General features: G+C 42.4%; 2 protein-coding genes, 1 long non-coding RNA gene and 1 pseudogene across 6 annotated transcripts; 1 reads left to right on the top strand and 3 right to left on the bottom strand.

Moving 5' to 3' along the window:
- Positions 1-22,347: 22,347 nt before the first annotated feature.
- Positions 22,348-25,307, bottom strand: LOC127919410 (troponin I, fast skeletal muscle-like; annotated as a pseudogene).
- Positions 25,308-30,031: 4,724 nt separating this feature from the next.
- Positions 30,032-36,652, bottom strand: LOC127919412 (troponin I, fast skeletal muscle-like). Its single transcript, XM_052502920.1, has 5 exons — positions 36,625-36,652; positions 33,977-34,105; positions 33,119-33,208; positions 30,964-31,140; positions 30,032-30,593 (listed from the first exon to the last, which is right to left on the bottom strand). The coding sequence occupies exons 1-5, from the start codon at positions 36,649-36,651 to the stop codon at positions 30,510-30,512; spliced, it is 507 nt and encodes a 168-aa protein (XP_052358880.1). The 5' UTR covers position 36,652; the 3' UTR covers positions 30,032-30,509.
- On the top strand, positions 34,388-36,484 carry LOC127919413 (uncharacterized). 3 transcript variants are annotated; one of them, XR_008102883.1, is made up of 4 exons: positions 34,388-34,572; positions 34,610-34,742; positions 34,780-35,001; positions 35,961-36,484. It is a non-coding gene; the product is annotated as an uncharacterized LOC127919413 (long non-coding RNA). The 3 variants fall into 3 exon arrangements; XR_008102882.1 differs by adding an exon at positions 35,315-35,406 and having other exon boundaries at positions 34,610-34,835; positions 35,942-36,484; XR_008102881.1 differs by having other exon boundaries at positions 34,610-35,001.
- Positions 36,653-46,346: 9,694 nt separating the features above from the next.
- LOC127919411 (troponin I, fast skeletal muscle-like) lies at positions 46,347-69,721 on the bottom strand. 2 transcript variants are annotated; one of them, XM_052502919.1, is made up of 9 exons: positions 69,531-69,721; positions 60,759-60,792; positions 60,591-60,627; positions 59,888-60,016; positions 59,472-59,561; positions 50,057-50,233; positions 49,637-49,733; positions 49,315-49,486; positions 46,347-48,159 (listed from the first exon to the last, which is right to left on the bottom strand). In XM_052502919.1, exons 2-7 carry the CDS (start codon positions 60,764-60,766, stop codon positions 49,650-49,652), a joined length of 525 nt encoding a protein of 174 aa, XP_052358879.1. In that variant the 5' UTR covers positions 60,767-60,792; positions 69,531-69,721; the 3' UTR covers positions 46,347-48,159; positions 49,315-49,486; positions 49,637-49,649. The 2 variants fall into 2 exon arrangements, with proteins under 2 accessions (XP_052358879.1, XP_052358878.1); XM_052502918.1 differs by having other exon boundaries at positions 49,315-49,733; positions 69,531-69,718.
- Between the last annotated feature and the right edge of the window lie 2,368 nt (positions 69,722-72,089).

Here is a 72,089-nt window from a genome sequence, read left to right as displayed (position 1 = left end):
ACTCAGCGTGTGTATGAATTTGACTAGTTTGGGTGAATTTAGCTGTTGGGGTTACTCAGCGTGTGTATGAATTTGACTTGTTTGGGTGAATTTAGCTGTTGGGGTTACTCAGCGTGTGTATGAATTTGACTAGTTTGGGTGAATTTAGCTGTTGTTGGGGAATTTGACTTGTTTGGGTGAATTTAGCTGTTGGGGTTACTCAGCGTGTGTATGAATTTGACTTGTTTGGGTGAATTTAGCTGTTGGGGTTACTCAGCGTGTGTATGAATTTGACTTGTTTGGGTGAATTTAGCTGTTGGGGTTACTCAGCGTGTGTATGAATTTGACTTGTTTGGGTGAATTTAGCTGTTGGGGTTACTCAGCGTGTGTATGAATTTGACTTGTTTGGGTGAATTTAGCTGTTGGGGTTACTCAGCGTGTGTATGAATTTGACTAGTTTGGGTGAATTTAGCTGTTGGGGTTACTCAGCGTGTGTATGAATTTGACTTGTTTGGGTGAATTTAGCTGTTGGGGTTACTCAGCGTGTGTATGAATTTGACTTGTTTGGGTGAATTTAGCTGTTGGGGTTACTCAGCGTGTGTATGAATTTGACTTGTTTGGGTGAATTTAGCTGTTGGGGGTACTCAGCGTGTGTATGAATTTGACTTGTTTGGGTGAATTTAGCTGTTGGGGTTACTCAGCGTGTGTATGAATTTGACTAGTTTGGGTGAATTTAGCTGTTGGGGTTACTCAGCGTGTGTGTTGGGGTTATGAATTTGACTAGTTTGGGTGAATTTAGCTGTTGGGGGTACTCAGCGTGTGTATGAATTTGACTAGTTTGGGTGAATTTAGCTGTTGGGGTTACTCAGCGTGTGTATGAATTTGACTAGTTTGGGTGAATTTAGCTGTTGGGGTTACTCAGCGTGTGTATGAATTTGACTAGTTTGGGTGAATTTAGCTGTTGGGGTTACTCAGCGTGTGTATGAATTTGACTTGTTTGGGTGAATTTAGCTGTTGGGGTTACTCAGCGTGTGTATGAATTTGACTAGTTTGGGTGAATTTAGCTGTTGGGGGTACTCAGCGTGTGTATGAATTTGACTTGTTTGGGTGAATTTAGCTGTTGGGGTACTCAGCGTGTGTATGAATTTGACTTGTTTGGGTGAATTTAGCTGATGGGGTTACTCAGCGTGTGTATGAATTTGACTAGTTTGGGTGAATTTAGCTGTTGGGGTACTCAGCGTGTGTATGAATTTGACTAGTTTGGGTGAATTTAGCTGTTGGGGTTACTCAGCGTGTGTATGAATTTGACTAGTTTGGGTGAATTTAGCTGATGGGGTTACTCAGCGTGTGTATGAATTTGACTTGTTTGGGTGAATTTAGCTGTTGGGGTTACTCAGCGTGTGTATGAATTTGACTTGTTTGGGTGAATTTAGCTGTTGGGGGTACTCAGCGTGTGTATGAATTTGACTAGTTTGGGTGAATTTAGCTGTTGGGGTTACTCAGCGTGTGTATGAATTTGACTTGTTTGGGTGAATTTAGCTGTTGGGGTTACTCAGCGTGTGTATGAATTTGACTAGTTTGGGTGAATTTAGCTGTTGGGGGTACTCAGCGTGTGTATGAATTTGACTTGTTTGGGTGAATTTAGCTGTTGGGGTTACTCAGCGTGTGTATGAATTTGACTTGTTTGGGTGAATTTAGCTGTTGGGGGTTACTCAGCGTGTGTATGAATTTGACTTGTTTGGGTGAATTTAGCTGTTGGGGTTACTCAGCGTGTGTATGAATTTGACTTGTTTGGGTGAATTTAGCTGTTGGGGTTACTCAGCGTGTGTATGAATTTGACTAGTTTGGGTGAATTTAGCTGTTGGGGTTACTCAGCGTGTGTATGAATTTGACTTGTTTGGGTGAATTTAGCTGTTGGGGGTACTCAGCGTGTGTATGAATTTGACTTGTTTGGGTGAATTTAGCTGTTGGGGTTACTCAGCGTGTGTATGAATTTGACTTGTTTGGGTGAATTTAGCTGTTGGGGTTACTCAGCGTGTGTATGAATTTGACTAGTTTGGGTGAATTTAGCTGTTGGGGTTACTCAGCGTGTGTATGAATTTGACTTGTTTGGGTGAATTTAGCTGTTGGGGTTACTCAGCGTGTGTATGAATTTGACTTGTTTGGGTGAATTTAGCTGTTGGGGTACTCAGCGTGTGTATGAATTTGACTTGTTTGGGTGAATTTAGCTGTTGGGGTTACTCAGCGTGTGTATGAATTTGACTTGTTTGGGTGAATTTAGCTGTTGGGGTACTCAGCGTACTAGTTTGGGTGAATTTAGCAGCGTGTGTATGAATTTGACTAGTTTGGGTGAATTTAGCTGTTGGGGTACTCAGCGTGTGTATGAATTTGACTAGTTTGGGTGAATTTAGCTGTTGGGGTTACTCAGCGTGTGTATGAATTTGACTTGTTTGGGTGAATTTAGCTGTTGGGGTTACTCAGCGTGTGTATGAATTTGACTTGTTTGGGTGAATTTAGCTGTTGGGGTTACTCAGCGTGTGTATGAATTTGACTAGTTTGGGTGAATTTAGCTGTTGGGGTTACTGTTGGGGTTACTCAGCGTGTGTATGAATTTGACTTGTTTGGGTGAATTTAGCTGTTGGGGGTACTCAGCGTGTGTATGAATTTGACTTGTTTGGGTGAATTTAGCTGTTGGGGGTACTCAGCGTGTGTATGAATTTGACTTGTTTGGGTGAATTTAGCTGATGGGGTTACTCAGCGTGTGTATGAATTTGACTAGTTTGGGTGAATTTAGCTGTTGGGGTACTCAGCGTGTGTATGAATTTGACTAGTTTGGGTGAATTTAGCTGTTGGGGTTACTCAGCGTGTGTATGAATTTGACTTGTTTGGGTGAATTTAGCTGATGGGGTTACTCAGCGTGTGTATGAATTTGACTAGTTTGGGTGAATTTAGCTGTTGGGGTTACTCAGCGTGTGTATGAATTTGACTTGTTTGGGTGAATTTAGCTGTTGGGGTTACTCAGCGTGTGTATGAATTTGACTTGTTTGGGTGAATTTAGCTGTTGGGGGTACTCAGCGTGTGTATGAATTTGACTTGTTTGGGTGAATTTAGCTGTTGGGGTTACTCAGCGTGTGTATGAATTTGACTTGTTTGGGTGAATTTAGCTGTTGGGGGTACTCAGCGTGTGTATGAATTTGACTTGTTTGGGTGAATTTAGCTGTTGGGGGTACTCAGCGTGTGTATGAATTTGACTTGTTTGGGTGAATTTAGCTGTTGGGGTTACTCAGCGTGTGTATGAATTTGACTTGTTTGGGTGAATTTAGCTGTTGGGGTTACTCAGCGTGTGTATGAATTTGACTTGTTTGGGTGAATTTAGCTGTTGGGGTTACTCAGCGTGTGTATGAATTTGACTTGTTTGGGTGAATTTAGCTGTTGGGGTTACTCAGCGTGTGTATGAATTTGACTTGTTTGGGTGAATTTAGCTGTTGGGGTTACTCAGCGTGTGTATGAATTTGACTTGTTTGGGTGAATTTAGCTGTTGGGGTTACTCAGCGTGTGTATGAATTTGACTTGTTTGGGTGAATTTAGCTGTTGGGGTTACTCAGCGTGTGTATGAATTTGACTTGTTTGGGTGAATTTAGCTGTTGGGGGTTACTCAGCGTGTGTATGAATTTGACTAGTTTGGGTGAATTTAGCTGTTGGGGTTACTCAGCGTGTGTATGAATTTGACTTGTTTGGGTGAATTTAGCTGTTGGGGTTACTCAGCGTGTGTATGAATTTGACTTGTTTGGGTGAATTTAGCTGTTGGGGGTTACTCAGCGTGTGTATGAATTTGACTAGTTTGGGTGGGTGAATTTAGCTGACTGGGGTTACTCAGCGTGTGTATGAATTTGACTAGTTTGGGTGAATTTAGCTGTTGGGGGTACTCAGCGTGTGTATGAATTTGACTAGTTTGGCGTGTGTATGAATTTGACTAGTTTGGGTGAATTTAGCTGATGGGGTTACTCAGCGTGTGTATGAATTTGACTAGTTTGGGTGAATTTAGCTGTTGGGGTACTCAGCGTGTGTATGAATTTGACTTGTTTGGGTGAATTTAGCTGTTGGGGGTACTCAGCGTGTGTATGAATTTGACTAGTTTGGGTGAATTTAGCTGTTGGGGTTACTCAGCGTGTGTATGAATTTGACTAGTTTGGGTGAATTTAGCTGTTGGGGTTACTCAGCGTGTGTATGAATTTGACTAGTTTGGGTGAATTTAGCTGTTGGGGGTACTCAGCGTGTGTATGAATTTGACTTGTTTGGGTGAATTTAGCTGTTGGGGGTACTCAGCGTGTGTATGAATTTGACTTGTTTGGGTGAATTTAGCTGTTGGGGTTACTCAGCGTGTGTATGAATTTGACTTGTTTGGGTGAATTTAGCTGTTGGGGTACTCAGCGTGTGTATGAATTTGACTTGTTTGGGTGAATTTAGCTGTTGGGGGTACTCAGCGTGTGTATGAATTTGACTTGTTTGGGTGAATTTAGCTGTTGGGGTTACTCAGCGTGTGTATGAATTTGACTTGTTTGGGTGAATTTAGCTGTTGGGGTTACTCAGCGTGTGTATGAATTTGACTTGTTTGGGTGAATTTAGCTGTTGGGGGTACTCAGCGTGTGTATGAATTTGACTTGTTTGGGTGAATTTAGCTGTTGGGGGTACTCAGCGTGTGTATGAATTTGACTTGTTTGGGTGAATTTAGCTGATGGGGTTACTCAGCGTGTGTATGAATTTGACTAGTTTGGGTGAATTTAGCTGTTGGGGGTACTCAGCGTGTGTATGAATTTGACTTGTTTGGGTGAATTTAGCTGTTGGGGTTACTCAGCGTGTGTATGAATTTGACTTGTTTGGGTGAATTTAGCTGTTGGGGTTACTCAGCGTGTGTATGAATTTGACTAGTTTGGGTGAATTTAGCTGTTGGGGTTACTCAGCGTGTGTATGAATTTGACTTGTTTGGGTGAATTTAGCTGTTGGGGGTACTCAGCGTGTGTATGAATTTGACTTGTTTGGGTGAATTTAGCTGTTGGGGTACTCAGCGTGTGTATGAATTTGACTAGTTTGGGTGAATTTAGCTGATGGGGTTACTCAGCGTGTGTATGAATTTGACTAGTTTGGGTGAATTTAGCTGTTGGGGGTACTCAGCGTGTGTATGAATTTGACTAGTTTGGGTGAATTTAGCTGTTGGGGGTACTCAGCGTGTGTATGAATTTGACTAGTTTGGGTGAATTTAGCTGATGGGGTTACTCAGCGTGTGTATGAATTTGACTAGTTTGGGTGAATTTAGCTGTTGGGGTTACTCAGCGTGTGTATGAATTTGACTTGTTTGGGTGAATTTAGCTGTTGGGGGTACTCAGCGTGTGTATGAATTTGACTTGTTTGGGTGAATTTAGCTGTTGGGGTACTCAGCGTGTGTATGAATTTGACTTGTTTGGGTGAATTTAGCTGATGGGGTTACTCAGCGTGTGTATGAATTTGACTAGTTTGGGTGAATTTAGCTGTTGGGGGTACTCAGCGTGTGTATGAATTTGACTTGTTTGGGTGAATTTAGCTGTTGGGGTACTCAGCGTGTGTATGAATTTGACTTGTTTGGGTGAATTTAGCTGTTGGGGTTACTCAGCGTGTGTATGAATTTGACTTGTTTGGGTGAATTTAGCTGTTGGGGTTACTCAGCGTGTGTATGAATTTGACTTGTTTGGGTGAATTTAGCTGTTGGGGTTACTCAGCGTGTGTATGAATTTGACTTGTTTGGGTGAATTTAGCTGTTGGGGTTACTCAGCGTGTGTATGAATTTGACTTGTTTGGGTGAATTTAGCTGTTGGGGTTACTCAGCGTGTGTATGAATTTGACTTGTTTGGGTGAATTTAGCTGTTGGGGTACTCAGCGTGTGTATGAATTTGACTAGTTTGGGTGAATTTAGCTGTTGGGGGTACTCAGCGTGTGTATGAATTTGACTAGTTTGGGTGAATTTAGCTGATGGGGGTACTCAGCGTGTGTATGAATTTGACTAGTTTGGGTGAATTTAGCTGTTGGGGGTACTCAGCGTGTGTATGAATTTGACTAGTTAGGGTGAATTTAGCTGTTGGGGGTACTTGGGAATGTTTGGGTGAATTTAGCTGATGGGGTTACTCAGCGTGTGTATGAATTTGACTAGTTTGGGTGAATTTAGCTGTTGGGGTTACTCAGCGTGTGTATGAATTTGACTTGTTTGGGTGAATTTAGCTGTTGGGGGTACTCAGCGTGTGTATGAATTTGACTTGTTTGGGTGAATTTAGCTGTTGGGGGTACTCAGCGTGTGTATGAATTTGACTTGTTTGGGTGAATTTAGCTGATGGGGTTACTCAGCGTGTGTATGAATTTGACTAGTTTGGGTGAATTTAGCTGTTGGGGTACTCAGCGTGTGTATGAATTTGACTTGTTTGGGTGAATTTAGCTGTTGGGGGTACTCAGCGTGTGTATGAATTTGACTTGTTTGGGTGAATTTAGCTGTTGGGGTTACTCAGCGTGTGTATGAATTTGACTTGTTTGGGTGAATTTAGCTGTTGGGGTTACTCAGCGTGTGTATGAATTTGACTTGTTTGGGTGAATTTAGCTGTTGGGGGTACTCAGCGTGTGTATGAATTTGACTTGTTTGGGTGAATTTAGCTGTTGGGGTACTCAGCGTGTGTATGAATTTGACTTGTTTGGGTGAATTTAGCTGATGGGGTTACTCAGCGTGTGTATGAATTTGACTAGTTTGGGTGAATTTAGCTGTTGGGGTACTCAGCGTGTGTATGAATTTGACTTGTTTGGGTGAATTTAGCTGTTGGGGTACTCAGCGTGTGTATGAATTTGACTTGTTTGGGTGAATTTAGCTGATGGGGGTACTCAGCGTGTGTATGAATTTGACTTGTTTGGGTGAATTTAGCTGTTGGGGTTACTCAGCGTGTGTATGAATTTGACTTGTTTGGGTGAATTTAGCTGTTGGGGTTACTCAGCGTGTGTATGAATTTGACTTGTTTGGGTGAATTTAGCTGTTGGGGTTACTCAGCGTGTGTATGAATTTGACTTGTTTGGGTGAATTTAGCTGTTGGGGTTACTCAGCGTGTGTATGAATTTGACTTGTTTGGGTGAATTTAGCTGTTGGGGTTACTCAGCGTGTGTATGAATTTGACTTGTTTGGGTGAATTTAGCTGTTGGGGTTACTCAGCGTGTGTATGAATTTGACTTGTTTGGGTGAATTTAGCTGTTGGGGGTACTCAGCGTGTGTATGAATTTGACTAGTTTGGGTGAATTTAGCTGTTGGGGTTACTCAGCGTGTGTATGAATTTGACTAGTTTGGGTGAATTTAGCTGTTGGGGGTACTCAGCGTGTGTATGAATTTGACTAGTTAGGGTGAATTTAGCTGTTGGGGTACTCAGCGTGTGTATGAATTTGACTAGTTAGGGTGAATTTAGCTGTTGGGGGTACTCAGCGTACTGACTAGCTGTTGGGGGTACTCAGCGTGTATGAATTTGACTAGTTAGGGTGAATTTAGCTGTTGGGGGTACTCAGCGTGTGTATGAATTTGACTAGTTTGGGTGAATTTAGCTGTTGGGGGTACTCAGCGTGTGTATGAATTTGACTTGTTTGGGTGAATTTAGCTGTTGGGGTACTCAGCGTGTGTATGAATTTGACTTGTTTGGGTGAATTTAGCTGTTGGGGTTACTCAGCGTGTGTATGAATTTGACTTGTTTGGGTGAATTTAGCTGTTGGGGTTACTCAGCGTGTGTATGAATTTGACTTGTTTGGGTGAATTTAGCTGTTGGGGGTACTCAGCGTGTGTATGAATTTGACTTGTTTGGGTGAATTTAGCTGTTGGGGGTACTCAGCGTGTGTATGAATTTGACTTGTTTGGGTGAATTTAGCTGTTGGGGGTACTCAGCGTGTGTATGAATTTGACTTGTTTGGGTGAATTTAGCTGTTGGGGTTACTCAGCGTGTGTATGAATTTGACTAGTTTGGGTGAATTTAGCTGTTGGGGGTACTCAGCGTGTGTATGAATTTGACTTGTTTGGGTGAATTTAGCTGTTGGGGGTATTCAGCGTGTGTATGAATTTGACTTGTTTGGGTGAATTTAGCTGATGGGGGTACTCAGCGTGTGTATGAATTTGACTTGTTTGGGTGAATTTAGCTGTTGGGGTTACTCAGCGTGTGTATGAATTTGACTTGTTTGGGTGAATTTAGACTTGTTTGGGTGAAATTTAGCTGTTGGGGTTACTCAGCGTGTGTATGAATTTGACTTGTTTGGGTGAATTTAGCTGTTGGGGTTACTCAGCGTGTGTATGAATTTGACTTGTTTGGGTGAATTTAGCTGTTGGGGTTACTCAGCGTGTGTATGAATTTGACTTGTTTGGGTGAATTTAGCTGTTGGGGGTACTCAGCGTGTGTATGAATTTGACTTGTTTGGGTGAATTTAGCTGTTGGGGGTACTCAGCGTGTGTATGAATTTGACTAGTTTGGGTGAATTTAGCTGTTGGGGTTACTCAGCGTGTGTATGAATTTGACTAGTTTGGGTGAATTTAGCTGTTGGGGGTACTCAGCGTGTGTATGAATTTGACTAGTTAGGGTGAATTTAGCTGTTGGGGGTACTCAGCGTGTGTATGAATTTGACTAGTTAGGGTGAATTTAGCTGTTGGGGGTACTCAGCGTGTGTATGAATTTGACTAGTTAGGGTGAATTTAGCTGTTGGGGGTACTCAGCGTGTGTATGAATTTGACTAGTTAGGTGAATTTAGCTGTTGGGGGTACTCAGCGTGTGTATGAATTTGACTAGTTTGGGTGAATTTAGCTGTTGGGGTTACTCAGCGTGTGTATGAATTTGACTAGTTAGGGTGAATTTAGCTGTTGGGGGTACTCAGCGTGTGTATGAATTTGACTAGTTTGGGTGAATTTAGCTGATGGGGGTACTCAGCGTGTGTATGAATTTGACTAGTTAGGTGAATTTAGCTGTTGGGGGTACTCAGCGTGTGTATGAATTTGACTAGTTTGGGTGAATTTAGCTGATGGGGTTACTCAGCGTGTGTATGAATTTGACTAGTTAGGGTGAATTTAGCTGTTGGGGGTACTCAGCGTGTGTATGAATTTGACTAGTTAGGTGAATTTAGCTGTTGGGGGTACTCAGCGTGTGTATGAATTTGACTAGTTAGGGTGAATTTAGCTGTTGGGGGTACTCAGCGTGTGTATGAATTTGACTAGTTAGGGTGAATTTAGCTGTTGGGGGTACTCAGCGTGTGTATGAATTTGACTAGTTTGGGTGAATTTAGCTGTTGGGGTACTCAGCGTGTGTATAGTATACGATGTGCTCACCGTACATGTCATTTCAGATAAGCCTAATCAGCTGTTCTCTCTCCGTGAAGATTTCTGCACGAGCCATGTAATGATCTGGCAGCTGCCCTGAACTGAAACGGGACACTTTTAATCTGTCCTATCTAACAAGACGCAGACACAGCTGAGTAGCACATTATTCTTTAGTGTCCGTTTGTCTGTTAGAAACACTTCGTCTGTCCTTGACATTTGGAGAGAAACAATGACAGTGTGTAACATAACATCATGGTCACAGCTGCCTGAGCCAGAGATACTCTCCTGGACTGGAGGTATCACAGCTGACTGAGCCAGAGATACTCTCCTGGACTGGAGATATCACAGCTGACTGAGCCAGAGATACTCTCCTGGACTGGAGATATCACACCTGACTGAGCCAGAGATACTCTCCTGGACTGGAGTTATCATACCTGACTGAGCCAGAGATACTCTCCTGGACTGGAGATATCACACCTGACTGAGCCAGAGATACTCTCCTGGACTGGAGATATCACACCTGACTGAGCCAGAGATACTCTCCTGGACTGGAGATATCACAGCTGACTGAATCAGAGATACTCTCCTGGACTGGAGATATCACAGCTGACTGAGCCAGAGATACTCTCCTGGATTGGAGATATCACACCTGACTGAATCAGAGATACTCTCCTGGACTGGAGATATCACACCTGACTGAACCAGAGACACTCTTCTGGACTGGAGATATCATACCTGACTGAACCAGAGACACTCTCCTGGACTGGAGATATCACACCTGACTGAATCAGAGATACTCTCCTGGACTGGAGATATCACACCTGACTGAATCAGAGATACTCTCCTGGACTGGAGATATCACACCTGACTGAACCAGAGACACTCTCCTGGACTGGAGATATCACACCTGACTGAATCAGAGATACTCTCCTGGACTGGAGATATCACACCTGACTGAATCAGAGATACTCTCCTGGACTGGAGATATCACACCTGACTGAGCCAGAGACACTCGGACTGGAGATATCACAGCTGACTGAACCAGAGACACTCGGACTGGAGATATCACACCTGACTGAGCCAGAGATACTCTTCTGGACTGGAGATATCATACCTGACTGAGCCAGAGATACTCTTCTGGACTGTAGATATCATACCTGACTGAGCCAGAGATACTCTTCTGGACTGGAGATATCATACCTGACTGAGCCGGAGATACTCTTCTGGACTGGAGATATCATACCTGACTGAACCAGAGATACAAAATCTGGACTGGAGATATCACAGCTGACTGAGCCAGAGATACTCTCCTGGACTGGAGATATCACACCTGACTGAGCCAGAGATACTCTTCTGGACTGGAGATATCACACCTGACTGAATCAAAGATACTCTCCTGGACTGGAGATATCACACCTGACTGAATAAGAGATACTCTCCTGGACTGGAGATATCACACCTGACTGAATCAGAGATACTCTCCTGGACTGGAGATATCATACCTGACTGAGCCAGAGATACTCTCCTGGACTGGAGATATCACACCTGACTGAATCAGAGATACTCTCCTGGACTGGAGATATCACACCTGACTGAACCAGAGACACTCTCCTGGACTGGAGATATCACACCTGACTGAATCAGAGATACTCTCCTGGACTGGAGATATCACACCTGACTGAATCAGAGATACTCTCCTGGACTGGAGATATCACACCTGACTGAGTCAGAGATACTCTCCTGGACTGGAGATATCACACCTGACTGAGCCAGAGACACTCGGACTGGAGATATCACACCTGACTGAGCCAGAGATACTCTCCTGGACTGGAGATATCACAGCTGACTGAACCAGAGACACTCGGACTGGAGATATCACACCTGACTGAATCAGAGATACTCTCCTGGACTGGAGATATCACAGCTGACTGAACCAGAGACACTCGGACTGGAGATATCATACCTGACTGAATCAGAGATACTCTTCTGGACTGGAGATATCATACCTGACTGAATCAGAGATACTCTCCTGGACTGGAGATATTATACCTGACTGAGCCAGAGATACTCTTCTGGACTGGAGATATCATACCTGACTGAGCCAGAGATACTCTCTTGCGAGAGAGAACCGCAATGTCGCACGCCTTGTCTGGACGGTCACCTAGATAACAACATATGCAGAACTTGACTGAAAGTGAAACTAAAAGAAAGAACAGAGTAGAAAGTTAGGTCAAACAATAACTATGTATGTGTATAATTTTTTTTTACCTTTATTTAACCTTTATTTAACCAGGCAAGTCAGTTAAGAACATATTCTTATTTTCAACGACGGCCTGGGAACAGTGGGGTTAACTGCCTGTTCAGGGGCAGAACGACAGATTTGTACCTTGTCAGCTCGGGGTTTGAACTCGCAACCTTCCGGTTACTAGTCCAACGCTCTAACCACTAGGCTACGCTGCCGCCCGTGTACACCTAGATGCACTGTGTTAATCCCCGGTCACTATCGTTGCCGTCAACATGTTTACACATTCTTACGACCACACTGAAGAAAGATATCACAGCTGACTGAGCCAGAGATACTCTCCTGGACTGGAGATATCACACACATTCTTACGACCACACTGAAGAAAGTTGAGTAATTACAAATGCATATATCAATACGAGACACCTTAAAGATTATGTGTACCAAAGATCTTTGTCCTGTCTTTATACTAAATTCCCAATCTGGCCCTCAAACCATCACGGTCACCTAATATAATCCCCAGTTTACAATTGGCTCATTCATCCCCCCCTCCTCCTCTCCCCTGTAACTATTCCCCAGGTCGTTGCTGTAAATGAGAACGTGTTCTCAGTCAACTTTACCTGGTAAATTAACGGATAAATAAAAGTAACATACATTTACTAACCTTTTGTTTTTAGGGAGTTTTTTGGGGAGCATCGTCTTCTCATGGTGCAAACAGGAAGTAAACAGCTCTGGTCATGTGACAATTTACAGGAAACATGTGACACTGCACATATTTCATTGAGATCTTTTTATTATTTCAATATTTGCTGGAAATACATTGATACGTCATTCAGTAACACGTTTAGAGCCTTATAACTGGAAATACATTGATACGTCATTCAGTAACATGTTTAGAGCCTTATAACTGGAAATACATTGATACGTCATTCAGTAACACGTTTAGAGCCTTATAACTTATAACTGGAAATACATTGATACGTCATTCAGTAACACGTTTAGAGCCTTATAACTGGAAATACATTGATACGTCATTCAGTAACACGTTTAGAGCCTTATAACTGGAAATACATTGATACGTCATTCAGTAACACGTTTAGAGCCTTATAACTGGAAATACATTGATACGTCATTCAGTAACACGTTTAGAGCCTTATAACTGGAAATACATTGATAAGTCATTCAGTAACACGTTTAGAGCCTTATAAATGGAAATACATTGATACGTCATTCAGTAACACGTTTAGAGCCTTATAACTGGAAATACATTGACACGTCATTCAGTAACACGTTTAGAGCCTTATAACTGGAAATACATTGATACGTCATTCAGTAACACGTTTAGAGCCTTATAACTGGAAATACATTGATACGTCATTCAGTAACACGTTTAGAGCCTTATAACTGGAAATACATTGATACGTCATTCAGTAACACGTTTAGAGCCTTATAACTGGAAATACATTGATACGTCATTCAGTAACACGTTTAGAGCCTTATAACTGGAAATACATTGATACGTCATTCAGTAACACGTTTAGAGCCTTATAACTGGAAATACATTGATACGTCATTCAGTAACATGTTTAGAGCCTTATAACTGGAAATACATTGATACGTCATTCAGTAACACGTTTAGAGCCTTATAACTGGAAATACATTGATACGTCATTCAGTAACACGTTTAGAGCCTTATAACTGGAAATACATTGACACGTCATTCAGTAACATGTTTAGAGCCTTATAACTGGAAATACATTGATACGTCATTCAGTAACACGTTTAGAGCCTTATAACTGGAAATACATTGATACGTCATTCAGTAACAGGTTTAGAGCCTTATAACTGGAAATACATTGATACGTCATTCAGTAACACGTTTAGAGCCTTATAACTGGAAATACATTGACACGTCATTCAGTAACACGTTTAGAGCCTTATAACTGGAAATACATTGATACGTCATTCAGTAACACGTTTAGAGCCTTATAACTGGAAATACATTGATACGTCATTCAGTAACACGTTTAGAGCCTTATAACTGGAAATACATTGATACGTCATTCAGTAACATGTTTAGAGCCTTATAACTGGAAATACATTGATACGTCATTCAGTAACACGTTTAGAGCCTTATAACTGGAAATACATTGATACGTCATTCAGTAACATGTTTAGAGCCTTATAACTGGAAATACATTGATACGTCATTCAGTAACATGTTTAGAGCCTTATAACTGGAAATACATTGATACGTCATTCAGTAACACGTTTAGAGCCTTATAACTGGAAATACATTGATACGTCATTCAGTAACATGTTTAGAGCCTTATAACTGGAAATACATTGATACGTCATTCAGTAACATGTTTAGAGCCTTATAACTGGAAATACAGTGATACGTCATTCAGTAACACGTTTAGAGCCTTATAACTGGAAATACATTGATACGTCATTCAGTAACACGTTTAGAGCCTTATAACTGGAAATACATTGATACGTCATTCAGTAACACGTTTAGAGCCTTATAACTGGAAATACATTGACACGTCATTCAGTAACACGTTTAGAGCCTTATAACTGGAAATACATTGATACGTCATTCAGTAACATGTTTAGAGCCTTATAACTGGAAATACATTGATACGTCATTCAGTAACATGTTTAGAGCCTTATAACTGGAAATACATTGACACGTCATTCAGTAACACGTTTAGAGCCTTATAACTGGAAATACATTGATACGTCATTCAGTAACATGTTTAGAGCCTTATAACAGAAAACGTTTTTACGGTCACTATTGTGACTGATGGGATTAAATAGGTTCATATAAGGAAGTTGAAATGAATTATACTTTTACTTTTACTTTTGATTCTTAAGTATATATTTTTTTGCAATTAAATGTACTTTTGATACTTATGTATATGTAAAACCAAATACTTTTAGACTTTTACTCAAGTAGTATTTTACTGGGTGACTTTCACTTTTACTTGAGTCATTTTCTATTAAGGTATCTTTACTTTTACTGAAGTATGACATTGGGGTGCTTTTTCCACCACTGAATTCTATTGAGCATTCTCTCTCTCTCTCTCTCTCTCTCTCTCTCTCTGTCACTCTCTCTGTCTGTCTCTGTCTCTCTCTGTCTCTCTCTCTCTCTCTCTCTCTCTCTCTCTCTCTCTCTCTCTCTCTCTCTCTCTCTGTCTCTGTCTCTGTCTCTGTCTGTCTCTCTCTCTCTCTCTGTCTCTGTCTCTGTCTCTCTCTGTCTCTCTCTGTCTCTGTCTGTCTCTGTCTGTCTCTGTCTCTCTCTCTCTCTCTCTCTCTCTCTCTCTCTCTCTCTCTCTCTCTCTCTCTCTCTCTCTCTCTCTCTCTCTCTCTCCCTCTCTCTCTCGTGTGATAGAGTGCTTCTTTAAATGGTTTGAACAGAGAGACACCAGCTGATGGTGCAGATCAGAGAGAAGAGAGACACTACACTGCCACCACCGTGTTTCCCTTCCTCCTTCACTTCTCTACTCTAGACGAAGAGTCATTAGATTCCGTGAGGAGCCTCTAGAGCGTCTTCCTTCTTCCTCCTTCACTTCTCTACTCTAGACGAAGAGTCATTAGATTCCGTGAGGAGCCTCTAGAGCGTCTTCCTTCTTCCTCCTTCACTTCTCTACTCTAGACGAAGAGTCATTAGATTCCGTGAGGAGCCTCTAGACCGTCTTCCTTCTTCCTCCTTCACTTCTCTACTCTAGACGAAGAGTCATTAGATTCCCGTGAGGAGCCTCTAGAGCGTCCTCCTCCTTCCTCCTCGCGTAAAGTTGACAAGTTCATCTAGCCTAAGCCCTCCTCAAGATGTCGCCTGGGAGATGCTTAAGAATCACTCATTCTGCTCATCTCAAAAGTCAGTTGTTTAATTTAATTTTAACCCATAGAGACAGTTCATGATAATAATCTGACTGCGAGGGTTGATTGTTTTTAGATTCCTACGGAGGGAGGTCAAAGTTCACGACACTAGTCAAAACAGACCGTTTTGACACATTTTCCCATGACTAAGGTAAATAGGAACTGGTCCAAAAAAGCAACACAGGTCATTTGATATCATACTCCCCTTCTCATAGGTTAATATCCAGGAAGGGAGAGGATCTGTCTGAGTCCTGTTATGTCAACACACATACACATGCAGTGATCAGAATCACCTCACTAAACCTCACACGCCCAGGACCTGGATGTTATGTGTTGAACTGAAAGGAGACTGTAGATGAACACACACATACGCCCTCTAGTGGTGAAGGGTTGAACAGATCAGGACCTGGCTGTTATGTGTTGAACTGAAAGGAGACTGTAGATGAACACACACATACGCCCTCTAGTGGTGAAGGGTTGAACAGATCAGGACACGGCTGTTATGTGTTGAACTGAAAGGAGATTATAGATGAAGGACACACACATACGCCCTCTAGTGGTGAAGGGTTGAACAGATCAGGACCTGGCTGTTATGCGTTGAGCTAAAAGGAGACTGTAGATGAACACACACATACGCCCTCTAGTGGTGAAGGGTTGAACAGATCAGGACACGGCTGTTATGTGTTGAGCTAAAAGGAGATTATAGATGAAGGACACACACATACGCCCTCTAGTGGTGAAGAGTTGAACAGATCAGGTGTGGGCTGTGATCCGCAGCATTACAGCTTCAGGTAAATGTAACCTGCGGAAACCCTTGAAGATGTTTGTAAATAATGTTAGAATATATATCATGTGGAGAGCAGAAGCCAATCAGCAATTTATCTCTAGTCACTCTGTGAAATTTCATTCAATCAATCAATCGTTCAACATGAGCTCAGTAGAAACGCCCCATTCTGACCCCAACCCCGACCTGGTCATATGTAGCCACTAGACACGCCCCATTCTGACCCCAACCCCGACCCGGTCATATGTAGCCACTAGACACGCCCCATTCTGACCCCAACCCCGACCTGGTCATATGTAGCCACTAGACACGCCCCATTCTGACCCCAACCATGACCTGGTCATATGTAGTTACTAGACACGCCCCATTCTGACCCCAACATGACCTGGTCATATGTAGCTACTAGACACGCCCCAATATGACCCAAACCATGACCTGGTCATATGTAGCCACTAGACACGCCCCATTCTGACCCCAACATGACCTGGTCATATGTAGCAACTAGACACGCCCCAATATGACCCAAACCATGACCTGGTCATATGTAGCCACTAGACACGCCCCCTCTGACCCCAACATGACCTGGTCATATGTAGCAACTAGACACGCCCCATTCTGACCCCAACATGACCTGGTCATATGTAGCCACTAGACACGCCCCATTCTGACCCCAACATGACCTGGTCATATGTAGCTATTTGACACGCCCCATTCTGACCCCAACATGACCTGGTCATATGTAGCTACTAGACACGCCCCATTCTGACCCCAACATGACCTGGTCATATGTAGCTACTGGACACGCCCAATTCTGACCCCAACATGACCTGGTCATATGTAGCTACTAGACACGCCCCATTCTGACCCCAACATGACCTGGTCATATGTAGCTACTAGACACGCCCCATTCTGACCCCAACATGACCTGGTCATATGTAGCTACTAGACACGCCCCAATCTGACGCCAACATGACCTGGTCATATGTAGCCACTAGACACGCCCCATTCTGACCCCAACATGACCTGGTCATATATAGCTGCTAGACACGCCCCTATCTGACCCCAACATCACCTGGTCATATGTAGCCACTAGACACGCCCCATTCTGACCCCAACATGACCTGGTCATATATAGCTGCTAGACACGCCCCATTCTGACCCCAACATGACCTGGTCATATGTAGCCACTAGACACGCCCCATTCTGACCCCAACATGACCTGGTCATATATAGCTGCTAGACACGCCCCATTCTGACCCCAACATGACCTGGTCATATAGCCACTAGTCAAGTCATATTCTGAACACAATTCCGTTACATAATTACAAATCCGTAACATTATTCCTAACATTGGAATCTTCTAAAAAACAAAATGGCCGTAGGGAGTACCACTGTGCCCCTCTGGAAGTCCATCACCCATCACTCCCAAAGATAGCTGTGAAGGAACCCCCCAGTGTCTCAGAGGAACCCCCAGTGTCTCAGAGGACCCCCAGTGTCTCAGAGGAACCCCCAGTGTCTCAGAGGAACCCCCCCAGTGTCTCAGAGGAATCCCCCCAGTGTCTCAGAGGAACCCCCAGTGTCTCAGAGGAACCCCCAGTGTCTCAGAGGAACCCCCAGTGTCTCAGAGGAACCCCCAGTGTCTCAGAGGAACCCCCAGTGTCTCAGAGGAATCCCCAGTGTCTCAGAGGACCCCCAGTGTCTCAGAGGAACCCCCAGTGTTTCAGAGGAATCCCCCAGTGTCTCAGAGGACCCCCCAGTGTCTCAGAGGAACCCCCAGTGTCTCAGAGGAACCCCCCAGTGTTTCAGAGGAACCCCCAGTGTCTCAGAGGAACCCCCAGTGTCTCAGAGGAACCCCCAGTGTCTCAGAGGAACCCCCAGTGTCTCAGAGGACCTCCCCCCAGTGTCTCAGAGGAACCCCCAGTGTCTCAGAGGACCCCCAGTGTCTCAGAGGAACCCCCAGTGTCTCAGAGGAACCCCCAGTGTCTCAGAGGAACCCCCAGTGTCTCAGAGGACCCCCCAGTGTCTCAGAGGAACCCCCAGTGTCTCAGAGGACCCCCCAGTGTCTCAGAGGAACCCCCAGTGTCTCAGAGGACCCCCCAGTGTCTCAGAGGAACCCCCAGTGTCTCAGAGGAACCCCCCAGTGTTTCAGAGGAACCCCCAGTGTCTCAGAGGAACCCACCCAGTGTTTCAGAGGAACCCCCAGTGTCTCAGAGGAACCCCCAGTGTCTCAGAGGAACCCCCAGTGTCTCAGAGGACCCCCCCAGTGTCTCAGAGGAACCCCCAGTGTCTCAGAGGACCCCCCAGTGTCTCAGAGGAACCCCCAGTGTCTCAGAGGACCCCCAGTGTCTCAGAGGAACCCCCCAGTGTCTCAGAGGACCCCCAAGTGTCTCAGAGGAACCAACCCCAGTGTCTCAGAGGAACCCCCAGTGTCTCAGAGGAACCCCCAGTGTCTCAGAGGAACCCCCAGTGTCTCAGAGGAATCCCCCAGTGTCTCAGAGGAACCCCCAGTGTCTCAGAGGAACCCCCAGTGTCTCAGAGGAATCCCCCCAGTGTCTCAGAGGAACCCCCAGTGTCTCAGAGGAACCCCCCCAGTGTCTCAGAGGAACCCCCAGTGTTTCAGAGGAACCCCCCAGTGTTTCAGAGGAACCCCCAGTGTCTCAGAGGAACCCCCAGTGTCTTAGAGGAACCCCCAGTGTTTCAGAGGAACCCCCAGTGTCTCAGAGGAATCCCCCAGTGTCTCAGAGGACCCCCCAGTGTCTCAGAGGAACCCCCAGTGTCTCAGAGGAACCCCCAGTGTCTCAGAGGAACCCCCAGTGTCTCAGAGGAACCCCCAGTGTCTCAGAGGAACCCCCAGTGTCTCAGAGGAACCCCCAGTGTCTCAGAGGAACCCCCAGTGTTTCAGAGGAACCCCCAGTGTCTCAGAGGAATCCCCCAGTTTCTCAGAGGAATCCCCCAGTGTCTCAGAGGAACCCCCCAGTGTCTCAGAGTAACCCCCAGTGTCTCAGAGGAACCCCCAGTGTCTCAGAGGAACCCCCAGTGTCTCAGAGGAACCCCCAGTGTTTCAGAGGAACCCCCAGTGTCTCAGAGGAACCCCCAGTGTTTCAGAGGAACCCCCAGTGTCTCAGAGGAACCCCCAGTGTCTCAGAGGAACCCCCAGTTTCTCAGAGGAATCCCCCAGTGTCTCAGAGGAACCCCCAGTGTCTCAGAGTAACCCCCAGTGTCTCAGAGGAACCCCCAGTGTCTCAGAGGAACCCCCAGTGTTTCAGAGGAACCCCCAGTGTTTCAGAGGAACCCCCAGTGTCTCAGAGGAACCCCCAGTTTCTCAGAGGAACCCCCAGTGTCTCAGAGGAACCCCCAGTGTCTCAGAGGAACCCCCAGTGTTTCAGAGGAACCCCCAGTGTTTCAGAGGAACCCCCAAGTGTCTCAGAGGAACCCCCAGTGTTTCAGAGGAACCCCCAGTGTCTCAGAGGAACCCCCAGTGTCTCAGAGGAACCCCCCAGTGTCTCAGAGGAACCCCCAGTGTCTCAGAGGACCCCCCCAGTGTTTCAGAGGAACCCCCAGTGTCTCAGAGGAACCCCCAGTGTCTCAGAGGAACCCCCAGTGTCTCAGAGGAACCCCCAGTGTCTCAGAGGAACCCCCCAGTGTCTCAGAGGAATCCCCCAGTGTCTCAGAGGAACCCCCAGGTCTCAGAGAATCCCCCAGGGTCTCAGAGGAACCCCCAGTGTCTCAGAAGAATCCCCCAGTGTCTCAGAAGAATCCCCCCAGTCTGTGTCTGTGTGTGTGTCTGTCTGTCTGTCTGTCTGTCTGTCTGTCTGTCTGTCTGTCTGTCTGTCTGTCTGTCTGTGTGTGTGTGTGTGTGTGTGTGTGTGTGTGTGTGTGTGTGTGTGTGTGTGTGTGTGTGTGTGTGTGTGTGTGTGTGTGTGTGTGTGTGTGTGTGCATGTGTGTGCATCATACCATCTAGTGGAGGAAAAGCACAATGGATGATGGGTTATTTATATTACGGAAACCTACAATGTCATAATTACATCATAATTTGGCCCCATTAATTTATTAAAATGTTTTTAATTTTAGTAGTTTTCTTTTACTATAATATACAGCTCGTTGGGAAAGTATTCAGACCCCTCAACTTTTCCACATTTTGTTGAGTTACAGCCTTATTCTAAAATGGATTAAATAAATACAACATCCTTATCAATATACACACAATACCTAATGACATCACAATAACCCATAATGACATCACAATACCCATAATGACATCACAATACCCCATAATGACATCACAATACCCCATAATGACAAAGTGAAAAAAAAACTTGCAAATGTATTGATAACAAAAACTGAAATGCCTTATTAACATAAGTATTCAGACCCTTTGCTATCAGACTCAACATTTACCTCAGGTACATCCTGTTTCCATTGATCATCCTTGAGATGTTTCTACAACTTTATTGGAGTCCACCTGTGGTAAATTCAATTGATTGGACATGATTTGGGAAAGTCACACAGCTGTCTATATAAGGTCCCACAGTTGAAGGTGCATGTCAGAACAGAAAATCAAGCCATGATGTCGAAGGAATTGTCTGTAGAGCTCCGAGACAGGATTGTGTTCAGGCACAGATCAGGGGAAGGGAACCAAAACATTTCTGCAGCATTGAAGATTCCCAAGAACACAGTGGCCTCCATCATTGTAAAAATGGAAGAAGTTTGGAACCACCAAGACTCTTCCTAGTGGTGGCAACCCTGCCAAACTGAACAATCGGGGGAGAAGGGCCTTGGTCAGGGAGGTGACCAGGATCCCGATGGTCACTCTGACAGAGCTCAGAGTTCCTCTGTGGAGATGGGAGAACCTTCAGAAGGACAACCATCTCTGCAGAACTCCACCAATCAGGCCTTTATGGTTGGGCCAGACAGAAGCCACTCCTCAGTAAAGGCACACACATTTCATAGCAGCCAGATTGTTGTATAATTCCCTTCTGGCATCTACGTACTCTCCTCGTCTCACCTTTCCCTTCACTTGTGGTCTTCAGTGCACAACACGTCAGCTGTCTGTGACCAGGCGAAAAAACCTTTCCATGCCAAACCTTCATATCATAACACTAACAGCTACACACAGCCTAAATCCTTATCACCATATTAGCTAACGTCAAGTCAACAACATAGCTTCTAGAAGCTAACACTTTAGTAAACCCGCTACAATCATGCAGTACAGTGTACAGTTAGCAGCAAGCAGTTTAGCACTTACACTGGCAGGCCACGGTGACAATAAATTAATCAAACCAAACGCTAACCTTGACTTGGAAGAGTTCCGTTGTTGGATAGCCATAGCCAGCCAAGTAACATAGCATCTTTCTCTGTTTGAGCCGGATTTGAGTAGGCTAAACTAGCTAGCTGCATTCGCTAGCTAAGTAACTGAAAGTTAAATAAAATAAGAAATATATCTAGCTCTCTCTCTCTCTCTCTCTCTCTCTTGCTTCTCCTTGATTTTTGAAGAAATTAATTAGTTCATAACTGTTCAACTATTGTCTTTCTCTATCTTTGAGTCAACTACTCACTAGATTTGATGCACTGCAGTGCTAACTAGCTGTAGCTTATGCTTTCAGTACTAGATTCATTCTCTGATCCTTTGATTGGGTGGACAACATGTCAGTTCAAGCTGCAAGAGCTCTGATAGGTTGGAGGACGTTCTGTTGAAGTTGTCATAATTACTGTGTAAAGTCTATGGAAGGGGATGAGAACCGTGAGCCTCTGTGGTTTGTATTGAAGTCAATGTACCCAGAGGAGGATGGAAGCTAGCTGTCCTCCGGCTACACCATGGTGCTACCCTTCAGAGCGCTGCTGAGGCTACTGTAAATTTCAATGCAAACAATGTGTTTTAATCAATTATTTGGTGACGTGAATATATTTAGTATAGTTTTATCTACAAAGTATAACTTTTTTAATGTTTCGCAATTTTATTTTTATGAAATTGACCGAGGAGGATGGTCCTTCACTTCCTCCTCTGAGGAGCCTCCACTGACTCACAGTCACGCATGCTTACATTTTACAATTTGTCCATTTCCCCCATTATAAAAAAATAAATAACAAAATATTGAATATTTTCTTTTTTATTAGACAGAGCAGTGTAAATAGGAATGACAGGAGGAGAATGTAGATTAAAATGGAGGATGTTATCAGATGAGACATATGAACACAAATACACATATTAGGGGTCTTGTTAAAGGGTCTTAAGGGTCGGACTCAAACATCTTCTTTCTACCGTCCATGCCAGCCTTGTCCTCTATGTTCTTACGCCAGTCAGCTGCATCTTTCACCTGTGGAGTTAGAGAAGGGAGAGGAGAGGAGAGGGGAGGAGAGGAGGAGGAGAGGAGAGGAGAGGAGGGAGAGGAGAGGAGAGGAGAGGAGAGGAGAGAGGAGAGGAGAGGAGAGAGAGGAGAGAAGAGGAAGAGGAGAAGGAAGAGAGAGAGGGGAGGAGGGAGGGAGAGGAGGGAGAGGAGAGGGAGGGAGAGAGGAGGGAGGGGAGGGAGAGGAGAGGAGAGGAGAGGAGAGGAGAGGAGAGGAGAGGAGAGGAGGGAGAGGAGATTTTGGATGAGGTTATAAGGTGGTTGGGAACCTGATATTCAAAATTGTGTAAGGCAGTCTGTCAGTCTGTAGTATGGGGCGTCTTGGACACATTCCAATCCTACTCAGTAAAATAGAAGCAACCCTACCTCCTCCTTGACCTCCTTCTTGACTTGCTTCAGGTTGGCCCTCAGATCCATGGACACCTTGTGTTTGGAGCCCAGCAGAGCCTGGAGCATAGCATCAGCAGACATGCGGACTTTCTTCAGGACGGGCTTCCTGAACTTGCCCTTCAGGTCTTGTAGTTTTATCTTCAGATCCTCAATCTGAAAAGAGAGAGAGAAAGAGAGAGAGAGCAAGAGAGCGAGAGCGAGAGAGAGACAGAGAGAGAGAGAGCGAGAGAGAGAGAGAGCGAGAGAGAAGCGAGAGAGAGAGCGAGAGAGAGAGCGAGCGATAGAGAGAGAGAGAGAGAAAGGAGACAGAGAGAGAGAGAGAGAGAGAGAGAGAGAGAGAGAGAGAGAGAGCATGCTCGTCAGTGAAATTCCCCCTTTATACTGAGGAATCACCATCTGTCCAGGAATGTAACTGCACCTCCTTATCAGACTTGGCTACTTTGCTTTGCGTGTCATATCTCTGTTCATCCACTGCATCAATCTGCTGGTGGAGCTTCTTACACAGATCCTAGAGGAGAGATCGAGAGAGCGAGAGAGAGAGAGAGAGGAGAGAGCGAGAGAGAGAGAGAGAGGAGAGAGCGAGAGAGAGAGGAGAGAGAGAAGCGAGAGAGAGAGAGAGAGAGAGAGAGAGAGAGAGAGAGAGAGAGAGAGAGAGAGAGAGGAGAGAGCGAGAGAGCGAGAGAGAGAGAGAGAGAGAGAGAGGAGAGAGAGAGAGAGGAGAGAGAGAGAGGAGAGAGAGGAGAGGAGAGAGAGAGAGGAGAGAGAGAGAGGAGAGAGCAAATGAGAGAGAGAGAGAGAGAGAGAGAGAGAGAGAGAGAGAGAGAGAGAGAGAGAGACAGAGAGAGAGAGAGAGAGAGAGGAGGAGAGAGCGAGAGAGCGAGGAGAGCTACAAGAGAGATTTTGTTCCACCCTTACTTTAGACACCCCTGAGAGAGAGAGATAGTTATGTTGTAGTGGGTCTGGGTAAAATAAGTACATTTAAAGAAAATAGGACATATTTGTGAAATGATATAAATTATATAACTGAATATCCTGGAAAGCTACAATCCAGCCATTGATTTTGTTCCACCCTTACTTTAACACCCCTGATGGAGCTAGTCAGCTGCTGAATCAGTTATGTTGTAGTGGGTCTGGAGCAAAAACCTGCACACACAGTAGCTCTCCATAGGTTGGTCAACAGCTACCGCTCTTCATACCTGGAGTTCCTGCATGGATTCAGGGACCCCTGAAGGAGGACATTCTCATCCATGTAGCTGTTTTTGTCCTCCTCTGCCTGGATGGCCTCAGCCTCTATGAACCCCATCAAGCTCTGGCAATCTGGAGCATCAAGCTCTGGGGGAAATAACACAGGGGGAAGTGGTTCGGAACCCCTGGGCAATCTGGAGCATCAAGCTCTGGGGGAAATAACACAGGGGGAAGTGGTTCGGAACCCCTGGGCAATCTGGAGCATCAAGCTCTGGGGGAAATAACACAGGGGGAAGTGGTTCGGAACCCTGGGCAATCTGGAGCATCAAGCTCTGGGGAAATAACACAGGGGAAGTGGTTCGAACCCTGGACAATCTGGAGCATCAAGCTCTGGGGAAATAACACAGGGAAGTGGTTCGTGTACCCAGACACAATGGTTAGCCAGTTGATCAGAAATGTAGTTGTTTACATGGACATTTTGTCAATAATTTGACTATTTGGATTAAAGAGGAAAAGAGGAAAACATGTTTTTATGTTTTATTTATGTATTTATGTTTTGAAATCTTGAATTCTATTTTTTTTTATTTGATAATTGATATATAAAATCTAGAATCCTTTAAAAAAAAAATAAATGTTAATGTGGACTCAATCCTAACGGGATATTATGAAGCGTTGTTGTGCGTCTAGGCCTCCTCCTTACCTTCAGATGTTGCCTGCGACTCATGTACGACATCTTTTTTACTTCAGAGAAGATTAGATGGGGGGGGGGGGAGGGGGAGGGTTAGGGGAGGGAGAGGGGAGGGGAGGGAGGGAGAGAGGGAGGGAGGGAGGGAGGGAGGGAGGGAGGGAGGGAGGGAGGGAGGGAGGGAGGGAGGGAGGGAGGGAGGGGGAGAGGGAGGGAGGGAGGGAGGGAGGGGAGGGGAGGGAGGGGAGGAGGAGGGGAGGAAAAACATGAGTTGAGATACACAGCTTTAAGAGCTTGGGATGAAAACCACATATTATACGGTTGATGTACTGAATGCTCCTGAAGATCACCAAAAAGTAGACATGTATAACATATGGAATTCTTGATTCTTAGAAGATATCTCAATCAAAATGAACATGCTGAGAGAGCTGTAATTGTACTCAAACAGAATCAGTACGTACTCTGACATCTTGGCCGGTGGTTGATATCACTTCCTTTTGAAGAGAGATGTGAATAAGTTGTCAGCGTGTGAAGATATGATAGTTATGGCATTTAACTCAGTGTACCATTATAGTCCACCCTTTGTGGAAATGATTCATTTTAACACACAACCCTCAGGGGTAGAGGGCACAACACATCTCTACATTTAGACAGGGTGTGGTAAGGCAGTTGTCTTGTATCATGGGTCTATTTGAGCGTTCCTGTGTGGTGGTGGTGAAGGGGGGTAGCTGACTAACACCCGAAACCACAACAGCTGAGAACTCCCTCCCTGCCCGTCTCCTGTGGACTTTCCTTAAAGTGTCCCAAGACAGGGTGCAGCCAAATGGTCAACACACGTCCCCCAAAAATACCTGTCTGGGCTGCTGGCTCTATCTAACAGACATAGACCATGTAGTCTGGACACTTAGTGTACTGGCTGGGTTTGTCTAACAGACATAGACCATGTCGTCTGGACACTTAGTGTACTGGCTGGGTTTTGGCTTCTATCTTTTAAATGTTTGACTTAGAAAGTGTTTCTGACATATCTGAGTGGAAAAAACAAGTTTGTCTGTCGCTCAAAAATGTCAAAAAATATATACATAAAGGTTTAGAGTGATAAAGAAAATCTGTCTTCAATGAATCAATCAACAGTTCTGTCAGTTAGACTGGATAAATACCAGGAAGTCTTGAAACTATATTCAAATGTCTGAGTGTAAAAGATCATGCCATTCATTAAATCAATAACTCCAAACCAATATTCAGTTCAACAGTAAAACTATAAGAATAACATCTTGGCTATTTCTCCTGAAACATCAACCTATCTTGTGAAGTCAGAGTTAGAGAATCATTTTAACCATTTTATAAAAAATACAAATTAAAATACAAAGCCTTCTACCACAGAAACATATCTGTCTCCAGAGATGGATGGATGCCATGTTAATTCATACATGCCAGTTGAATGTTATTCTTACAAAGGTATTGGTCTATACTGAGCTGTGGAAACCATGGCACACACTTTTGGGCTGTAGAATCATGCGGTATCAAGTGGCAGTGTGGTGACTCCACTGCCACTTGTCCTCATCTCAGCCGATCACTGACCTGACAAAACAGATCTGGGACCAGGCTACAGTACTGGCTGGGCTGATGACCTATCTGATGGAACCTGTGTAGGTGAATGCACAATTTGTAAGTCGCTCTGGATAAGAGCGTCTGCTAAATGACTTAAATGTAAATGTAATGAAATGAATGTTAGGACAGCCAACCTACTAGTCAGCATCCTGATCCCAAGTGTTGAAAAAACAACCCTCTGTCAAAGTAGACAAGGAACAGCATCTTCTTCTTCTACTATAAACATCAAGATGTTTTTGTTTTTTTTATGTGTAAATTCTTGTCAATTAATACCAATTACATTTTTCAGTGAGTAGCATCTATTTACGTTGTGTGATAATTACAGTCAGCTAATAGAAAAATGGCAGACTATAAATCACAGTGACACTGAATCTCTACTGAATGCAGAGTTGAAACCAAGAGAGCAGAGAGGAGATAGAAGATCGGAATGGGAGGAATCTCACCTAGAAGGAAGAGAGCGTTGCAAGACGGAGCGATGAGTGACTGGATTGTCAAGCCAGGGAGGAGACATATGAAGAAGAGTATATATAGGCACAGTTCTGGGACCAGCTGTCTGTTTAACCCTAAAAGCACCAACAGGAGGGTCAATTTTGACCTCAAGGGCACAAAAAAACGTCATCATTTAAAATCACGTTTTTTGTCCTTCTGAAGTTTTAGGACTTGTCAAGCAACTAAATCACAGACAAAAATATTCATATGGTGGAATGAAAAAAGTATCTCTCTTTAATTAGACGGAGACGTAGGGAGCAAACAGATGAAATCAGAGTTAGACAGAGACGTAGGGAGCAAACAGATGAAATCAGAGATAGACAGAGACGTAGGGAGCAAACAGATGAAATCAGAGTTAGACAGAGACGTAGGGAGCAAACAGATGAAATCAGAGATAGACAGAGACGTAGGGAGCAAACAGATGAAATCAGAGTTAGACAGAGACGTAGGGAGCAAACCAATGAAATCAGAGATAGACAGAGAGGTAGGGAGCAACAGATGAAATCAGAGATAGACAGAGACGTAGGGAGCAAACAGATGAAATCAGAGTTAGACAGAGACGTGGGAGCAAACAGATGAAATCAGAGTTAGACAGAGACGTAGGGAAAACAGATGAAATCAGAGTTAGACAGAGACGTAGGGAGCAAACAGATGAAATCAGAGATAGACAGAGAGGTAGGGAGCAACAGATGAAATCAGAGTTAGACAGAGAGGTAGGGAGCAACAGATGAAATCAGAGTTAGACAGAGAGGTAGGGAGCAATGATGAAATCAGAGATAGACAGAGAGTAGGGAGCAACAGATGAAATCAGAGTTAGACAGAGAGGTAGGGAGCAACAGATGAAATCAGAGATAGACAGAGAGGTAGGGAGCAATCAGATGAAATCAGAGATAGACAGAGAGGTAGGGAGCAACAGATGAAATCAGAGTTAGACAGAGAGGTAGGGAGCAACAGATGAAATCAGAGATAGACAGAGAGGTAGGGAGAAATCAGATGAAATCAGAGATAGACAGAGAGGTAGGGAGCAACAGATGAAATCAGAGTTAGACAGAGAGGTAGGGAGCAACAGATGAAATCAGAGATAGACAGAGAGGTAGGGAGCAATCAGATGAAATCAGAGATAGACAGAGAGGTAGGGAGCAACAGATGAAATCAGAGTTAGACAGAGAGGTAGGGAGCAACAGATGAAATCAGGAGTTAGACAGAGAGGTAGGGAGCAACAGATGAAATCAGAGTTAGACAGAGAGGTAGGGAGCAACAGATGAAATCAGAGTTAGACAGAGAGGTAGGGAGCAACAGATGAAATCAGAGTTAGACAGAGAGGTAGGGAGCAACAGATGAAATCAGAGTTAGACAGAAGGTAGGGAGCACAGATGAAATCAGAGTTAGACAGAGAGGTAGGGAGCAACAGATGAAATCAGAGTTAGACAGAGAGGTAGGGAGCAACAGATGAAATCAGAGATAGACAGAGAGGTAGGGAGCAACAGATGAAATCAGAGTTAGACAGAGAGGTAGGGAGCAACAGATGAAATCAGAGTTAGACAGAGAGGTAGGGAGCAACAGATGAAATCAGAGTTAGACAGAGAGGGAGGAGCAACAGATGAAATCAGAGTTAGACAGAGAGGTAGGGAGCAACAGATGAAATCAGAGATAGACAGAGAGGTTAGATAGACAGAGAGGTAGGGAGCAACAGATGAAATCAGAGTTAGACAGAGAGGTAGGGAGCAACAGATGAAATCAGAGTTAGACAGAGAGGTAGGGAGCAACAGATGAAATCAGAGATAGACAGAGAGGTAGGGAGCAACAGATGAAATCAGAGATAGACAGAGAGGTAGGGAGCAACAGATGAAATCAGAGTTAGACAGAGAGGTAGGGAGCAACAGATGAAATCAGAGTTAGACAGAGAGGTAGGAGCAAACAGATGAAATCAGAGATAGACAGAGAGGTAGGGAGCAACAGATGAAATCAGAGATAGACAGAGAGGTAGGTAGAAATCAGATGAAATCAGAGATAGACAGAGAGGTATGGAGAAATCATATAAAATCAGAGTTAGACAGAGAGGTAGGGAGAAATCAGATGAAATCAGAGATAGACAGAGAGGTAGGGAGAGATCAGATGAAATCAGAGATAGACAGAGAGGTAGGGAGAAATCAGATGAAATCAGAGATAGACAGAGAGGTAGGGAGAAATCAGATGAAATCAGAGATAGACAGAGAGGTAGGGAGAAACCAGATGAAATCAGAGATAGACAGAGAGGTAGGGAGAAATCAGATGAAATCAGAGATAGACAGAGAGGTAGGGAGAAATCAGATGAAATCAGAGATAGACAGAGAGGTAGGGAGAAATCAGATAAAATCAGAGATAGACAGAGAGGTAGGGAGAAACCAGATGAAATCAGAGATAGACAGAGAGGTAGGGAGAAATCAGATGAAATCAGAGATAGACAGAGAGGTAGGGAAAAACCAGATGAAATCAGAGATAGACAGAGAGGTAGGGAAAAACCAGATGAAATCAGAGATAGACAGAGACGTAGGGAGAAATCAGATGAAATCAGAGAGCTGCTGTCCAGTGTGACCCCAAGGAGCCGTCTTCGGGAGGCCACACCTGCTGAGCTCTAAACAGCTGGTGATCTGACAGAGTTAGATCCTGCCCTTACTGACCCATGTGACCCCAGTAAGCCGTCTTTAGAAATCGGGAGGCCACACCTGCTGAGCTCTAAACAGCTGGTGATCTGACAGAGTTAGATCCTGCCCTTACTGACCCATGTGACCCCAGTAAGCCGTCTTCGGGAGGCCACACCTGCCGGTGGTGTTTATTGGTCAGGCTGGTTCCTGCTGACCAGGAGGTCTATAAACAGACTGGTTAAAACACATGGCAACTCCTCAGTGTGAATGTTGTGGTCCCTTCCAAACGTTGTACCTCTTGAACACATCAATATTACTACAGCCATGTCATTTCAAGAGCAGGTTAAACCCGTCAGGACGCTGGTCTGTTGTTGTGAAGACAGTAGTGACTCCACAAATCACAAAAAAACAGTTTCTATTTGCTGACCAGGGTTTATTTGATGACAATTAGTATAAATATTGCACAATATAATTTGTTTTGGGGGGGGGGGGGGTCACGTAACTGTTTTTGTGTTTCGTGTGAAACAAAAGACTAGATATCCAATTGGGGGACAAACGGAACTCCGAACACATAGCTCGTTCGTTTAAACTGGAGAGTTTGATTAAACACGTGGATACGTGTCACAAGAGTTCCAGACAGGTTTTTGTTTCTACTCCTTATGAGTCTCAAACTACTTCCTGTCTGGAACTCCAGTAACATCTACTCCTTATGAGTCTCAAACTACTTCCTGTCTGGATCTCCAGTAACATCTACTCCTTATGAGTCTCAAACTACTTCCTGTCTGGATCTCCAGTAACATCTACTCCTTATGAGTCTCAAACTACTTCCTGTCTGGATCTCCAGTAACATCTACTCCTTATGAGTCTCAAACTACTTCCTGTCTGGATCTCCAGTAACATCTACTCCTTATGAGTCTCAAACTACTTCCTGTCTGGATCTCCAGTAACATCTACTCCTTATGAGTCTCAAACATCTTCTTTCTGTCTGATTTGTCTTCGATGTTCTTACGCCAGTCTCCCACAGCATCTTTGTCCTGAGGGGGGAAGAAGGGCAGAATAAGTACATGAGTGAAAATGTATTTGAAATATATGACACTTGGTGTGGGCAGTGTTAGCATGATTCACATTGGAGTGTTGGGTTGAACAGGCTTACAGTTGTTGCTGCTTAGAGGCCTATACTGGGAGACATTGTCTTTGAAATTTTGGACTAATGATATGACATTTGGTGTCAGAAGTGGGATCCTGTAGAACAGCTACAGAACAGATACATTCATGGACGAGGCTTTCAAATAAAACTATCACATTATTTACACAGTAAATAAGTCACATTACATATATAGTAACATTATTAAGCTAAACTATACTATAATTACAGTATGTTCTTATGTCCAGAACAACACCCACCTCTTCCTTGACCTCCTTCTTGACTTGCTTCAGGTTGGACCTCAGATCCATGGACACCTTGTGTTTGGAGCCCAGCAGAGCCTGGAGCATAGCATCAGCAGACATGCGGACTTTCTTCAGGACGGGCTTCCTGAACTTACCATTCAGTTCAACTACCTTCATCTTCAAGTCCTCAACCTGTTTGGAATTCAACAGGAAGCACTTATCACACACAGACTGTTGACTGCCAGACGCCAAACACCAGTGAACTACTGTTACCCCCTTGGCTCTAATATGAGTAACAGTGAACTACTGTTACCCCCTTGGCTCTAATATGAGTAACAGTGAACTACTGTTACCCCCTTGGCTCTAATATGAGTAACAGTGAACTACTGTTACCCCCTTGGCTCTAATATGAGTAACAGTGAACTACTGTTACCCCCTTGGCTCTAATATGAGTAACAGTGAACTACTGTCACCCCTTGGCTCTAATATGAGTAACAGTGAACTACTGTTACCCCCTTGGCTCTAATATGAGTAACAGTGAACTACTGTTACCCCTTGGTTCTAATATGAGTAACAGTGAACTACTGTTACCCCTTGGTTCTAATATGAGTAACAGTGAACTACTGTTACCCCCTTGGCTCTAATATGAGTAACAGTGAACTACTGTTACCCCCTTGGCTCTAATATGAGTAACAGTGAACTACTGTCACCCCCTTGGTAACTCTAATATGAGTAACAGTGAACTACTGTTACCCCTTGGCTCTAATATGAGTAACAGTGAACTACTGTTACCCCCTTGGCTCTAATATGAGTAACAGTGAACTACTGTTACCCCCTTGGCTCTAATATGAGTAACAGTGAACTACTGTTACCCCCTTGGCTCTAATATGAGTAACAGTGAACTACTGTTACCCCTTTGGCTCTAATATGAGTAACAGTGAACTACTGTTACCCCCTTGGCTCTAATATGAGTAACAGTGAACTACTGTTACCCCCTTGGCTCTAATATGAGTAACAGTGAACTACTGTTACCCCCTTGGCTCTAATATGAGTAACAGTGAACTACTGTTACCCCCTTGGCTCTAATATGAGTAACAGTGAACTACTGTTACCCCTTGGCTCTAATATGAGTAACAGTGAACTACTGTTACCCCTTGGCTCTAATATGAGTAACAGTGAACTACTGTTACCCCTTGGCTCTAATATGAGTAACAGTGAACTACTGTTACCCCCTTGGCTCTAATATGAGTAACAGTGAACTACTGTTACCCCCTTGGCTCTAATATGAGTAACAGTGAACTACTGTTACCCCTTGGCTCTAATATGAGTAACAGTGAACTACTGTTACCCCCTTGGCTCTAATATGAGTAACAGTGAACTACTGTTACCCCTTTGGTTCTAATATGAGTAACAGTGAACTACTGTTACCCCCCTTGGCTCTAATATGAGTAACAGTGAACTACTGTCACCCCTTGGCTCTAATATGAGTAACAGTGAACTACTGTTACCCCCTTGGCTCTAATATGAGTAACAGTGAACTACTGTTACCCCTTGGCTCTAATATGAGTAACAGTGAACTACTGTTACCCCTTGGCTCTAATATGAGTAACAGTGAACTACTGTTACCCCTTGGCTCTAATATGAGTAACAGTGAACTACTGTCACCCCTTTGGCTCTAATATGAGTAACAGTGAACTACTGTTACCCCTTGTGAACTCTAATATGAGTAACAGTGAACTACTGTTACCCCCTTGGCTCTAATATGAGTAACAGTGAACTACTGTTACCCCCTTGGCTCTAATATGAGTAACAGTGAACTACTGTTACCCCCTTGGCTCTAATATGAGTAACAGTGAACTACTGTTACCCCCTTGGCTCTAATATGAGTAACAGTGAACTACTGTTACCCCCTTGGCTCTAATATGAGTAACAGTGAACTACTGTTACCCCCTTGGCTCTAATATGAGTAACAGTGAACTACTGTTACCCCCTTGGCTCTAATATGAGTAACAGTGAACTACTGTTACCCCCTTGGCTCTAATATGAGTAACAGTGAACTACTGTTACCCCCTTGGCTCTAATATGAGTAACAGTGAACTACTGTTACCCCCTTGGCTCTGTCTTAGAGAGTAAGTTAACTAATAATATGAGTAACAGTGGTAGAACTCACCTCCTTCTCGGACTTGGTCACCTTGGTTGACATGTCGTATCTCTCCTCATCAACCCTCTCGATCTTCTGATGGAGCTTCTTGCACAAGTCCTGAAGAGAGACATACAGAGAGACATAGAGAGAGAGAGAAAGAGAGGCATAGAGAGACATACAGAGAGACATAGAGAGAGAGCAAGAGAGGCATAGAGAGACATACAGAGAGACATAGAGAGAGAGAAAGAGAGGCATAGAGAGACATACAGAGAGACATAGAGAGAGAGAAAGAGAGGCATAGAGAGACATACAGAGAGACATAGAGAGAGAGAAAGAGAGGCATAGAGAGACATACAGAGAGACATAGAGAGAGAGCAAGAGAGGCATAGAGAGACATACAGAGAGACATAGAGAGAGAGCAAGAGAGGCATAGAGAGACATACAGAGAGACATAGAGAGAGAGAAAGAGAGGCATAGAGAGACATACAGAGAGACATAGAGAGAGAGCAAGAGAGGCATAGAGAGACATACAGAGAGACATAGAGAGAGAGCAAGAGAGACAGAGATAGAGAGAGATGCAGAGAGAGAGAGAGATAAAGTCATAGTTTTATGACCCTATACGAAGGAATACACAGCAAACTAAGTATCAGAGAGTGAGAGAGAGAGAGAGAGAGATTGAGAGAGAGAGAGATTGAGAGAGAGAGAGATAGATTGAGAAAGAGAGAGAGTTTGAGAAAGAGAAAGAGATTGAGAGAGAGAGAGATTGGGAGAGAGTGAGATTGAGAAAGAGAGAGAGATTGAGAAAGAGAGAGAGATTGAGAAAGAGAGAGAGATTGAGAAAGAGAAAGAGAGAAAGAGAAAGAGGGGTTGGCGCTAATAGCTTACCGTGAGCTCTGCCATGCATACCAAGAATTCAGGGACAGGGCAGTTCTCCTTCATGTACCTGGCCTTCTCTGCCTCAGCCTCGACCGCCTCAGCCTCGAGCAAGCCGGCAGCGATCTGGAGCATCAAGCTCTGGATGGGGGAGAGGACAAATCACATCACATTACAGAGTTCAGTGGCCACATCTGCTTGTCTAAGGGGTTGTCTATATCAATACCGTATTCATATCACATAACTTGAAGGTCTCTAGATCTACAGAGCTTCAGGTGAAGTGTTACGAGTGATGTAGAACTGTAAGGGTTGGTTTCTACTCCTCAACTCCATTGATCGAAACGAGCTCCTGCTGACCAAGAAGTCGACAAGGTCTACTACAGCGCGCGTGTGTGTGTTTTTTTTTTTGGGGGGGGGCTAACACTGTCTGGATCACATAACATTTACCCCTGAATACGACTACAATGTAAAGTCTGCATTAAAATCAGTCTGTGACGTCAAGCAGGTTGTTCTCTGTGTGGAACTGGATCATGTTCAAACTAAACCTGGGAAACGTTATAGAACATGAAGGTCTTTATAGAACATGAAGGTCTTTATAGAACATGAAGGTCTTTATAGAACAGAAGGTCTTTATAGAACATGAAGGTCTTTATAGAACATGAAGGTCTTTATAGAACATGAAGGTCTTTATAGAACATGAAGGTCTTTATAGAACATGAGGGTCTTTATAGAACATGAAGGTCTTTATAGAACATGAAGGTCTTTATAGAACATGAAGGTCTTTATAGAACAGAAGGTCTTTATAGAACATGAAGGTCTTTATAGAACATGAAGGTCTTTATAGAACAGAAGGTCTTTATAGAACATGAAGGTCTTTATAGAACAGAAGGTCTTTATAGAACAGAAGGTCTTTATAGAACATGAAGGTCTTTATAGAACATGAAGGTCTTTATAGAACAGAAGGTCTTTATAGAACATGAAGGTCTTTATAGAACAGAAGGTCTTTATAGAACAGAAGGTCTTTATAGAACATGAAGGTCTTTGCATAACAGAAGGTCTTTATAGAACATGAAGGTCTTTATAGAACATGAAGGTCTTTATAGAACAGAAGGTCTTTATAGAACAGAAGGTCTTTATAGAACATGAAGGTCTTTACATAACAGAAGGTCTTTATAGAACATGAAGGTCTTTATAGAACATGAAGGTCTTTATAGAACAGAGGGTCTTTATAGAACATGGGGTCTTTATAGAACAGAAGGTCTTTATAGAACAGAAGGTCTTTATAGAACATGAGAGTCTTTATAGAATGTGAAGGTCTTTATAGAACAGAAGGTCTTTATAGAACAGAAGGTCTTTATAGAACATGAAGGTCTTTATAGAACAGAAGGTCTTTATAGAACATGAAGGTCTTTATAGAACAGAAGGTCTTTATAGAACAGAAGGTCTTTATAGAACATGAGGGTCTTTATAGAACAGAGGGTCTTTATAGAACATGGGGTCTTTATAGAACAGAAGGTCTTTATAGAACATGAAGGTCTTTATAGAACATGAGGGTCTTTATAGACAGAAGGTCTTTATAGAACAGAAGGTCTTTATAGAACAGAAGGTCTTTATAGAACATGAGGGTCTTTATAGAACATGAAGGTCTTTATAGAACATGAAGGTCTTTATAGACAGAAGGTCTTTATAGAACAGAAGGTCTTTATAGAACATGAAGGTCTTTATAGAACATGGGGGTCTTTAAAGACAGAAGGTCTTTATAGAACAGAAGGTCTTTATAGAACAGAAGGTCTTTATAGAACATGAGGGTCTTTATAGAACATGAAGGTCTTTATAGAACATGAAGGTCTTTATAGAACAGAAGGTCTTTATAGAACATGAAGGTCTTTATAGAACATGAAGGTCTTTATAGAACATGAAGGTCTTTATAGAACAGAAGGTCTTTATAGAATATGAAGGTCTTTATAGAACATGAAGGTCTTTATAGAACATGAAGGTCTTTATAGAACAGAAGGTCTTTATAGAAAATGAGGGTCTTTATAGAACAGAGGGTCTTTATAGAACATGGGGGTCTTTATAGAACAGAAGGTCTTTATAGAACAGAAGGTCTTTATAGAACATGAGAGTCTTTATAGAATGTGAAGGTCTTTATAGAACAGAAGGTCTTTATAGAACAGAAGGTCTTTATAGAACATGATGGTCTTTATAGAACATGAGGGTCTTTATAGAACATGAAGGTCTTTATAGAACATGAAGGTCTTTATAGAACAGAAGGTCTTTATAGAACATGAGGGTCTTTATAGAACATGAGGGTCTTTATAGAACATGAGGGTCTTTATAGAATGTGAAGGTCTTTATAGAACAGAAGGTCTTTATAGAACAGAAGGTCTTTATAGAACATGATGGTCTTTATAGAACATGAAGGTCTTTATAGAACATGAAGGTCTTTATAGAACATGAAGGTCTTTATAGAACATGAAGGTCTTTATAGAACAGAAGGTCTTTATAGAACAGAAGGTCTTTATAGAACAGAAGGTCTTTATAGAACATGAAGGTCTTTATAGAACATGAAGGTCTTTATAGAACATGAGGGTCTTTATAGAACATGAGGGTGTATTAGCTGTATATAAAACCCTTCTGGAATGAATGGTGATCCTTACCTTCAGGTAGTTCCTACGACTCGTCATCTTTTTACTGATTGGATAAAGCAGATCAGGGTCATTGAAGGGAAATATACAAGGTGAAGCCACAGAGACAGGTACGTGAAGATTAAACATTTTTAGGAATTCATTTTATTACATTACGGTAGGAATAATTGCAACACTATTGGGAATCATCATAGCATAGTATTACTCCGTTGTACTGCCTGGTTTTCTATGTTGAAAACATGTTCACAGACAGAATACAGTAGATGAATACAGTATAGTGAAGTATATTTTTCTGTAAACTGAAAACGTAAACTTACTCAGACATTTTGGCCTGTTGTTTTGTTTTACTTCCTGTGTCAAGAGATGAACAAACAGGAAACAGTTTATTCATTTTGACCTGTTGTTATTTTATGTAATTTGGTGGTGGTGGTGGTGGGGGGTGGATGGGGGTCGGGGCGGGGTAGAAACCAAAGATTTCAAGGTTGATCCAATGCAAGTCATGCGCAATTGCATATCAAAAAGAAATGCAACAGACATTAGATAATGAATGGTCAATAACTTGATCAATAATTTGCTTGGATCCGTTTAGCCAAATGTAACACAGAAGTCCAACAACATCAAGAGTATAATTCCTGCTGGTTAAAGGGGGAAGGGTTGTTTCCTCTTGAATGAATGTCTTTGAATCTGTACAATATAACCCGTCCCAAGGTTGATAGCAAATCAACAAGACTCTCATTTCCTGAAATCTTTGGTCACGCAGGAGTCCATAAGGATTATGGCACCAAAATAGGTCCTTTCACAAAATACCGCTGACATTCACAAAATGCATGTTCAGAATGTATGAAAATACCCAATTGGATTTTCCTTTGTATATAGTTGAATCTCAACAAATCTATTGGAATAACATCAGACAATCCATAAGCCGTTTGAAGTAAACTGTGAAATTACAACACAAATTCAAGTTTACAATTATAAGCCATATAGTGATTATCCACCTCTACCATGCCAAAGCTATATCTCTAAACAAACTGCAGTCCTTTTTTACAGAGCTTATAAACGAGCAACTGGCCAAATAGAGCCACAAGAGCCTTTAATTAACACCACATTCACTCTGAACTACAGAGAAAACAGCTGAAAACCAGGCTTTGGATGCATCTCTTCCAACACTTGTCTGTCTAAAACACACAGACAAACACCTGTGAATATCCGAAAGCCTCAACCCACGTTGCCTCTTGAGAAAAATAAAGTTATCTTCTATTCTATTCTAAAAAAGCAGTCTAAATTATCAGAGCTCACACACCACACGCAATCTGGTCCAAAAGTCACATCTAACCCCACATGGGACGGACCACACACAAAGTCTGGGACGGACCCAGAAGTCACATCTATGGGACGGACCACACACAATCCCAAAAGTCATCTATTCCCACATGGGACGGACCACACACAATCTGGTCCAGAAGTCACATCTAATCCCACATGGGACGGACCACACGCAATCTGGTCCAAAAGTCACATCTATTCCCACATGGGACGGACCACACGCAATCTGGTCCAAAAGTCACATCTAATCCCACATGGGACGGACCACACGCAATCTGGTCCAAAAGTCACATCTATTCCCACATGGGACGGACCACACGCAATCTGGTCCAAAAGTCAATCATCTAGAAGTCACATCCCAATCATGGGACGGGTCCAAAGTCACATCTCATCCCACATGGGACGGACCACACCAATCTGGTCCAAAAGTCACATCTATTCCCACATGGGACGGACCACACACAATCTGGTCCAAAAGTCACATCTAATCCCACATGGGACGGACCACACACAATCTGGTCCAAAAGTCACATCTAATCCCACATGGGACGGACCACACCCAATCTGGTCCAAAAGTCACATCTAATCCCACATGGGATGGACCACACGCAATCTGGTCCAGAAGTCACATCTAATCCCACATGGGACGGACCACACCCAATCTGGTCCAGAAGTCACATCTAATCCCACATGGGATGGACCACACGCAATCTGGTCCAGAAGTCACATCTATTCCCACATGGGACGGACCACACACAATCTGGTCCAAAAGTCACATCTAATCCCACATGGGACGGACCACACACAATCTGGTCCAAAAGTCACATCTATTCCCACATGGGATGGACCACATGCAATCTGGTCCAAAAGTCACATCTAATCCCACATGGGACGGACCACACACAATCTGGTCCAAAAGTCACATCTAATCCCACATGGGACGGACCACACGCAATCTGGTCCAAAAGTCACATCTAATCCCACATGGGACGGACCACACACAATCTGGTCCAAAAGTCACATCTAATCCCACATGGGACGGACCACACACAATCTGGTCCAAAAGTCACATCTAATCCCACATGGGACGGACCACACACAATCTGGTCCAAAAGTCACATCTAATCCCACATGGGACGGACCACACACAATCTGGTCCAAAAGTCACATCTAATCCCACATGGGACGGACCACACACAATCTGGTCCAAAAGTCACATCTATTCCCACATGGGACGGACCACACACAATCTGGTCCAAAAGTCACATCTAATCCCACATGGGACGGACCACACACAATCTGGTCCAAAAGTCACATCTAATCCCACATGGGACGGACCACACGCAATCTGGTCCAAAAGTCACATCTAATCCCACATGGGACGGACCACACACATCTGGTCCAAAAGTCACATCTAATCCCACATGGAACGGACCACATGCAATCTGGTCCAAAAGTCACATCTAATCCCACATGGGACGGACCACACGCAATCTGGTCCAAAAGTCACATCTATTCCCACATGGGACGGACCACACACAATCTGGTCCAAAAGTCACATCTCATCCCACATGGGACGGACCACACCCAATCTGGTCCAAAAGTCACATCTCATCCCACATGGGACGGACCACATGCAATCTGGTCCAAAAGTCACATCTAATCCCACATGGGACGGACCACACACAATCTGGTCCAAAAGTCACATCTATTCCCACATGGAACGGACCACATACAATCTGGTCCAAAAGTCACATCTATTCCCACATGGGACGGACCACAAGCAATCTGGTCCAAAAGTCACATCTAATCCCACATGGGACGGACCACACACAATCTGGTCCAAAAGTCACATCTATTCCCACATGGGACGGACCACATGCAATCTGGTCCAAAAGTCACATCTAATCCCACATGGAACGGACCACATGCAATCTGGTCCAAAAGTCACATCTAATCCCACATGGAACGGACCACATGCAATCTGGTCCAAAAGTCACATCTATTCCCACATGGGACGGACCACATGCAATCTGGTCCAAAAGTCACATCTATTCCCACATGGAACGGACCACATGCAATCTGGTCCAAAAGTCACATCTAATCCCACATGGAACGGACCACATGCAATCTGGTCCAAAAGTCACATCTAATCCCACATGGAACGGACCACATGCAATCTGGTCCAAAAGTCACATCTATTCCCACATGGGACGGACCACACACAATCTGGTCCAAAAGTCACATCTAATCCCACATGGGATGGACCACATGCAATCTGGTACCAATAGATGAATACATGAATATACAGCACATTCGTTACAGACGGAGCAGAGAGGAAAGAAGAACATCTCACCTATAAACCCAGTGAAGGTACAAGTAAATGATGTGGGGATGAGAGCTACCGGCAAGACAGAGACAGGAACAGATTTGGAAGGTATATAGTCTGTTTCCTGAAAGCTCAGCAGAAAAGCAAAAGGGCAAGGTTCTCTTTATGGGAGTGGGGCCAAAGGCAGGGCCAATGGGGCAGTTAGTTCCTGAAATACCTCCGCATTCGTAAATCATCTGCCAGCAACGTTTCTAGTTAAAGTTTTTAGTTCAAATATTCCTGACATTAGATTTGGCATGACAAAATCCTGATTTTAGATGTGATTTAAAATAAATCTGATGTTAGATGTGATTTAAAATATTCCTGATTTTAGATTTGACTTAATCCTGATTTTTGGTGAAGGGAGGACCCACTCTGTGTTACCTCATAACTCTGAATGTGTTTGAAATCCATCAAGCTCTCAAGTTACTGCTACTGGATAAATTAGACAATGACTCCGGTTGCCGCTGGTTTCATGTCTGTTATATAGAACTCAGGGAACAATCAGCAGGTCACTTGATTAGTTTGTAAAATGACTCCCTGTCAATTGATTGAATTAGACACTTCCAATGAATTCACAACTCTGTGTGATTGGTCAAATGTATTATTAAATTAGTAATTGGTAAACTATAAAGATAGTATTGTCAGAGAGTGTCTTGACTCCATAAACTGGCAGACTGGCTGTGACAAGAAGAGAAGACGAGGGTAAGAAAGAGAAGGACCCCTCTGAACTGTCATGACCCAGAGGTCACACATGGTGTGATCAATTACCCAACCAACGTGTCAGCCTCCCAGTACCCACCCAGAGTCAGCCTCCAGTACCCACACAGAGTCAGTCTCCAGTACCCACCCACAGAGTCAGTCTCCAGTATCTAACCACCATGTCAGCCTCCATTACCCACCCACAGAGTCAGTCTCCAGTATCAACCACAGTGTCAGCCTCCAGTACCCACCTACAGAGTCAGTCTCCAGTATCAACCACCATGTTAGCCTCCAGTACCAACCCATAGAGCCAGCCTCCAGTATCAACCACAGTGTCAGCCTCCAGTATCAACCACCATGTCAGTCTCCAGTACCCACCCACAGAGTCAGTCTCCAGTATCAACCCACAGAGTCAGCCTCCAGTACCAACCACAGAGTCAGTCTCCAGTATCAACCCACAGTGTCAGCCTCCAGTATCAACCACAGAGTCAGTCTCCATTATCAACCACAGAGTCAGTCTCCAGTATCAACCACAGAGTCAGTCTCCAGTATCAACCACAGTGTCAGCCTCCAGTACCCAACCACCATGTCAGCCTCCAGTATCAACCACCATGTCAGCCTCCAGTACCAACCATCATGTCAGCCTCCAGTACCAACCATCATGTCAGCCTCCAGTACCAACCATCATGTCAGCCTCCAGTACCAACCATCATGTCAGCCTCCAGTACCAACCACCATGTCAGCCTCCAGTACCAACCACCATGTCAGCCTCCAGTACCAACCATCATGTCAGCCTCCAGTACCAACCATCATGTCAGCCTCCAGTACCAACCACCATGTCAGCCTCCAGTACCAACCATCATGTCAGCCTCCAGTACCAACCATCATGTCAGCCTCCAGTACCAACCACCATGTCAGCCTCCAGTACCAACCATCATGTCAGCCTCCAGTACCAACCACCATGTCAGCCTCCAGTACCAACCATCATGTCAGCCTCCAGTACCAACCACCATGTCAGCCTACCAGTACCAACCATCATGTCAGCCTCCAGTACCAACCACCATGTCAGCCTCCAGTACCAACCATCATGTCAGCCTCCAGTACCAACCACCATGTCAGCCTCCAGTACCAACCATCATGTCAGCCTCCAGTACCAACCACCATGTCAGCCTCCAGTATCAACCACCATGTCAGCCTCCAGTATCAACCACCATGTCAGCCTCCAGTATCAACCACCATGTCAGCCTCCAGTATCAACCACCATGTCAGCCTCCAGTATCAACCACCATGTCAGCCTCCAGTACCAACCACCATGTCAGCCTCCAGTATCAACCACCATGTCAGCCTCCAGTATCAACCACCATGTCAGCCTCCAGTACCAACCACCATGTCAGCCTCCAGTACCAACCACCGTGTCAGCCTCCAGTATCAACCACTATGTCAGCCTCCAGTATCAACCACCATGTCAGCCTCCAGTACCAACCACCATGTCAGCCTCCAGTACCCAACTACCATGTCAGCCTCCAGTACCCAACCGCCATGTCAGCCTCCAGTATCAACCACCATGTCAGCCTCCAGTACCCAACCACCATGTCAGGCTCCAGTATCCAACTACCATGTCAGCCTCCCCCTAACCCCAGTATCCAACCACCATGTCAGCCTCCTAACCCCAGTATCCAACTATCATGTCGGCCTCCTCCTAACCCCAGTATCCAACCATCATGTCAGCCTCCTAACCCCAGTATCCAACCACCATGTCAGCCTCCTCCTAACCCCAGTACCCAACCACCATGTCAGCCTCCTAACCCCAGTATCCAACCATCATGTCGGCCTCCTCCTAACCCCAGTATCCAACCACCATGTCAGCCTCCTCCTAACCCCAGTATACAACCATCATGTCAGCCTCCTCCTAACTCCAGTATCCAACCACCATGTCAGCCTCCTCCTAACCCCAGTATCCAACCATCATGTCAGCCTCCTCCTAACCCCAGTATCCAACCACCATGTCAGCCTCCTCCTAACCCCAGTATCCAACCATCATGTCAGCCTCCTCCTAACCCCAGTATCCAACCACCATGTCAGCCTCCTCCTAACCCCAGTATACAACTATCATGTCAGCCTCCTAACCCCAGTATCCAACCACCATGTCAGCCTCCTCCTAATCCCAGTATCCAACCACCATGTCAGCCTCCTCCTATATATAGGCTAATACAACTGACATATATAGGCTGACATAACTGATATATATAGGCTGATCTGACTGACATATATAGGCTAACATAACTGACATATATAGGCTGACATAACTGACATTTATAGGCTGATCTGACTGACATATATAGGCTGATATAACTGACATATATAGGCTGATCTGACTGACATATATAGGCTGATATAACTGACATATATAGGCTGATCTGACTGACATATATAGGCTGATATAACTGACATATATAGGCTGATATAACTGACATATATAGGCTGATATAACTGACATTTATAGGCTGATATAACTGACATTTATAGGCTGATATAACTGACATTTATAGGCTGATATAACTGACATATGTAGGCTGATCTGACTGACATATATAGGCTGATATAACTGACATATATAGGCTGATCTGACTGACATTTATAGGCTGACCTGACTGACATATATAGGCTGACATAACTGACATATATAGGCTGATATAACTGACATATGTAGGCTGACATAACTGACATATGTAGGCTGACATAACTGACATATGTAGGCTGACATAACTGACATATATAGGCTGACATAACTGACATATGTAGGCTGATATAACTGACATATGTAGGCTGACATAACTGACATATATAGGCTGATATAACTGACATATATAGGCTGATATAACTGACATATGTAGGCTGACATAACTGACATATATAGGCTGATATAACTGACATATGTAGGCTGACATAACTGACATATATAGGCTGATATAACTGACATATGTAGGCTGACATAACTGACATATATAGGCTGATATAACTGACATATGTAGGCTGACATAACTGACATATATAGGCTGATATAACTGACATATGTAGGCTGATCTGACTGACATATATAGGCTGATATAACTGACATATATAGGCTGATATAACTGACATATATAGGCTGATCTAACTGACATTTATAGGCTGACATAACTGACATATATAGGCTGATATAACTGACATATATAGGCTGACATAACTGACATATGTAGGCTGACATAACTGACATATGTAGGCTGACATAACTGACATATGTAGGCTGACATAACTGACATATGTAGGCTGACATAACTGACATATGTAGGCTGACATAACTGACATATGTAGGCTGACATAACTGACATATATAGGCTGATATAACTGACATATGTAGGCTGACATAACTGACATATATAGGCTGACATAACTGACATATGTAGGCTGACATAACTGACATATGTAGGCTGACATAACTGACATATATAGGCTGATATAACTGACATATGTAGGCTGACATAACTGACATATACAGGCTGATATAACTGACATATGTAGGCTGATATAACTGACATATATAGGCTGATATAACTGACATATGTAGGCTGACATAACTGACATATATAGGCTGATATAACTGACATATATAGGCTGATCTGACTGACATTTATAGGCTGACCTGACTGACATATATAGGCTGACATAACTGACATATATAGGCTGATATAACTGACATATGTAGGCTGACATAACTGACATATGTAGGCTGACATAACTGACATATGTAGGCTGACATAACTGACATATATAGGCTGACATAACTGACATATGTAGGCTGATATAACTGACATATGTAGGCTGATCTGACTGACATATATAGGCTGACATAACGGACATATATAGGCTGATATAACTGACATATATAGGCTGACATAACTGACATATGTAGGCTGATCTGACATATATAGACTGACATAACTGACATATGTAGGCTGACATAACTGACATATATAGGCTGATATAACTGACATATATAGGCTGACATAACTGACATATGTAGGCTGATCTGACATATATAGACTGACATAACTGACATATGTAGGCTGACATAACTGACATATGTAGGCTGACATAACTGACATATGTAGGCTGACATAACTGACATATGTAGGCTGACATAACTGACATATGTAGGCTGACATAACTGACATATGTAGGCTGATCTGACATATATAGACTGACATAACTGACATATGTAGGCTGACATAACTGACATATGTAGGCTGACATAACTGACATATGTAGGCTGACATAACTGACATATATAGGCTGAGCATATAACTGACATATGTATATAACTGACCTAAATCAGGAGGTTTGACATATGCTGACATATTAACATAACTGACATATGTAGGCTGTTACAGCATCATTTTTAGGCACAATAAATGTGATGTCACCTGACATAACCCACCCACCTAGGCTGACTCTGACATCCCTTCTGACTCTGACATATGTAGGCTGACTCCTCCTCCTCTCCTAGGCTGACATAACTCCTATCCTAGTTCTCCTAACTGACCTCCTCTCTAGTTCTGCTCCCTCTGATATTCTCCTAGTTCTCCTCATCTTTAGTCTCCTCCCTCCTGAGTTCTCCTCCCTCTCCTAGTTCTCCCCTCCCTCTACTAGTCTCCTCCCTCCTCTCCTAGTTCTCCTCCCTCTCCCTGTTCTCCTCCCTCTCCTAGTTCTCCTAGTTCTCCTCCCTCCTAGTTCTCCTCCCTCTCTAGTTCTCCTCCCTCTCCTAGTTCTCCTCCCTCTCTCCTAGTTCTCCTCCCTCTCTCCTAGTTCTCCTCCCTCCTCCTCTCCTAGTTCTCCTCCCTCTCCCTAGTTCTCCTCCCTCTCCTAGTTCTCCTCCCTCTCCTAGTTCTCCTCCCTCTCCTAGTTCTCCTCCCTCCTCTCCTAGTTCTCCTCCCTCCTCTCCTAGTTCTCCTCCCTCCTCTCCTAGTTCTCCTCCCTCCTCTCCTAGTTCTCCTCCCTCCTCTCCTAGTTCTCCTCCCTCCTCTCCTAGTTCTCCTCCCTCCTCTCCTAGTTCTCCTCCCTCCTCTCCTAGTTCTCCTCCCTCCTCTGTCTGCTCCAGTTGGCTCTCAGATCCAGAGTCCAGAAAAGTCACACCACGTTGTCTTCACCACTTGCTCCTCAGCTATTAGTCTTCTTCAACATCTTCAACCTCAAGCTAACCTGTAAAGAGGAAGATAAAGTACTGATTGGATATCAAAGTAGTCATGATAGTATTTAGTAATTGGAAATGTACTATATAGGTAATATTGACTTATCTAAAAAATAAAAACAAACATGTTTTTATTGTTGAATAATACATTTTACATCAAGTATTTTGTATGAAAAAGTGGGATCTGATTTTCTTGGTGTTAGGGTGAAAAATGTCTTAGCTGTCTTTCTCTGTTTTACCTAACAACTCCTTAGATGCAGACCAATAGGACCTGACCTATGGTTCACTGTGTTCTCAAACATCATATTATGTTGAGTCATAGAAACTTCTGGTAACATCTGGTACTGTTATACATCTGGTAACATTTGGTACTGTTATACATCTGGTAACATTTGGTACTGTTATACATCTGGTAACATCTGGTACTGTTATACATCTGGCAACATCTGGTACTGTTATACATCTGGCAACATCTGGTACTGTTATACATCTGGTAACATCTGGTACTGTTATACATCTGGTAACATCTGGTACTGTTATACATCTGGCAACATCTGGTACTGTTATACATCTGGTAACATCTGGTACTGTTATACATCTGGTAACATCTGGTACTGTTATACATCTGGTAACGTCTGGTACTGTTATACATCTGGTAACATCTGGTACTGTTATACATCTGGTAACGTCTGGTACTGTTATACATCTGGTAACATCTGGTACTGTTATACATCTGGTAACATCTGGTACTGTTATACATCTGGTAACATCTGGTACTGTTATACATCTGGTAACATCTGGTACTGTTATACATCTGGTAACATCTGGTACTGTTATACATCTGGTAACGTCTGGTACTGTTATACATCTGGTAACATCTGGTACTGTTATACATCTGGCAACATCTGGTACTGTTATACATCTGACAACATCTGGTACCGTTATTCAGAGATTACCACCTGAACTCTAAACTATTCCATGCTGGCATCATCAATTTAATAAAATAATCCCCAAAAATCAGAATTCCATAATGTGGTTTGGGATTATGTCCACCTCATTCCTGATAGAAAGCTTCCCTTTGACAACAGAATATTTCAGAGCAAACATAGGTACGGTGATGGTATAACAGCTGTGGGAAATTCAATTATCTCTTGTAGCAGAAAGCCATATACACAAAATAAATCGTGTTTTTTTTCAGCAAATCATTTATTTTCAGAAATTGAATTGGAACAAAATTATAGATTGTTTTGATTACGCACATTAACACCTGCCACAACAGTCCTAGAGAGATGGAACTACCTCTTAGATACCATAACAATTCATTAACACCTGTTTACAACAGTCCTAGAGAGATGGAACTACCTCTTAGATATCATTACAATTCATTAACATCTGTTTACAACAGTCCTAGAGAGATGGAACTACCTCTTAGATACCATAACAATTCATTAACATCTGTTTACAACAGTCCTAGAGAGATGGAACTACCTCTTAGATATCATAACAATTCATTAACATCTGTTTACAACAGTCCTAGAGAGATGGAACTACCTCTTAGATACCATAACAATTCATTAACATCTGTTTACAACAGTCCTAGAGAGATGGAACTACCTCTTAGATATCATAACAATTCATTAACATCTGTTTACAACAGTCTGAGAGAGATGGAACTACCTCTTAGATATCATAACAATTCATTAACATCTGTTTACAACAGTCCTAGAGAGATGGAACTACCTCTTAGATACCATAACAATTCATTAACACCTGTTTACAACAGTCCTAGAGAGATGGAACTACCTCTTAGATACCATAACAATTCATTAACACCTGTTTACAACAGTCCTAGAGAGATGGAACTACCTCTTAGATACCATAACAATTCATTAACATCTGTTTACAACAGTCAGAGAGATGGAACTACCTCTTAGATATCATTACAATTCATTAAACCTCGTGAGACTCTAGGGGCAGTATTTCATTATTGGATTAAAAAAACTGCCCGTTTTAAGCGCAATATTTTGTCACGAAAAGATGCTCGACTATGCATATAATTGGCAGCTTTGGAAAGAAAACACTCTGACGTTTCCAAAACTGCAAAGATATTATCTGTGAGTGCCCCAGAACTGATGCTTCAGGCGAAACCAAGATGAAACCTCAAACAGGAAATTAGCAGAATTTTTGAGGCTCTGTTTTACATTGTCTCCTTATATGGCTGTGAATGTGCCATGAACAAGCCTAAGCTTTCTGCCGTTTGCCCAAGGTGTCTGCAGCATTGTGACGTATTTGTAGGCATATCATTGGAAGATTGGCCATAAGAGACTACATTTGCCAGGGGTCCGCCCGGTGTCCTTTGTCTAAATTGGTGCGTAATCTTCAACTGGAGGCATTTTCCATTGAGATTCAGAGGAGAACGCACACTTCCACAAACGATATATCATCGAAGAGATATGTGAAAAACACGTTGAGGATTGATTCTAAACAACGTTTACCATGTTTCAGTCGATATTATGTAGTTAATTTGGAAAAAAGTTCAGCGTTTTGATAACTGAATTTGTTTTTTTTTGGTAGCCAAACGTGACGCACCAAACGGAGCGATTTCTCCTAAACAAATAATCTTTCAGGAAAAACAGAACATTTGCTATCTAACTGAGAGTCTCCTCATTGAAAACATCTGAAGTTCTTCAAAGGTAAATGATTTATTTTAATGTTTTTCTGTTTTTTGTGAAAATGTTGCCTGCTGATGCTAATGCTAAATGCTACGCTAGCTATCAATACACAAATGCTTGTTTTGCTATGGTTGAGAAGCATATTTTGAAAATCTGAGATGACAGTGTTGTTAACAAAAGGCTATGCTTGAGAGCTAGCATGTTAATTTAATTTCATTTGCGATTTTCATGAATAGTTAACGTTGCGTTATGGTAATGAGCTTGAGGCTGTATTCACGATCCCGGATCCAGGATGGCTAGTATCAAGAGGATAACATCTGTTTACAACAGTCCTAGAGAGATGGAACTACCTCTTAGATACCATAACAATTCATTAACACCTGCCACAACAGTCAGAGAGATGGAACTACCTCTTAGATGAATTTAGCCAGAGACGAAAAACAAACAAGCAAACAAACAGGTCATAACTGGATAACTTCGTAACCAAAGGCAGAAGGTTGTTCAAGCTGTCTCTAACATCTCCCTGTCTGGATCTCCAGTAACATCTACTCCTTATGAGTCTCAAACTACTTCCTGTCTGGATCTCCAGTAACATCTACTCCTTATGAGTCTCAAACTACTTCCTGTCTGGATCTCCAGTAACATCTACTCCTTATGAGTCTCAAACTACTTCCTGTCTGGATCTCCAGTAACATCTACTCCTTATGAGTCTCAAACTACTTCCTGTCTGGAACTCCAGTAACATCTACTCCTTAGTAGTCTCAAACATCTTCTTTCTGTCTGATTTGTCTTCGATGTTCTTACGCCAGTCACCCACAGATTCTTTGTCCTGAGATGGGAAGAGAAGCAGATCAAATATATTAGTCTACATTTTGTCGTGTTGGATCCATGTATGTTTGTTTCTATGTGCATTTGAGTAATACAACAATTAATCCCAAATAAAAAAAAAACAACGACTCAGAATCATCCACATTAGAGTGCTGGGGTGAAATAGTGTTTACACTATAGCTGTAGTTTCACCACTTGTTAATGTATCAGATTACACTCACATTATTTGTAATATAACATTTGGTGTCAGCAGTGGGATCCTCTTGAACTCTCATACAACGAACTCAACTGATATTAAGTTATAGTATTTGGAAGCAAATCTACCTCTTCCTTGACCTCCTTCTTGACTTGCTTCAGGTTGGCCCTCAGATCCATGGACACCTTGTGTTTGGAGCCCAGCAGAGCCTGGAGCATAGCGTCAGCAGACATGCGGACTTTCTTCAGGACGGGCTTCTTGAACTTGCCCTTCAGGTCCTGTACTTTAATCTGCAGATCCTCAATCTGAACAGAGAGAGAGACAGAGACAGAGAGAGAGAGACAGAGAGAGATACAGAGAGAGAGAGAGAGAGAGAGAGAGAGACAGACAGAGAGATACAGAGACAGAGATACAGAGAGAGAGAGAGACAGAGACAGAGACAGAGACAGAGACAGAGAGATACAGAGAGAGAGAGAGAGAGAGAGAGAGACAGACAGAGAGATACAGAGACAGAGATACAGAGAGAGAGAGAGACAGAGACAGAGACAGAGACAGAATAAACACACTACACGCACACCACATATCAGATATAACCCCACCTCTTTAGCAATACAGTATATCAGATATAACCCCACCTCTTTATCATTACAGATCAGATATAACCCCACCTCCTTAGCAATACAGTATATCAGATTAACCCCACCTCTTTATCATTACAGATCAGATATAACCCTACCTCTTTATCATTACAGATCAGATATAACCCTACCTCTTTATCATTACAGATCAGATATAACCCTACCTCTTTATCATTACAGATCAGATATAACCCTACCTCTTTATCATTACAGATCAGATATAACCCCACCTCTTTATCATTACAGATCAGATATAACCCCACCTCTTACCAATACAGATCAGATATAACCCTTTACCTCTTTCATCATTACATATCAGATATAACCCCACCTCTTTATCATTACATTATATCAGATATAACCCCACCTCTTTACCAATACAGATCAGATATAACCCCACCTCTTTATCATTACATTATATCAGATATAACCCCACCTCTTTATCATTACAGATCAGATATAACCCCACCTCTTTATCATTACAGATCAGATATAACCCCACCTCTTTATCATTACAGATCAGATATAACCCCACCTCTTTATCATTACAGATCAGATATAACCCTACCTCTTTATCATTACAGATCAGATATAACCCCACCTCTTTACCAATACAGATCAGATATAACCCCACCTCTTTACCAATACAGATCAGATATAACCCCAGATCATTACAGATCAGATATAACCCCACCTCTTTATCATTACAGATCAGATATAACCCCACCTCTTTATCATTACAGATCAGATATAACCCCACCTCTTTATCATTACAGATCAGATATAACCCCACCTCTTTATCATTACATTATATCAGATATAACCCCACCTCTTTATCATTACAGATCAGATATAACCCCACCTCTTTATCATTACAGTATATCAGATATAACCCCACCTCTTTATCATTACAGATCAGATATAACCCCACCTCTTTATCATTACAGATCAGATATAACCCCACCTCTTTATCATTACAGATCAGATATAACCCCACCTCTTTATCATTACAGTATATCAGATATAACCCCACCTCTTTATCATTACAGATCAGATATAACCCCACCTCTTTATCATTACAGATCAGATATAACCCCACCTCTTTACCAATACAGATCAGATATAACCCCACCTCTTTACCAATACAGATCAGATATAACCCCACCTCTTTATCATTACAGATCAGATATAACCCCACCTCTTTATCATTACAGATCAGATATAACCCCACCTCTTTATCATTACAGATCAGATATAACCCCACCTCTTTATCATTACAGATCAGATATAACCCCACCTCTTTATCATTACAGATCAGATATAACCCCACCTCTTTATCATTAGAGTATATCAGATATAACCCCACCTCTTTATCATTACAGATCAGATATAACCCCACCTCTTTATCATTACATTATATCAGATATAATCCCACCTCTTTATCATTACAGATCAGATATAACCCCACCTCTTTACCAATACAGATCAGATATAACCCCACCTCTTTATCATTACAGTATATCAGATATAACCCCACCTCTTTATCATTACAGATCAGATATAACCACCTCTTTATCATTACATTATATCAGATATAACCCCAACTCTTTATCATTACAGTATATCAGATATAACCCCACCTCTTTATCATTACATTATATCAGATATAACCCCACCTCTTTATCATTACATTATATCAGATATAACCCCACCTCTTTACCAATACAGATCAGATATAACCCCACCTCCTTATCATTACAGATCAGATATAACCCCACCTCTTTACCAATACAGATCAGATATAACCCCACCTCCTTACCATTACAGATCAGATATAACCCCACCTCTTTACCAATACAGATCAGATATAACCCCACCTCTTTATCATTACATATCAGATATAACCCCACCTCTTTATCATTACAGATCAGATATAACCCCACCTCCTTACCATTACAGATCAGATATAACCCCACCTCTTTACCAATACAGATCAGATATAACCCCACCTCTTTATCATTACATATCAGATATAACCCCACCTCTTTATCATTACAGATCAGATATAACCCCACCTCTTTACCAATACAGATCAGATACAACCCCACCTCTTTATCATTACAGATCAGATATAACCCCACCTCTTTATCATTACAGATCAGATATAACCCTACCTCTTTATCATTACAGTATATCAGATATAACCCCACCTCTTTATCATTATAGATCAGATATAACCCCACCTCTTTATCATTACAGATCAGATATAACCCAACCTCTTTACCAATACAGATCAGATATAACCCCACCTCTTTATCATTACAGATCAGATATAACCCCAACTCGTTATCATTACAGATCAGATATAACCCCACCTCTTTATCATTACAGATCAGATATAACCCCACCTCTTTAGCAATACAGTATATCAGATATAACCCCAACTCGTTATCATTATAGTTCAGATATAACCCCACCTCTTTATCATTACAGATCAGATATAACCCCACCTCTTTATCATTACAGATCAGATATAACCCCACCTCTTTATCATTACATTATATCAGATATAACCCCACCTCTTTATCATTACAGATCAGATATAACCCCACCTCTTTATCATTACAGATCAGATATAACCCCACCTCTTTATCATTACAGATCAGATATAACCCCACCTCTATCATTACAGATCAGATATAACACCCACCTCTTTATCATTACAGTTCAGATATAACCCCACCTCTTTACCAATACAGATCAGATATAACCCCACCTCTTTATCATTACAGATCAGATATAACCCCACCTCTTTATCATTACAGATCAGATATAACCCCACCTCTTTATCATTACAGATCAGATATAACCCCACCTCTTTATCATTACAGATCAGATATAACCCCACCTCTTTATCATTACATTATATCAGATATAACCCCACCTCTTTATCATTACAGATCAGATATAACCCCACCTCTTTATCATTACAGTATATCAGATATAACCCCACCTCTTTATCATTACAGATCAGATATAACCCCACCTCTTTACCATTACAGATCAGATATAACCCCACCTCTTTATCATTACAGATCAGATATAACCCCACCTCTTTATCATTACAGATCAGATATAACCCCACCTCTTTATCATTACAGATCAGATATAACCCCACCTCTTTATCATTACAGATCAGATATAACCCCACCTCTTTACCAATACAGATCAGATATAACCCCACCTCTTTACCAATACAGATCAGATATAACCCCACCTCTTTATCATTACAGATCAGATATAACCCCACCTCTTTATCATTACAGATCAGATATAACCCCACCTCTTTATCATTACAGATCAGATATAACCCTACCTCTTTATCATTACAGATCAGATATAACCCCACCTCTTTATCATTACAGATCAGATATAACCCCACCTCTTTATCATTAGATTATATCAGATATAACCCCACCTCTTTATCATTACAGATCAGATATAACCCCACCTCTTTATCATTACAGTATATCAGATATAACCCCACCTCTTTACCAATACAGATCAGATATAACCCCACCTCTTTACCAATACAGATCAGATATAACCCCACCTCTTTATCATTACAGTATATCAGATATAACCCCACCTCTTTATCATTACAGATCAGATATAACCACCTCTTTATCATTACATTATATCAGATATAACCCCAACTCTTTATCATTACAGTATATCAGATATAACCCCACCTCTTTATCATTACATTATATCAGATATAACCCCACCTCTTTATCATTACATTATATCAGATATAACCCCACCTCTTTACCAATACAGATCAGATATAACCCCACCTCCTTATCATTACAGATCAGATATAACCCCACCTCTTTACCAATACAGATCAGATATAACCCCACCTCTTTACCATTACAGATCAGATATAACCCCACCTCTTTACCAATACAGATCAGATATAACCCCACCTCTTTATCATTACATATCAGATATAACCCCACCTCTTTATCATTACAGATCAGATATAACCCCACCTCCTTACCATTACAGATCAGATATAACCCCACCTCTTTACCAATACAGATCAGATATAACCCCACCTCTTTATCATTACATATCAGATATAACCCCACCTCTTTATCATTACAGATCAGATATAACCCCACCTCTTTACCAATACTGATCAGATACAACCCCACCTCTTTATCATTACAGATCAGATATAACCCCACCTCTTTATCATTACAGATCAGATATAACCCTACCTCTTTATCATTACAGTATATCAGATATAACCCCACCTCTTTATCATTATAGATCAGATATAACCCCACCTCTTTATCATTACAGATCAGATATAACCCAACCTCTTTACCAATACAGATCAGATATAACCCCACCTCTTTATCATTACAGATCAGATATAACCCCAACTCAGTTATCATTACAGATCAGATATAACCCCACCTCTTTATCATTACAGATCAGATATAACCCCACCTCTTTAGCAATACAGTATATCAGATATAACCCCAACTCATTATCATTATAGTTCAGATATAACCCCACCTCTTTATCATTACAGATCAGATATAACCCCACCTCTTTATCATTACAGATCAGATATAACCCCACCTCTTTATCATTACATTATATCAGATATAACCCCACCTCTTTATCATTACAGATCAGATATAACCCCACCTCTTTATCATTACAGATCAGATATAACCCCACCTCTTTATCATTACAGATCAGATATAACCCCACCTCTATCATTACAGATCAGATATAACCCCACCTCTTTATCATTACAGATCAGATATAACCCCACCTCTTTATCATTACAGATCAGATATAACCCCACCTCTTTATCATTACAGATCAGATATAACCCCACCTCTTTATCATTACATTATATCAGATATAACCCCACCTCTTTATCATTACAGATCAGATATAACCCCACCTCTTTATCATTACAGATCAGATATAACCCCACCTCTTTATCATTACATTATATCAGATATAACCCCACCTCTTTATCATTACAGATCAGATATAACCCCACCTCTTTATCATTACAGATCAGATATAACCCCACCTCTTTAGCAATACAGTATATCAGATATAACCCCACCTCTTTATCATTACAGATCAGATATAAAGAGGTATCATTACAGATCAGATATAAGCCCACCTCTTTATCATTACAGATCAGATATAACCCTACCTCTTTATCATTACAGATCAGATATAACCCCACTTCTTTAGCAATACAGTATATCAGATATAACCCCACCTCTTTATCATTACATTATATCAGATATAACCCCACCTCTTTAGCAATACAGTATATCAGATATAACCCCACCTCTTTAGCAATACAGTATATCAGATATAACCCCACCTCTTTAGCAATACAGTATATCAGATATAACCCCACCTCTTTAGCAATACAGTATATCAGATATAACCCCACCTCTTTATCATTACAGATCAGATATAACCCCACCTCTTTATCATTACAGATCAGATATAACCCCACCTCTTTATCATTACAGATCAGATATAACCCCACCTCTTTATCATTACAGATCAGATATAACCCCACCTCTTTATCATTACAGATCAGATATAACCCCACCTCTTTATCATTACAGATCAGATATAACCCCACCTCTTTATCATTACAGATCAGATATAACCCCACCTCTTTACCAATACAGATCAGATATAACCCCACCTCTTTATCATTACAGATCAGATATAACCCCACCTCTTTATCATTACAGATCAGATATAACCCCACCTCTTTATCATTACAGATCAGATATAACCCCACCTCTTTATCATTACAGATCAGATATAACCCCACCTCTTTAGCAATACAGTATATCAGATATAACCCCAACTCTTATCATTATAGTTCAGATATAACCCCACCTCTTTATCATTACAGATCAGATATAACCCCACCTCTTTATCATTACAGATCAGATATAACCCCACTTCTTTATCATTACAGATCAGATATAACACCACCTCTTTATCATTACAGATCAGATATAACACCACCTCTTTATCATTACAGTTCAGATATAACCCCACCTCTTTATCATTACAGTATATCAGATATAACCCCACCTCTTTATCATTACAGTATATCAGATATAACCCCACCTCTTTATCATTACAGATCAGATATAACCCCATCATTACAGATCTTTATCATTACAGATCAGATATAACCCCACCTCTTTATCATTACAGATCAGATATAACCCCACCTCTTTATCATTACAGATCAGATATAACCCCACCTCTTTATCATTACAGATCAGATATAACCCCACCTCTTTAGCAATACAGTATATCAGATATACAGATCCCCACCTCTTTAGCAATACAGATATCAGATATAACCCCACCTCTTTATCATTACAGATCAGATATAACCCCACCTCTTTATCAATACAGCAATATACAGTATATCAGATATAACCCCACCTCTTTAGCAATACAGTATATCAGATATAACCCCACCTCTTTATCATTACAGTATATCAGATATAACCCCACCTCTTTATCATTACAGATCAGATATAACCCCACCTCTTTATCATTACAGATCAGATATAACCCCACCTCTTTATCATTACAGATCAGATATAACCCCACCTCTTTATCATTACAGATCAGATATAACCCCACCTCTTTATCATTACAGATCAGATATAACCCCACCTCTTTATCATTACAGATCAGATATAACCCCACCTCTTTATCATTACAGATCAGATATAACCCCACCTCTTTATCATTACAGATCAGATATAACCCCACCTCTTTATCATTACAGATCAGATATAACCCCACCTCTTTATCATTACAGATCAGATATAACCCCACCTCTTTATCATTACAGATCAGATATAACCCCACCTCTTTATCATTACAGATCAGATATAACCCCACCTCTTTATCATTACAGATCAGATATAACCCCACCTCTTTATCATTACAGATCAGATATAACCCCACCTCTTTATCATTACAGATCAGATACAACCCCACCTCTTTATCATTACAGATCAGATATAACCCCACCTCTTTATCATTACAGATCAGATACAACCCCACCTCTTTATCATTACAGATCAGATATAACCCCACCTCTTTATCATTACAGATATTATAACCCATCTTTATCATTACAGATCAGATATAACCCCACCTCTTTATCATTACAGATCAGATATAACCCCACCTCTTTATCATTACAGATCAGATATAACCCCACCTCTTTATCATTACAGATCAGATATAACCCCACCTCTTTAGCAATACAGTATATCAGATATAACCCCACCTCTTTATCATTACAGATCAGATATAACCCCACCTCTTTAGCAATACAGTATATCAGATATAACCCCACCTCTTTAGCATTACAGTATATCAGATATAACCCCACCTCTTTATCATTACAGATCAGATATAACCCCACCTCTTTATCATTACAGATCAGATATAACCCCACCTCTTTAGCAATACAGTATATCAGATATAACCCCACCTCTTTATCATTACAGATCAGATATAACCCCACCTCTTTAGCAATACAGTATATCAGATATAACCCCACCTCTTTATCATTACAGTATATCAGATATAACCCCACCTCTTTATCATTACAGATCAGATATAACCCCACCTCTTTATCATTACAGATCAGATATAACCCCACCTCTTTATCATTACAGATCAGATATAACCCCACCTCTTTATCATTACAGATCAGATATAACCCCACCTCTTTATCATTACAGATCAGATATAACCCCACCTCTTTATCATTACAGATCAGATATAACCCCACCTCTTTATCATTACAGTATATCAGATATAACCCCACCTTTTTATCATTACAGATCAGATATAACCCCACCTCTTTATCATTACAGATCAGATATAACCCCACCTCTTTATCATTACAGATCAGATATAACCCCACCTCTTTATCATTACAGATCAGATATAACCCCACCTCTTTATCATTACAGATCAGATATAACCCCACCTCTTTATCATTACAGATCAGATATAACCCCACCTCTTTATCATTACAGATCAGATATAACCCCACCTCTTTATCATTACAGATCAGATATAACCCCACCTCTTTATCATTACAGTATATCAGATATAACCCCACCTCTTTATCATTACAGATCAGATATAACCCCACCTCTTTATCATTACAGATCAGATATAACCCCACCTCTTTATCATTACAGATCAGATACAACCCCACCTCTTTATCATTACAGATCAGATATAACCCCACCTCTTTATCATTACAGTATATCAGATATAACCCCACCTCTTTATCATTACAGTATATCAGATATAACCCCACCTCTTTATCATTACAGTATATCAGATATAACCCCACCTCTTTATCATTACAGTATATCAGATATAACCCCACCTCTTTATCATTACAGTATATCAGATATAACCCCACCTCTTTATCATTACAGTATATCAGATATAACCCCACCTCTTTATCATTACAGTATATCAGATATAACCCCACCTCTTTATCATTACAGTATATCAGATATAACCCCACCTCTTTATCATTACAGATCAGATATAACCCCACCTCTTTATCATTACAGATCAGATATAACCCCACCTCTTTATCATTACAGTATATCAGATATAACCCCACCTCTTTATCATTACAGTATATCAGATATAACCCCACCTCTTTATCATTACAGTATATCAGATATAACCCCACCTCTTTATCATTACAGTATATCAGATATAACCCCACCTCTTTATCATTACAGTATATCAGATATAACCCCACCTCTTTGTCACTTTTGCCAACTTTGCTGCCCAGGTCGTATCTCTCCTCATCTATCACATCAATCTTCTGGTGCATCTTCTTACACAGGTCCTGTTCAGAGACAATCACAGTGACTCATAACACGAGACAGACAGCCAATGTGTTACATTACAAATGTTGTTGTTAAATGGGATATTACTAGTGTAAAATGCAATCCAATTGTACTGTTATATTGTGAAAGGAAACGATAACAACTACAACTGGCATTAACACAGACAGCCCAATTCTGATATTTTTTTTCTACTAATAGGTCTATTGACCAATCACATCAGGTCTTTTCATATAAAATATTTTTCAGAGCTGATTGGTCAACAGAACAATTAATGAATAAAATGATGAGAATTGGGCTGCCTGTCTCAACGCAGCCTATGTGATACCTGGAGTTCTGCAATGGATCCTGTGAGCTGCAGAGGAGTGATATTTTCACTCATGTACTGTTTCCTGTCCTCTAAAGACTGAGCTTCCTCTTCCGCTATCAGTTCCTGGGCGATCTGGAGCATCAGGCTCTGGGGGACAGCAACAACACAGAAACCTTATTTTTTTTTAATGTACTTGAAAGATGAATTATCTGAAGCATTTTACAGATATTTACTACAAAAGTTGATCTAGTTACGGTAGAAGGGTTGAATCCTAAGAAACCTGCCTACACACAGCTGGAAGTACCATACCAACATAGTTACTGTGGTAGGTCAAAGCTGTGGGCTGGAAAACCTTGGTAGAACATGGGTGGAATAGGCGTTGCGGTGCTCATGTGAATCACTGTTTTTCAGCTTCAGACCAATGCTTATTCTCACTTAAAATGTAGTTTTCTTTGTTTTTAAAATAGTCCAGTCTTAATAAGGGAAAGGCCTCAAAGCAGTGATTGTCTTTTATATTTTTGATTTGTTAATATACAATTTGTTATCAAAAAGTGGTTGGATTGTTTGTAAAAAAATCGTACAAATCACAAGTGGTATTTTTGTCATAATGTTTAAGAGGTAAGAGATCTCTAAGCTGTTTATATAAGATCTCTGTTGAGTCACGAACTGGATAGAATCTTAGAGAGGTCATGAAGAGGTCATGGAAGTTGCAGTTGGTTACCTTCAGATGATGCTTGCGGCTCGATGACATCTTTTTTCTGTTAGAAAGAGTGAGTACAATACATGTCATTCTCTTGTTGTTCAGGAACAGGTATGATCATTTTGTTGCATTTTGTGAAATAAATACAATTCTGGATATATGCAAATGTTGAAATCCACTTTTACTCACTCAGACATGATGTCTGTTTGGTCTTTTCACCGTTCTGAGGAAGAAGTAAAAACACTACAGTTCAATTATATTCTGTTTGGTTTTTAACAGGGAATTCCATCCAATGAAAAAGTGGTCCTTCTGTAGCTCAGTTGGTAGAGCATGGCGCTTGTAACGCCAGGGTAGTGGGTTCGATTCCCGGGACCACCCATACGTAGAATGTATGCACACATGACTGTAAGTCGCTTTGGATAAAAAGCGTCTGCTAAATGGCATATATTATTATTATTATATATATAAAAACGACACACAATGTACGGCAGCCATGACACACACAAGCCAGTTCCAAGAATGATCCCCTGTCACGTTCCTTGTTCCTTTACTTAACAACCAAATCAGCAAATCAAATCAAATGTATTTATAAAGCCCTTCGTCAGCTGATATCTCAAAGTGCTGTACAGAAACCCAGCCTAAAACCCCAAACAGCCAGGAAGAGTCTATGCCTCCCCCAGGGACCACTATGTTACAAAGTCTTCATCATCAACATCATCAAGTAAAAAGGTTGGACATAAAGTAGCCAATGTGTTACGTCACTAAATAAAGTATTTTCTATTCAAATTGTACATCTATGTTTTCTATCATTTTTCTGTCAACTGACATACAGTGGACAATACATGAAAACACTGAAAAAGACACAGGGAATGAAACTAGCGGCTAAGTTTAGCTATACGTCTCCTGACTGACATTAAGATCTGATACTGTGTGAGGTATCAGCGGTTCTCACCACGACTTGGCTGTTACAGACAGAAACAAACAAACTTCAGCCAGGACACGTTCCCAAGTGCCTAAGATTTTTCCTAAAGGTCTTCAACTTCAAAGAGGAAATTAATGTTCCTATTCACTGTAATGCTTGGATTATTACTGACTATTATTGAGTATTATTGAGTATCACTGAGTATCACTGACTATTATTGAGTATCACTGAGTATCACTGAGTATCACTGACTATTACTGACTATAACTGAGTATCACTGACTATTACTGACTATAACTGAGTATCACTGACTATAACTGACTATAACTGAGTATCACTGACTATAACTGACTATAACTGAGTATTACTGACTATCACTGACTATCACTGACTATCACTGACTATCACTGACTATCACTGAGTATCACTGACTATCACTGACTATAACTGAGTATCACTGACTATCACTGAGTATCACTGACTATAACTGAGTATCACTGACTATAACTGAGTATCACTGACTATAACTGAGTATCACTGACTATAACTGACTATAACTGAGTATTACTGACTATCACTGACTATCACTGACTATCACTGACTATAACTGAGTATCACTGAGTATCACTGAGTATCACTGAGTATCGCCGACTATTGCCGACTATTGCCGACTATTGCCGACTATTACCGAGTATTACCGAGTATTACAGAGTATTACAGAGTATTACTCTACAGACCCGACAGGCTGTCACATTGTCACTGTTTTGTGATCATAAGAATAAAATAGAAAATACATGTAATTTAAATAGATCACTAAACAATAGATATGACTTTTAAAAAACGTATAGTGAAACACCAGGGATATGAAGCCTGAACCACAGATAGCCTACGTATGTTAGTGAACCACAGATAGCCTACGTATGTTAGTGAACCACAGATAGCCTACGTATGTTAGTGAACCACAGATAGCCTACGTATGTTAGTGAACCACAGATAGCCTACATATGTTAGTGAACCACAGATAGCCTACGTATGTTAGTGAACCACAGATAGCCTACATATGTTAGTGAACCACAGATAGCCTACGTATGTTAATGAACCACAGATAGCCTACATATGTTAGTGAACCACAGATAGCCTACGTATGTTAGTGAACCACAGATAGCCTACGTATGTTAGTGAACCACAGATAGCCTACATATGTTAGTGAACCACAGATAGCCTACGTATGTTAGTGAACCACAGATAGCCTACATATGTTAGTGAACCACAGATAGCCTACATATGTTAGTGAACCACAGATAGCCTACGTATGTTAGTGAACCACAGATAGCCTACATATGTTAGTGAACCACAGATAGCCTACGTATGTTAGTGAACCACAGATAGCCTACATATGTTAGTGAACCACAGATAGCCTACATATGTTAGTGAACCACAGATAGCCTACATATGTTAGTGAACCACAGATAGCCTACATATGTTAGTGAACCACAGATAGCCTACATATGTTAGTGAACCACAGATAGCCTACATATGTTAGTGAACCACAGATAGCCTACATATGTTAGTGAACCACAGATAGCCTACATATGTTAGTGAACCACAGATAGCCTACGTATGTTAATGAACCACAGATAGCCTACATATGTTAGTGAACCACAGATAGCCTACGTATGTTAGTGAACCACAGATAGCCTACGTATGTTAATGAACCACAGATAGCCTACATATGTTAGTGAACCCTACATATGTTAGTGAACCACAGATAGCCTACATATGTTAGTGAACCACAGATAGCCTACATATGTTAGTGAACCACAGATAGCCTACATATGTTAGTGAACCACAGATAGCCTACGTATGTTAATGAACCACAGATAGCCTACATATGTTAGTGAACCACAGATAGCCTACGTATGTTAGTGAACCACAGATAGCCTACGTATGTTAATGAACCACAGATAGCCTACATATGTTAGTGAACCACAGATAGCCTACATATGTTAGTGAACCACAGATAGCCTACGTATGTTAGTGAACCACAGATAGCCTACGTATGTTAGTGAACCACAGATAGCCTACATATGTTAGTGAACCACAGATAGCCTACGTATGTTAGTGAACCACAGATAGCCTACGTATGTTAGTGAACCACAGATAGCCTACATATGTTAGTGAACCACAGATAGCCTACGTATGTTAGTGAACCACAGATAGCCTACGTATGTTAGTGAACCACAGATAGCCTACGTATGTTAGTGAACCACAGATAGCCTACATATGTTAGTGAACCACAGATAGCCTACATATGTTAGTGAACCACAGATAGCCTACGTATGTTAGTGAACCACAGATAGCCTACGTATGTTAGTGAACCACAGATAGCCTACGTATGTTAGTGAACCACAGATAGCCTACGTATGTTAGTGAACCACAGATAGCCTACGTATGTTAGTGAACCACAGATAGCCTACGTATGTTAGTGAACCACAGATAGCCTACGTATGTTAGTGAACCACAGATAGCCTACGTATGTTAGTGAACCACAATCTATTTTCTAATCAAACATATCAACACAGACAATATGTCTTACAGGGAGGGCCCATATTTAAAACACACCCCCTGGGGTATAACATTATAGGCTTGAGTGTCGGTGTTGATGAGGTCTTTGGCCCCAGTTGGTGGACGGGGCCAGAGGCAGATGGGATGGTAGCATCCTCAGATTGTAAATGAATCATGTCTGCAGGACATCTGGTGTCACCTCAGTGAGATAAACCAACCTAAAGGAAAACTATCCCATGAATCTAGTCTGATTCAGGGATAGGCTGTCTGTATCATCTGTCATTAATATGGATCTAGTCTGATTCAGGGATAGGCTGTCTGTCATTAATATGGATCTAGTCTGATTCAGGGATAGGCTGTCTGTATCATCTGTCATTAATATGGATCTAGTCTGATTCAGGGATAGGCTGTCTGTCATTAATATGGATCTAGTCTGATTCAGGGATAGGCTGTCTGTATCATCTGTCATTAATATGGATCTAGTCTGATTCAGGGATAGGCTGTCTGTCATTAATATGGATCTAGTCTGATTCAGGGATAGGCTGTCTGTATCATCTGTCATTAATATGGATCTAGTCTGATTCAGGGATAGGCTGTCTGTCATTAATATGGATCTAGTCTGATTCAGGGATAGGCTGTCTGTCATTAATATGGATCTAGTCTGATTCAGGGATAGGCTGTCTGTCATTAATATGGATCTAGTCTGATTCAGCTACAGGCTGTCTGTCATTAATATGGATCTAGTCTGATTCAGGGATAGGCTGTCTGTCATTAATATGGATCTAGTCTGATTCAGGGATAGGCTGTCTGTATCATCTGTCATTAATATGGATCTAGTCTGATTCAGGGATAGGCTGTCTGTATCATCGGTCATTAATATGGATCTAGTCTGATTCAGGGATAGGCTGTCTGTCATTAATATGGATCTAGTCTGATTCAGCTACAGGCTGTCTGTCATTAATATGGATCTAGTCTGATTCAGGGATAGGCTGTCTGTATCCCTGGCATTCATATGGATCTAGTCTGATTCAGGGATAGGCTGTCTGTATCGTCTGTCATTAATATGGATCTAGTCTGATTCAGGGATAGGCTGTCTGTCATTAATATGGATCTAGTCTGATTCAGCTACAGGCTGTCTGTCATTAATATGGATCTAGTCTGATTCAGGGATAGGCTGTCTGTCATTCATATGGATCTAGTCTGATTCAGGGATAGGCTGTCTGTCATTAATATGGATCTAGTCTGATTCAGGGATAGGCTGTCTGTATCATCTGTCATTAATATGGATCTAGTCTGATTCAGGGATAGGCTGTCTGTCATTAATATGGATCTAGTCTGATTCAGGGATAGGCTGTCTGTATCATCTGTCATTAATATGGATCTAGTCTGATTCAGGGATAGGCTGTCTGTATCGTCTGTCATTAATATGGATCTAGTCTGATTCAGGGATACGCTGTCTGTATCGTCTGTCATTAATATGGATCTAGTCTGATTCAGGGATAGGCTGTCTGTCATTAATATGGATCTAGTCTGATTCAGGGATAGGCTGTCTGTATCATCTGTCATTAATATGGATCTAGTCTGATTCAGGGATAGGCTGTCTGTATCGTCTGTCATTAATATGGATCTAGTCTGATTCAGGGATAGGCTGTCTGTATCGTCTGTCATTAATATGGATCTAGTCTGATTCAGGGATAGGCTGTCTGTATCGTCTGTCATTAATATGGATCTAGTCTGATTCAGGGATAGGCTGTCTGTCATTAATATGGATCTAGTCTGATTCAGGGATAGGCTGTCTGTATCCCCTGGCATTCATATGGATCTAGTCTGATTCAGGGATAGGCTGTCTGTCATTAATATGGATCTAGTCTGATTCAGGGATAGGCTGTCTGTATCATCTGTCATTAATATGGATCTAGTCTGATTCAGGGATAGGCTGTCTGTATCATCTGTCATTAATATGGATCTAGTCTGATTCAGGTATAGGCTGTCTGTCATTAATATGGATCTAGTCTGATTCAGGGATAGGCTGTCTGTATCGTCTGTCATTAATATGGATCTAGTCTGATTCAGGGATAGGCTGTCTGTCATTAATATGGATCTAGTCTGATTCAGGGATAGGCTGTCTCTGTATCATCTGTCATTAATATGGATCTAGTCTGATTCAGGGATAGGCTGTCTGTCATTAATATGGATCTAGTCTGATTCAGGGATAGGCTGTCTGTATCCCCTGTCATTCATATGGATCTAGTCTGATTCAGGGATAGGCTGTCTGTCATTAATATGGATCTAGTCTGATTCAGGGATAGGCTGTCTCTGTATCATCTGTCATTAATATGGATCTAGTCTGATTCAGGGATAGGCTGTCTGTCATTAATATGGATCTAGTCTGATTCAGGGATAGGCTGTCTGTATCGTCAGTCATTAATATGGATCTAGTCTGATTCAGGGATAGGCTGTCTGTCATTAATATGGATCTAGTCTGATTCAGGGATAGACTGTCTGGCATTAATATGGATCTAGTCTGATTCAGGGATAGTCTGTCTGTATCATCTGTCATTAATATGGATCTAATCTGATTCAGGGATAGGCTGTCTGTATCGTCTGTCATTAATATGGATCTAGTCTGATTCAGGGATAGGCTGTCTGTATCGTCTGTCATTAATATGGATCTAGTCTGATTCAGGGATAGGCTGTCTGTATCATCTGTCATTAATATGGATCTAGTCTGATTCAGGGATAGGCTGTCTGTCATTAATATGGATCTAGTCTGATTCAGGGATAGGCTGTCTGTATCATCTGTCATTAATATGGATCTAGTCTGATTCAGGGATAGGCTGTCTGTATCGTCTGTCATTAATATGGATCTAGTCTGATTCAGGGATAGGCTGTCTGTATCATCTGTCATTAATATGGATCTAGTCTGATTCAGGGATAGGCTGTCTGTCATTAATATGGATCTAGTCTGATTCAGGGATAGGCTGTCTGGCATTAATATGGATCTAGTCTGATTCAGGGATAGGCTGTCTGTATCATCTGTCATTAATATGGATCTAGTCTGATTCAGGGATAGACTGTCTGTATCATCTGTCATTAATATGGATCTAGTCTGATTCAGGGATAGACTGTCTGTATCATCTGTCATTAATATGGATCTAGTCTGATTCAGGGATACGCTGTCTGTATTGTCTGTCATTAATATGGATCTAGTCTGATTCAGGGATAGGCTGTCTGTCATTAATATGGATCTAGTCTGATTCAGGGATAGGCTGCCTGTATCCCCTGGCATTCATATGGATCTAGTCTGATTCAGGGATACGCTGTCTGTATCATCTGTCATTAATATGGATCTAGTCTGATTCAGGGATAGGCTGTCTGTCATTAATATGGATCTAGTCTGATTCAGGGATACTCTGTCTGTATCATCTGTCATTAATATGGATCTAGTCTGATTCAGCTACAGGCTGTCTGTCATTAATATGGATCTAGTCTGATTCAGGGATAGGCTGTCTGTATCATCAGTCATTAATACAGTGATTTGTCGTTATGATCAGAAAATGTTCTCACTTTGAAATGCTTTTTCCTAATTGACTTTTGACATTTGGGGAATTTGGTTCACTGTGACATCTCAGATATAATTGTAAACACTAAGAGGATATGTAAACGTCTGAGAGGTTCCCATCCATCATTGTCATTATTAATCACAAAAGATGGCGTGGCTTTGAAATGCCTATAACCTTTAATAATGCATGGGTCCACATCCTGCTTCACGTACACTAGGATACACAAGACACTGTGAACTCACAACTCACAACTCCATTAGTTCAGATGACCACGGCTCATTCCTCATGTTATCACCTCGTCATGACCAAAACCACCAAACACAGAAACCCAGGACTCCATTAGTTCAGGTGACCACGGCTCATTCCTCATGTTATCTATCACCTCATCATGACCAAACACAGAAACCCAGGACTCCATTAGTTCAGGTGACCACGGCTCATTCCTCATGTTATCACATCATCATGACCAAAACCACCAAACAGAAACCCAGGACTCCCATTAGTTCAGGTGACCACGGCTCATTCCTCATGTTATCACCTCGTCATGACCAAACACAGAAACCCAGGACTCCATTAGTTCAGGTGACCACGGCTCATTCCTCATGTTATCACCTCATCATGACCAAACACAGAAACCCAGGACTCCATTAGTTCAGGTGACCACGGCTCATTCCTCATGTTATCACCTCATCATGACCAAACACAGAAACCCAGGACTCCATCAGTTCAGGTGACCACGGCTCATTCCTCATGTTATCACCTCGTCATGACCAAACACAGAAACCCAGGACTCCATTAGTTCAGGTGACCACGGTTCATTCCTCATGTTATCACCTCGTCATGACCAAACACAGAAACCCAGGACTCCATTAGTTCAGGTGACCACGGCTCATTCCTCATGTTATCACCTCATCATGACCAAACCCAGGACTCCCATTAGTTCAGGTGACCACGGCTCATTCCTCATGTTATCACCTCGTCATGACCAAACACAGAAACCCAGGACTCCATTAGTTCAGGTGACCACGGTTCATTCCTCATGTTATCACCTCGTCATGACCAAAACCACCAAACCCAGAAAACAGGTGTTCCAGACCAGAGCAATGCTAGTGTTCCCACTTCCAGTGGTACTACAGCTCAACTAAGACAAGGACACAACCTCATCTCAAACACACACACAGAGAGGGGCTCAGCTATGAGTTAATTAATGATAGACATTTATGACGTTCAGCGTACCATAGTTGAACTAGGACAGGGGAAAGACAACACACACACACACAGAACAGAACAGAGATGACCAGACAAAACAGAGATGATCAGACAGGATCAGACAAAACAGAGATGATCAGAGAGGATCAGACAGAACAGAGAGGATCAGACAGAACAGAGAGGATCAGACAGAACAGAGAGGATCAGACAGGATCAGGCAGACCAGAGATGATCCGACAGGATCAGGCAGACCAGAGAGGATCAGACAGAACAGACAGGATCAGACAGAACAGAGATGACCAGAGTGGATCAGACAGACCAGAGAGGATCAGACAGAACAGAGAGGATCAGACAGAACAGAGAGGATCAGACAGGATCAGACAGAACAGAGAGGATCAGACAGGATCAGACAGAACAGAGAGGATCAGACAGAACAGAGAGGATCAGACAGAACAGAGAGGATCAGGCAGACCAGAGAGGATCAGGCAGACCAGAGAGGATCAGGCAGACCAGAGAGGATCAGGCAGAACAGAGAGGATCCGGCAGAACAGAGAGGATCAGACAGAACAGAGAGGATCAGGCAGGATCAGGCAGATCAGACAGACCAGACAGGATCAGACAGAACAGACAGGATCAGACAGAATCAGGCAGACCAGAGAGGATCAGGCAGACCAGAGAGGATCAGACAGAACAGAGGCTCACCTATGAGTTAATCCGGCCAGCAGGGCAGTAGTGGTACAGAACGTGGGACTGCAGTGGCAGAGAGGAGGGCTGCGGTGGGTGGCTGTAACGCAGCCCTGGACAGACGGTTGTTTTAATGCTGTCCAGTGATGCCTCAGCACTATCCTGCCTAACTCTTTATGGACTTGGAGACCAACCCAGACCAATGGGCCGACACTCTTCTGAAAGTCTATCTCACCCCCCAGTGCCCCTCCACTCCCCAGTGCCCCCACCCTGCCCCTCCACTCCCTAGTGCCCCCCTCCCCACCCTGCCACCCACCCCCAGTTCCCCCACCATGCCACCCTCTCCCTCAGGCACAGACTCCTACCCATCCCTTGACTTGGCAGGCTGCAGCCACTCTGTCCTCAGGATCCCTTCATATAAATAACCCCAGGCTTCAAGACTGTTATTGTTATTTTATGCCTTATTGACAGAGTACTGCACCCGGCCTGTCTGACAGAGTACTGCCCCCTGCCTGTCTGACATAGTGCTGCCCCCTGCCTGTCTGACATAGTGCTGCCCCCGGCCTGTCTGACATAGTGCTGCCCCCGGCCTGTCTGACAGAGTACTGCAACCTAGTCCCAACCTCGTCACACCGTGGGCTTTACTTCCAGGTTTACTCAACTCAGAATGAGACTTATGAAGAGGATATATTGTTACCATCTAAGGGGCCAGGGTTGATTTGGAGACATGGGATTTAGTTGATTATGTTCATGGAACTAATAGAGAACAAGTTCAACCTTCTTTTTTTGTGTGTAAAAAAAAATCACTTTTTCTTGGATTTGACCTCAAACGTCACTTGGCTCTCCGAGGGTGTCTTCGGGGGAGTTGGGATATACAAAAAAACACATTTCCATTTCACACATGTATATTAATACACACGTGTACATGTGTGAAATAGGACAAATATTACGATTAGAGTTGGACTATAATAGATGTACTGTTTCTGTACAGTGGTTCAGGATACGTGGAAGTCATATGCTTGGGTAGATACTACTGGAGAAACAGTTTAAACAACAGTTGCCTCTGAAGACGAGCCATTGCTCCGTGTTTGTTTGGAAAGCCAAGTTTAAAATGTATTGGTGTTATAGCAGACATTCTAGTGGCTGTAGCTAGACGATTATGTTACTGGCTCCTAACAACGCAGTAACATGTCAACAGGTACACTAATTATCTCAAATGTAAATAAATAAAAAATGAAATATTGAAATGTCAGAACGAATGTTCTCTGTTTAAAAGGTTTAAACAACACTTACTGTCACACCCTGATCTGTTTCACCTGTCTTTGTGATTGTCTCCACTCCCCTCCAGGTGTCATCCATCTTCCCCATTATCCCCTGGGTATTTATACCTGTGTTCTCTGTTTGTCTGTTGCCAGTTCGTCAAATCAACCAGCGTTTCTTGTCTCAGCTCCTGCTTTTCCCCAGTCTCACTTTTTCTCTCCTTCCTGGTTTTGACCCTTGACTGTCCTGACTCTGAGCCCGCCTGCCTGACCACTCTGTCTGTCCCTGACCCCGCCTGCCTGACCACTCTGTCTGTCCCTGACTCTGAGCCCGCCTGCCTGACCACTCTGTCTGTCCCTGACTCTGAGCCCGCCTGCCTGACCACTCTGTCTGTCCCTGACCCTGAGCCTACCCGCCTGCCTGACCACTCTGTCTGTCCCTGACCCTGAGCCCGCCTGCCTGACCACTCTGCCCGTCCCTGACCCTGAGCCTGCCCGCCTGCCTGACCACTCTGTCTGTCCCTGACCCTGAGCCCGCCTGCCTGACCACTCTGTCTGTCCCTGACCCTGAGCCCGCCTGCCTGACCACTCTGTCTGTCCCTGACCCTGAGCCCGCCTGCCTGACCACTCTGTCTGTCCCTGACCCTGAGCCCGCCTGCCTGACCACTCTGTCTGTCCCTGACCCTGAGCCCGCCTGCCTGACCACTCTGTCTGTCCCTGACCCTGAGCCTGCCTGCCTGACCACTCTGCCTGTCCTGACCCTAAGCCCGCCTGCCTGACCACTCTGCCTGTCCTGACCCTAAGCCCGCCTGCCTGCCGTCCTGTACCTTTCCCCGACTACACTGGTTATCGACCCCTGCCTGTCCTGACTCTGAGCCCGCCTGCCTGACCACTCTGCCTGTCCTGACCCTGAGCCTGCCTGCCATCCTGTACCTTTCCCCCGACTACACTGGTTATCGACCCCTGCCTGTCCTGACTCTGAGCCCGCCTGCCTGCCGTCCTGTACCTTTCCCGACTACACTGGTTATCGACCCCTGCCTGTCCTGACTCTGAGCCCGCCTGCCTGACCACTCTGTCTGTCCCTGACCCTGAGCCCGCCTGCCTGACCACTCTGTCTGTCCCTGACCCTGAGCCTGCCTGCCGTCCTGTACCTTTCCCCGACTACACTGGTTATCGACCCCTGCCTGCCTTGACCTGTCGTTGGCCTGTTGCTGAAATAAACATTGTTACTTCGACACAGTTTGCATCTGGGTCTTACCTTCAAACTCGATACTTACTTCTGAAGACGAGCCATTGTCCCTGTTGGCTGGTAAAGTAG

This window comes from Oncorhynchus keta, unplaced genomic scaffold (assembly GCF_023373465.1).
Source record: "Oncorhynchus keta strain PuntledgeMale-10-30-2019 unplaced genomic scaffold, Oket_V2 Un_contig_1659_pilon_pilon, whole genome shotgun sequence".
NCBI lineage: Eukaryota > Metazoa > Chordata > Actinopteri > Salmoniformes > Salmonidae > Oncorhynchus > Oncorhynchus keta.
The sequence above is the reverse complement of the archived record's forward strand: the minus strand, read 5'-3'. Positions and strand labels throughout refer to the sequence as shown.

Bases quoted from the DNA above. Each gene is read 5' to 3' on its own strand.
- LOC127919412 (XM_052502920.1), bottom strand. From the start codon at position 36,651: ATGACGAGTCGTAGGAACTACCTGAAG. The intron at 34,106-36,624 runs GTAAGGATCACC...TCCCCCATCCAG, and splicing joins GTCGTAGGAACTACCTGAAG to AGCTTGATGCTCCAGATCGC. The intron at 31,141-33,118 runs GTGAGTTCTACC...AATTCCAAACAG, and splicing joins TGACCAAGTCCGAGAAGGAG to GTTGAGGACTTGAAGATGAA.
- LOC127919411 (XM_052502919.1), bottom strand. The intron at 60,017-60,590 runs GTAACCAACTGC...GCTGTCCCCCAG, and splicing joins GCCGCAAGCATCATCTGAAG to AGCCTGATGCTCCAGATCGC. The intron at 59,562-59,887 runs GTATCACATAGG...GTCTCTGAACAG, and splicing joins GATCCATTGCAGAACTCCAG to GACCTGTGTAAGAAGATGCA.